At 37.3% G+C, this 52649-nt stretch overlaps 3 protein-coding genes across 3 annotated transcripts; 1 reads left to right on the forward strand and 2 right to left on the reverse strand.

Annotated features, from left to right (window-relative positions):
- Positions 1-6761: 6761 nt before the first annotated feature.
- On the reverse strand, positions 6762-30374 carry LOC141428246 (probable multidrug resistance-associated protein lethal(2)03659; the record flags this gene model as incomplete). The annotated part of the gene is given in 10 exon segments (XM_074088119.1): positions 6762-6886; positions 13096-13233; positions 13402-13569; positions 14573-14824; positions 14939-15188; positions 17522-17678; positions 19791-20016; positions 20440-20647; positions 20783-21028; positions 29812-30374. Coding segments are annotated over 10 exon segments (1844 nt in total), but the record flags the coding sequence as incomplete, so codon positions are not given.
- Positions 30375-40026: 9652 nt separating this feature from the next.
- Positions 40027-46202, reverse strand: LOC141428233 (COMM domain-containing protein 2). Its single transcript, XM_074088092.1, has 5 exons — positions 45807-46202; positions 45340-45417; positions 41138-41220; positions 40500-40673; positions 40027-40383 (listed from the first exon to the last, which is right to left on the reverse strand). Exons 1-5 carry the CDS (start codon positions 45871-45873, stop codon positions 40057-40059), a joined length of 729 nt encoding a protein of 242 aa, XP_073944193.1. The 5' UTR covers positions 45874-46202; the 3' UTR covers positions 40027-40056.
- Positions 46203-47437: 1235 nt separating this feature from the next.
- LOC141440941 (AP-3 complex subunit delta-like) lies at positions 47438-51883 on the forward strand. The gene is made up of 5 exons (XM_074105538.1): positions 47438-47671; positions 47751-47846; positions 49296-49565; positions 50075-50204; positions 51720-51883. The coding sequence occupies exons 1-5, from the start codon at positions 47576-47578 to the stop codon at positions 51881-51883; spliced, it is 756 nt and encodes a 251-aa protein (XP_073961639.1). The 5' UTR covers positions 47438-47575.
- Positions 51884-52649: the final 766 nt, after the last annotated feature.

Consider the following 52649-nt stretch of genomic DNA (forward strand, 5'->3'; position numbering starts at 1 on the left):
CAGCTGTGTGTACCTACTTCCTATTGTCAGTATAAAGATATGTATAGTGTTAGTGAGTAAACCCTAAGTGCGAAATTAAAGCTAGTAGATACGGTAAATGTGCATATTAAAAGTATTTAAAGGATCTCGAGCCTACAGTTAAGTAATTTTAAGTACTGTTTTTTTTAACAATAAATTCGAGCCTGCACCTAGAATTGGCTATTTTAACTTTAAGTTTTTCCAAAACCATTGCCTAAGAAGCGTCAAAATTTCAACCCCTAACCAAAGTTTTTTATGTTTAATTCTAGGCTTTGGCTAGTTATGGGAATGTTTTAGCCTGTAAGTACTTACCTGTTCTTCCATCAATTCAGCGGTCTCCTGGGGTCTTCATCATCTTCGACATTGGCAGCTTCTTTGACTGAGCTAACTACACTAACTTGAGACTGAAAAACAATCGTAAATGTGGTTTATATTTATAAAGCAAAGGCTATCTAGAAGTTAATGGAGTCTTTTCAAAGTAGGTAGGTATCTGGGTATGGCAGCTTACAATAAACAGGTTAGTTTATGTATGTACTTTTGGTTTGCAATTAAATTTTAATTAAAAACAAAGGTACAGTATAACATTGCCAATATTATTTTGTTAAATGTGTAATATGTTATGTCTATAAGAAATTTTGCTGAGAAAAAAGTTCCTGACAGACGGACTGACAGAAGACGGACAAAAAAGTGATACTTAAAGGCTTTCCGTTTTGCTGTCTGATTACGGATCCCTAAAATAATTCACTCAAGAAGCTCGAGAATATCTGATGACCTTAATGTAAACCTCAATGCAGTTGAATGCTTTCCATTAAGAAATAAAACTCAAAAGGAAAAGAACCGTAATCAATGCAACGCTCAGAGAATTGGATACATTTACTGGTGCTAACTATGGAGCATTGCAATGGTGGGGGTTGATCTAACCATCAGGAGACCACTTGCTCGTGTCCAGTCGAATATAAAAAAAAGGTACTGGTAGTGCCGTTGCCTGCTGAAAAAACTCGGCGTGGCGTCGGAAAGCTGGTGCCCGGAAGCTCTTCCTCTCAATTCAGTTCATTCATCGAACAGCGGGGAGCGGGACACCGTCTCGAAATTCCCCTCTAGTTCCACCTCGCCCTGTTAACAAGTAATAGTAGGTATGGACTACAGTCACTCGCCTCGGAACTAGGGAAAGGGGCAGATTAAAGTACCTGACCAGTCCCAGCTGTAACTAAAAGGGTGCGAAATTCGTGTTTAATTTAAATAGACACATTCAACGTTGCCGTACTTCGAAGATTGACGCAGTATCATTTTATGGTCTCTTGCGGTCGCCTCCATGACTTGTGGAAGAATTAAAAGAAATCATACAAACTTTCATTAAAAACTTAACAATATTTTTATTGGACCCACTATCAATGTCGGCGGCCGCTCGTAAAATCCGCCAGATCACGAAATTCCTAGGCATATCGTGAAACCCCGCCATTTCATGATATGCTAAAACGTTGGCCAGGGCATATCACGATGTGCCTGAGAAATAATACGACAGATGGATTAGAGCAACGCATTCGTCGATATTCCTAGCTCTATACCGGGCACATCGTAAAATAGTTTCTTATTTGGCACTGGTGGCGCTGCGTATGCAATGGCGGCCGTGACCAGCTGACCGCCCGTGTTTGTTTAGCGCGTGATAAATGACGGCGTCGCAACAAAATGATCTTTAAACCGAAAATAGTGATTGAATTCAAAATAGAAAGTGCAAAAGAAGCTTTTGAACATCAGCTCCGTTATTTTTATGTGAATCAAACGGATTCTGTGCACAATGTGAAAAAACCATGGACGTCTGCCCGTATTTTAGAGGTTAGAATTTTGTTGGTAAATAAAGTATTCACTAGTTGTTATTTATTTATATAGAAAAAATTAGGTACGATGAACGAAGCGAGGAGTGGTTAGTATTAATTGTGATCACGACGCACGAGCCGAGCGAGCGAAGCGAGCGTGCCGCGGCAGCGGCCGGCGAAGTGCCAGCCAGAACCGATATGGCGGCGTTTCATGATATGCCTAGGAATTCCATGATCTGCCTAAACTGGCCAAATCATGAAATGGCGACGCTTCATGATATGCCTAGGAATTTCATGATCTGCCTAAACGTCACTAGGCAAATCGCTAACGGCGAGTTATGAACGATATGGCGGATGTCCTTAGCCAATTCATGAAATGGCGGCATTTCACGATATGCCTAGGAATTTCGTGATCTGGCGGCTTTTACGATCGGCCGCCGACATCAATACGAGGTTAAAACAAGAAAAAATGTCAGCTTTTAAACGGGCATAGCTAAACAAATAAAAAGATTCGAGTTGTACGAAACATCACCTTTGTTTACAAAGCTGTGCTTTGTGTGAAAATACCTAGTCGTCGATTTTAGTACCTACTGGTGGGTGGGATTCATAATTTACTTAGTTATTGTTGGGGTAGGTATGCTAGCTGGCATGACATGTGCATGATTAATGTTTAGTAAAATCATTTTACGAAATAGGTACACAGTTTATATTGTCTATCAGATTGGTTTTCTTCTTCTTCTAAAAGTGTCACTCGATTACTGAAGCTTGGCAGTCAGCTCCTTGTATCATTTCTTATCAAGCGCCAATCTTGACTTCTTAGGAACTCGCTAATTCCAGCAATAGATTTGTTGATATCAGTTTTGAGTTGACGCATTCATTTATCTTTGATTGACGGGAATCGGAAATCGGTTCAGCTGTTAAAATATTACGGGATACTTAACCTACTAGAAACTGTGATAACATCCGTAAGGTTACAATAACATGTATTTAAAAAAAAACGGTCAGTAAACATCAAATAGTCCTATACAGTAGCTCGGGATTTTCTTATCTTGCTTGATAAGTTTAATGGTAAGACAGTTTGTCAAAGGAACATGATGTATGACTCAACTCCCATATATTTGAGACAAAGATAATAAAACTCAAGCAGGATAAGTTAAAAATAACAGATCTTATTAAAGTTAATCTCTAGAATACGGTATTTGACAACTCCTGATTTTGCCATATCTTAATATTATTATGAAAATATAGATAAACAGATAGTGTTTAGCGAAGAGAAAATTTAAATCGGTTAAAAATTGGATTTATAGTGATTTTTTGAAAAATCTATATACCTGTCTCTTTCTCAAACGCTTTTCTCTATGCAGCAAGTATGGCGGTACTGGCGTGTGACGTCACATGCCAGTATGTCTTTCTCTGTCTAATCTTGCATTTCAAACCTTTATAACTTTGTTATTTGTAAAGGCAGCTTAAAAATTGTTTTTCTATTCGATAAAAGGAATTGTGTAGTTTTAATTTATAAAACATACAAAATAGTCAAATACCGTATTATGAATATCTTGAAGTAAAGAATCAAGAATAAATCTAACTGGGTAAACCCTAAGCAGCACCACTATAAGTACTTTGATTTTGTTGTTGGTAAATAAATCTCACAATAATTTTAACAATAAATACGACAAAAGTAATCGCTAAGCCTCCTTGTTTGAAGTAGACTAAAAACTTTTTGCTTAATATTTTATTCACTTTATTCATGTCCTTCTTTATCATAATTCATCATCGCATCAATGATCAATTAAAGCCGATAAAACACTGCTGTCGGTGCAACCTCGGCTGGCGAAAACCCTAGTGCGAAGATAAGATATCGAGAGAGATCTGTTCTGACAAACCAGACGTACCTAAGTATTACCTACAAGATGTTGGCGGCAAGCACTGAAACTGGCGCCAAGTGATTTTTATACGGCTATAAATGATACCTATGCTTAAAAAGCAGTAGGCCAATAAATCACGCATTTATTGTCTGAAGATTTACCGGTAAGCCAAAGTTAAGGTGATTAATAGTACATTACTGCAGAGACCATGAAGTAAGGGATTGATGGACGAGTTCGGGTAGACGGATAAAACGAGTCCAGCAATCCTGTTCTGGCAGAGGTTTGTATAGTGCTTTTCTCAAACAATGTGAGGAAATATTTCATCCATCCATCCATCCATCCATCCATCCGTCCATCGTCCATCCATCCATCCGTCCGTCCGTCCGTCCGTCCATCCGTCCGTCCATCCGTCCATCGTCCATCGTCCATCCATCCATCCGTCCATCCATCATCCGTCCGTCCGTCCGTCCGTCCATCCGTCCGTCCGTCCATCCATCCGTCCGTCCATCCGTCCGTCCGTCCATCCGTCCATCCGTCCGTCCATCCATCCGTCCGTCCATCCATCCGTCCGTCCATCCGTCCGTCCGTCCATCCGTCCGTCTCCGTCCGTCCATCCATCCATCCGTCCGTCCATCCATCCGTCCATCTATCCATCCATCCATCCGTCCGTCCATCCATCCGTCCGTCCGTCATCCATCCGTCCGTCCGTCCATCCGTCCGTCCGTCCATCCGTCCGTCCGTCCATCCGTCCGTCCATCCATCCGTCCGTCCGTCCGTCGTCCGTCCGTCCATCCATCCGTCCGTCCATCCATCCGTCCGTCCATCCGTCCGTCCATCCATCCATCCATCCATCCATCCATCCATCCATCCATCATCCATCCATCCATCCATCCATCCATCCATCCATCCTCCATCATCCATCCATCCATCCATCCATCCATCCGTCCGTCCATCCATCGTCCGTCCATCCATCCGTCCGTCCATCCGTCCGTCCATCCATCCGTCCGTCCGTCCGTCCATGCGCTGCACACGCACGCCATGCACATGCTGTGGATTGCCAAGAGCGCAATCAGCGGTATCGGCAATTTTTGATAAAATATTAGTTTTTCTTTTACAAATATACAATTTTACTCGCAAATGTGATGAAAAACATTGTATGTCGCACGGGCGGTACTAGAATTACGAACATAGACTCATTAAAGCCCTCAGTCTTCGACTTCGGGCTTCTAATAGACTCTCGTTCGTAATTCCTTATTTACCGCCCTTAAGACACAATGTACTATTACGGTTGTGTTCACCCCTGCTGTTTGCAAAGGAATTTCAAAGAAAGAAAAGGATATAGGACTGAGTTCCCAAATGTTCGTCGTTAAGTTGTACTTATAGGAACCCAAATGGGTATTAAAATTACCCTATTTTAATATGAAAATAATATAAATCCACGAGTTTCGTCATCGGGTCGTAGAGCCGAGGCACATAACGTTGGTAGTTTTGAGTTTTGTCGTGTCATCGCCCAAAATCACGTTTCGGCCTCTACATCTTCCGTGACTTACAATTTCGGTTTAGTGATACTGATAGGTACCTACTACGGTTTAGATAAATTCAATACGTGGTATTCGCGTGATCTGTTTACATGATCGTCTCACAGATTGAGTCGTAATCATGACTAGTAAGTAAACATTTATCGAGACATTGACGCAGTTAGTACTGTGCCCTTGGTGTAAGTTTTCGGTTACAAAATACGTCTCGATCGCGTTCGCGTTAAAATCTCAATTTGTATGGAAACACGAACAGCGCCTCTAGCGGAACGTTTGCGACGTTCGTGTTTCCATACAAATTAAGATTTAAACGCGAACGCGATCGAGACGTATTTTGTAACCGAAAACCTACACTAAGGGTACTGAACGTTAAGCAAGCTAGGATAAGTATAAAGTATGTTTTTTTTTACATAAAATTGACCGTGATTGACCCCTATCTCGCCTGATACAAGTACAGATGAGGCCAAAGGTGTATCTCACTGTTTCAATAACATAGCCCATTCGCTCTAACCTTGAAGAGTCCTAGGTTGTATGGATAAAGTTTTTAGCAGTCGGGTTTTTTGGTCTTTTAATTTTTATTTCATACTTTTTCTATGCCATGTGAAAGCTACCAAGCATTAAAGTTTGACATATATATGGAATGAGCTAATTACCTATTAGATTTTTTTGATACCGTAGTTTGATACCCATATTGTTACATTAAAAATAATTCCCCCTCCCATATTTTTATTCGCGGACAAGTCGCGGACACAACTTTGAAATATTATACCTATCTCTGACAGTTTTGACGAATAATGATGCCTAATATTCAATATGTTCAAAACTGTCCAGCCGTTTAGGGTACAGGGGGACCAAAGAACCATAACGCTGAGCCAGAGGCTGGGTAACAAACAAGTGGGTAGTTGGGAGAGCAGAAAGTACAATTTTGTTAGTTTCGTCCGTCCGCAAGGTTTAGCAGTTTTTAGACCGAAAACGTAATCTTAAATTCGGTCAAACACTTCTTGTCGATAGATAAAATACTAGGTAGGCAGATTAATCATACTCGTATGCAACCACCGTTGCTCGTTTAGTAGTTAGCCGGTGTTAAGTCTTGTTCGGACTAGGCTAGTATTTTAGTCTAGTAGCGATTTAGTAGTAGTAATTTAGTAGCTAAACTATTCGCTACTGCCTAAAAATCGTTCGCATAAAGTCGAGTAAAGTTCACAAGTCAGTGGTATTCTGCAAGCGCCAACTAATGAACTCAACTAAATCGACAGGTTCGGACTTGTTTAGCCGGCGGCTAAGTAAGCACGGACGCGTGGTGGGGGGTGCTACTCACTACTAAACTACAAAAAAAATATAATAAAATGGATTGACTCGACTTAATAACTTAATAATCTGGTCGACAAATTTTTTGGTGTTCAGACACGTTTAGCTACTAAATTACTCGCTACTAGACTAAAATACTAGCCTAGTCCGAACAAGCCTTAAGTAATTGTGGGCTTACGTTGCGCAGGATGACGATTTTGTCTGCGGTCTTGAGATGGTGCAGCTGGTGCGTGACGAGCACGCGCGTGTGGTGTCGCAGCAGCCCGTTGACGCACTCCGCCACAAGATGCTTTCCGACGTGCGCGTCCACAGCCGAAAGTGGGTCATCCAGCAGGTATAAGTCCGCCTACGAAAATAGTATAAGTATTTTTGTTAAAAAAATGACTGTTATTTTCAATTGACTATGAGTACGTATGTACATTTTTTTTTCACTGTAAGTAATACACTTATACTACAATTTCACTATCAGATGTTTGGAGTAACTCAGCACTGGTATTGATAGATGAGTCTGTTAAACCGAGTTGCGATTGCTTTCTTGTTAGTAGGTATAGTTGGTACACAATTTTATTATTATCCATTAAATATGTAGTTGATTGCATTGCGAGTTGACGTCGAAAATTAACAGTAGATCAGCACAGTTACCATTGCTGAAGCAAGTGCTTACTTGTCAAAATTATTGCTTTTGTGTTCATAATATTAGTTAACTGTTTGTACACCGCCTGATCGCCACATCACAGACTTAGCCTATAGTTTGGGACCACAGCGGGATAATCGATAAAAACAAAAACACGCTTTAATAATAAACCGTCTGGTAAACCTGCCTGATTGCTTCATAATCAGAGCCTGGATACTATTCTTCAATATGTAGGGTACCTACTGATAAATGTTTTTTTTTTATTATTGTATACAGACAGTGAGTCACTTTACGTGGACAATATGAGGAAACTGTAAATCGGATTTATATGCTCCCGATGTAGCGATTCCTTGAGGACGCAGTAAAATTTAAGGAATAAATGAAATATTAGAAGGAATAATATAAACGGTTTCAGTTTCAACCCATACGAAAGTTGCCTTGAAACTCGCTCGCCTTGAAAATCGCTAATAAACATAAACTTAAATTAAATGCGGATAAAACAGAACTAATGTTCTGTAGTTTAAGACCATCCCAGGAAACATTAGAATTGAAATGCGATGAGAATTTACTAGTAGGTACTAAAGTTTCAAAATTTTTAGGAATGACAATAGACAGTGCGTTGAAGTGGGATCATCATATCGACTTGCTTTGTAAAAAACTAAGTAAAGCTGCTTTTGCCGTCAAGAGAATTAGGGAACTCTGCGGAATTACATCAGGCAAAACAGTTTACTATGCCTATTTCCATTCAGTGATGTCTTATGGTGCCCTGATTTGGGGACATGCAGCAACCTCAATTCGAGTATTCAAATTGCAAAAAAGGGCACTTACAAATATATCACTCACTTTTCGCTTTTAGGAACTTGTTATATGCAAGAAAGCACCTAAGCAGCACTCCGAAAAGAGGTGACGATCATAATTATCCCACCAGAGGCAAAGATATGCTGCGCCTGCCACGAGTGCGATTGGCAAAAACTACTTAGAAAATGCTTTATTTTCCAAAGTTTAAAAAATGTATAACCATCTACCCGTGTCAGTAAAATCAATGAATGATGTCAAATTGAAAACTTTTCTTAAAAAGAAGTTGACTCAAGAGGCTCTGTATAATATTAAAGACTATTTTGACATAAAATTTTAATCAGAAATAAATATTGTATAGAAATGGACATATCTGCCAATTAAATTAATGTTATTATTTTTATATTTTACAATTTTAATTATTATTATTTGACATCAAATTAAGATTAGGTACATATTTCGTTTAATTCTATGCCAATTTTGTAATTTAAATTTATTTTTTCCCTTTGTTAACTGTAGGTATTTTGTAATACTTACTCGTAAGTAAGACTTGTTCTAGCACAGAATATATAATAGTACTGACGTACAGAATGGCCACGCTCCGCCCCGCACCGGTTCGAGTTACCCCACCCCTCAAGCGCAGATTGCAGGAAAACCGCAGGAAAGCAGTCGGGCGCGCAACGCGATGTATGTTGGCCGCACCGTCGCACGGCATTAAGTTCGGGAGCAATAACTTTGCGAAATGGTGATATACTGTGCATTGTATGGGTGTTTGTCAACAGCCAAAGATAAGAAAAGGAGTTTTTTTCGATTTCCGAAGGACGAAAAAAGGTAGGTAAGGTACCTAACCAACTTTAATTAGCAACATGTACAATGTATTTAGGTATTAGGTAACTGAGGAAATAACCAATACCTAGGTTTAAAAGTGTGTACCTATAATGTATAAATAGACGTCTTATATTAGTAGGTAGTTATTTGTAAAATTGATTTGTTAATTCTCTCCTATCAATAGACCAGTATATATCTTATCTACACACACTATAGTAATTATATAACAAATTGTCTAAAAGTATCGCGATTAATACATGAAATAACTAATTAGGTACCGAATAATTCGTTCAAGTTTGTAGTCATATATTTATTGTAATGTAAAATAATAATGCTTAAATACATAGACAGACACATTTTAAGTAGGTTTAAATAAAAATATATGATTAACGATTACATTTATTTACACATCTAAGCCATACCTACATACCCTATAGTACTAGGGTTTTGCGATAGTCAGCTCTGTGTGTCTTACGCACACATTGACGCGTGTACAGACGTCGTCGTGCCTATGTAGATTCAAGAACGCGTATTTTGTATGGCGTGTCCGCCCTGTGGTTCTAGTGCATAATTTATTTGTGTCAATGGAATAAAGAGATATGACTATGACTATGAAAGAGATAAATTGAAGCAGGAAAAAACTTCTATTTTCTTCTTTTAACAAAACATCTGGATCCCTGAAACCGTAATAAATGTGTGACGTTAAAGACAAATAATAACTAAATATGCAAGGAAGCTAAATCAGTTTTTGTTTGGTTGACTGGACCTACATGCAAGTCGGCAAGTCAATTCGACTATTGACTATCTACTTAAAGTGGAGACTTGCAAGATTGGATTGCATAACTCGACACACCGAACCAAGTGAAACTACAAAAACTTGCAAAAATATGCGGGTTTTGCAGGTTTTTAGGGTTCCGGAGCCAAAATATCAAAAACGGAACCCTTATAGTTTCGCCATGTCTGTCTGTCTGTCCGTCCGCGGCTTTGCTCAGGGACTGTCAATGCTAGAAAGCTGTAATTTTGCACGGATATATAATTAAACTATGCCGACAAAACGGTACAATTAAAAAATCAAAAAAAATTTTTTAGGGTACCTCCCATAGACGTAAAGTGGGACTGTTTTTTTTTTTCTCATCCAACCCTATAGTGTGAGGTATTGTTGGATAGGTCTTTTAAAACCATTACGGGTTTGCTAAGACGAATTTTCGATTCAGTGATTTGTTTGCGAAATATTCAACTTTAAAGTGCAAATTTTCACTAAAATCGAGCGTCCCCCCCCCTCTAAAATCTAAACTGGTGGGTGGAAAAATTTGAAAAAATTCAGGATGGTAGTAGATATATCAAACATTCAAGAAAAATTATAACGGCTAAGTTTGCTTGAGAATTATCAGTAGTTATGAGTAAACGATAGCAGCCTAAGGTATAAAATATACCTAAACTTGGAAGATTCCGTATAAAATACGAAATCCTTAGAAAAATATTACTTAATTTTTTCGTAATGGCTACGGAACCCTAGTTTGGGCGTGTCCGACACGTTCTTGGCCGGTTTTTTATTATTATTTCAGTTTTCTCTATGGAACCAAGGGATATTGGTGATGATCGTACCTACTCACGATAATACATATCCTATCCTACTAATATTATAAATGTCACAGGTTGTGAAGATCTTTGGATGTTTGTTACTCAATCACGTCTAAACCGCTGAACCGATTTAGATGAAATTCGGTATACAGATAGTTTGAGTCCCCGGGAAGGGCATAGAATAGTTTTTATCCCGGAAAATTGCATAGTTCCCGAGGAATAGCGATAAACGAATACTACGCGGACAGAGTCGCGGGCAACGGCTAATTTCATATATGGGTATTCTAAAACTAAAACAATGAATAATATAAGTAATAATCACAATAATGTTGAATGTCTAGCCGTAAGGAACAGCAAAACTTTACAAAAAGTATAGTCAAAGTAAAAAAATACCGGTGTAGTCTTTAAGATCGCACACGTGATGTTCAATCTTTTAGCGGTAGATATATTTAAGAAAAAAGCGGAAGTAAATGTAATGATTACTTATCTTATCTTTATGCGAAGAGGGCTCAACGTGCGTGCACAGTGCAGACAGATAAGGCGGCAAGGAAACATAAATAGTGTATTACATACCTACAATTACGACCCTTGCTAAAATGTACACCTGCATAAATAAATTGAACTGTATAGTCAAGTGCAAAAATAAGTATCTGTTCGAACCACTCAAAAACATGTTACTACGGCCTTATTGCGTCTTAATAAGAGTATGTGGTACTTATTTTTAAAACTTTTAATAAGTTCATATTTTTACACTTGACTGTAACAACGTATTTACTCTTTTGTTTATCCATATCCATACTAATATTTTAAATGCGAAAGTGTATGTTTGTATGTTTGTGTGTTTGAGAGAGAGAGAGAGAGAAAAACATTTATTTACACATATTCGATACACATAAAAATACATTAGATGGAAAAAAAATAACATCGAATAGTATAAAGTACAGTGTAGTAATAGTTTGTATGTTTGTCCATGTTTCACGTCGAAACGGAGCGACGTATCGACGTGATTTTTGGCATAGAGATAATTTATGGGCCAGAGAGTGACATAGGCTACTTTTTATCCCGGAAAAATGCAGTTCCCGAGGGAACAGCGCGGGATAACCGAATTCCACGCGGGCGAAGGCGCGGGCAAAAGCTAGTATTATTATATTAGTTGGGCAATAATCATTATCCAATTGTCAATTATTGATAGATATCATTTCAGATGTCTCTATAGTCTATTCTATCTACATTCTCCTCGAAATCTATGCAGCTATTCTAGAGTGTAGAAGTAACAAACAAAAATTCCCTTAGGAACACTGTCGCGCGCAACAAGTAACCATTTTTTTTTTCAACGGATTACCCTATCCGATCTCGGTATCGGACGCTGATACGATATCGGGGCAAGTAAAATGTATGAAATATGATCCGATATCGGATCGGATAATCTGAAAACGCTCTAATCAGGAACTATATAGTTGTGCAATAGTGTCAGGATTGACTTCTTAGGAGCCGGGCAATATAGTAGGATAACTGATTAACTATTTTAATAAAGTACATTCACATTCAGACTTTTGTTCGATAGAGTCCCTTCTGTACGGTAGTATCTACTATTAGTGTTTCTGTGGTATGAATGCAGTTTTTCTTGTTATTAAAATCGATGACTTCCTATGTCTTATAGTTTCAGACTTTCCCATAGTGACCGATCTAAATGAGTCAGCCTGTATAGTCAAGCAAAATATTTTCGCTTGATTTCTCTTGATTTGAACAACTGAAATGGAACTAAGTAAGTAACTACAAGATTACAAATATTCAAGGCATGATCGGCTCTTTTGTATGTTGACAAATTAAGTGTATCTATTTTATTTTTAACCAATTATTTACTTGGATACACATGGCTACGTCTATTGGCAGTATGGTATGCGTCAGGTTTCCGCACAATCTGTGCTAACGAGCGAGCACGATCGCGTACAAATAGTTATTGCCCGTGTTAGCAATAAAACTTCACACGATTAACAATACTTACCTAGTTTACGGAAATCATCTGATAATAATAATTTAATGCGCATGTCAACATTTATTTATACATATAAAATTATGTTTTAATTACCAATGCTACTTAATAGAACTGTTGTTTTGTAAAGAGCATTATTAATTATTATTTTTATATATATATAAAATAAAATAGAAGTTATTCAGTGATGATTTAAATAGACGCTGCATTATCGTATTTTTAAATGATATTGTTAGGTATAATTATTTATTATTTAATGGTATTGCCATCGTAGGTATGACTGTGCTTCTTTGTGAACTGATAATAACCTAGTTTTCTTTGTTATAGTTATAATAACCGTCCGTCTTAGAGCGTGCCGAGGGCCCGTTTAAATTAATTTGACTGACTTTCGGGGCAACGTCCCATGTTCTCTTATAGGACAGATGGTATACAGAATTTATAAATTATTACCATTATACCATACGTTCCTAATTCTAATCCCTTAATATGATACAATTTCTATCAAGGATCACGCTTTGCGTAGGCACCCGCCGGCAGTTAGCTGTGCTGACACGGCATGTCACTGGCCTGCCTGTAGCGTGCAGAGGCCGATGCGCGCGCGCTGCTCACGCTGACGCCAGCCTAGCATCCTCCGCCGGTAGCAGCTCGAAGTGACGCGCCAGCCGTAGCCGTAACCACCTACTACGTATAAGCTGAGCTAACAAGGCGCGGCAGCGGCACTGACCTGTCTGTAGCAGGCGCGCGCGAGGCCGATGCGGGCGCGCTGGCCGCCGCTCAGACTGATGCCGCGCTCGCCCACCAGCGTCGCGTCCCCCGCCGGCAGCAGCTCGAAGTCGCGCACTAGCGCGCACGCCGCCACTACCTACAATCACCACAACTACACTTAACATGTATGACTTAGACAGATAAGCCACTCTAATGACTGATGGGCCACTGCACTGTCTGAAACCTGACATCTCTTTCTGCAAAAGCAAATCAAATCGTGTCTAAAGCTAATGAAAAAATATGTAACGCAGCATTGCGAACTTACTTTTTTGTAGCGCACGCGGTCGTAGGGCAAGCCGAAGAGTATGTTGTGGCGAACGGTGGCTACGAACAGCCAGGGCTCCTGGCTGGCGTACGACACGCGCGCGCCGCCCAGCGACACGGAGCCGCGCGACGCCGGCAGCTCGCCCAGGATCACCTGCAGCAGCGACGACTGCCCCACAACACAAGCCGTTAACGGTATTACTACCAACTCAAAATTGTCTACGAGTTCACTCACAATACTTGAAGAGATTATTTATATGCCTAGGTAAATAAAATACGGTACTATACGACCCAGATAGTCATACGGATTAGATAGAAGTCATAGGAACGACGCGTTCCAACAAATACCAAATGCAAATCTACGCAAAAGTCAGCATCGTCCATTATTATATCTGATCATGCTAAGCGCACGGTCAGGGAATATTCATATTAAGTTTTTATCGAGTATTTCCTCGTTTGCTCTTTGAGACCTAGTTAGGTATCTAAGTAGCTGTCTTAGTTTGCATCCAATTGCATTCAAAAACAACCATTTAGCTAATAACGGGGCGGGGACGATTGGTTTGGAGACCCTTATATGCATCCTGACAGTAAAGTCTCAAAACATATTTTCGAGTAGGTACTTAGTAATAGTAAGTAGGTATGTCCCCGGAAATATTTATGCAGGGCGTTCTTCTTTCCATTCTGAGAACTAACTAAAAATAGAAGTGAGTAAATCCACCATCGACGCGCGACCGCAATTAGTGTGTGACTTGCACTTGCGTGATTTCAAACATGATTTATATTTTACAAAAACCTACTCAAAAAGAGCAGTCATTGCAGACTTATCTATAAACGTGACAAAGCTACAAGTTTTCAAAATACCAAAAAATGGGCAATTTATGAAATTTAAACACTAATAAAAATATATACGCTAAAATATAGGCGTATTTCGAATCGCTTAAAACAAACATAACATGCGTATACAAAATCAAGTATACTTTAGAGAGGTAGCTTTTTCAATTTATATGGACACCGACATTAACCGTAGTAGGTAACTGCATCTGCATAGTGCCTTTCTACGTTCGCTGCGCTTATGATAAGGTAACATTAATTAAATGACAAGTCACAGCGTTCCGGCAAAACAAACATTAATTTGATTGGAATAGAAGAAAGGTGAGAGATGCTAAGTTTACCTTGCCCGCTCCGACCAATCCCGCGACGCCCACGAACTCGCCAGGCTGTGCCGTGAAGCTGATGTTCCGTAGAGTGTCCACGATGGGATCGGGCGCCCAACTCGCGCTCACGCCCGCCAGCACAAGCCCGGTGGGCTTCACTCTCTCCTTTTCCTTCTCAACACCATTACTAACTACCACCGTAGCTTCTTTAATGTTCAATTTTGCTTCAACGGCCTTCGGTGATTCCAGTTCTTCTAGCAATAAGAAGTCCTACAAAATAAATTCAAATCGTGAGCACGTACACGGCGGCGAATAGTATACGAACAAGATGTATACGGTGTAACTTTAAGTATTAAAGGTTTGTGTAGTGCGATAGTTACTTACCTCAAGGCGTCTCACGGAAACCTTGGCTTCGGCTAGACAAGACAGAGCCAATGGGAAGAAGATGTTAGCGGCTAGTTGGAGTAGATTAAAGTATTGCACTAGTGAGAAGGCGATCTCGGCGCGGATTTGCCCGCCCATCAGCACAAACGCTACGATGGCAGAAAACAGGATAAAACGCTCGGTGAACACAGAGAGCGCCGTAGAGAAGCCTTTTATCATCGATGTGCGCATTATGAAGTTCACTTCCAGTCTGTTATACGAAATAAAAATAGTTTCAACTACAACACTAAGCTTCCTAAAGGTCTTACATATTTTATTTAGTAGGTATTAGCTGTTGCCTGCGACTCTGTCCGCGTAGAATTCGTTTATCGCTTTCCCGCGGGAACTATGAAATTTTCTGGGATCAAAACTATCCTTTTTAAATTCGAGGGTTGCGTGGTCAATCCCGATAAGTCGAAGTAACTGATTGTTGAAAAAAATACACTATGTATAAGTTTAAAACCGAAGTTTTTACGAATTACTAAATCGAGTTATTGGGTTTGACCACACAACCCTTGCTATGTCCTTCCCCGGGACTCAAACTATCTGTATGCTGAATTTCATATTCTCTTTGAGCGGTTGACATGAAACGGTAACAAACGGTAACAAACAAACAAACAGACTTACAAACTTTCGCATTTATAATATTAGTAGGATCACTTTCACATTCTTGCTAATATTCTAACTTCCTTATTAAGGTCACAGCTCAGCTCATTACAGCCACCCGGCACCCGACCAGCACCGCCTCGCCTCGAGCGGTTAGTATTCTTCATATGGATTTGTATGGGTATGCGCTCACTACATCAACTTCGTAGCGTAGCGTCACCGGATCGCCTCACTCGCGAGGTTGCCACGCGCGGATTGCGAGTGGACCACTCGGTGATAGCCCGCTGCTCGCCCGCCATAGTGTGACTACTAGGAAATTCGTGGACCACACGTTGTCAACGCGGCGTCCACTCGTGGACCACCTATCGACAACGAGTGGACGCCGAAAGACGAGGCGGTGCTGGTCGGGTGCCGGGTGGCTCTAATGAGCTGTGACCTTAAATGTTATACAGTGAAAGTAACTCTTGTATTTTTATTAACGATAAACGAGTTCTTTGCTGACGGAGACGCGGACAAGAGCTAGTTTATAATATAAGTAGGATTATAATACTGAACAATGATTTGTAATACGTGTGTAAATATAAACTGAAAGTAATAAAAGGTTTGAAATGGGCTAAATATTTGTTCAGCACATGAACTGAACACGCATCTTATTTCAACGTAACTTATCTTTGTGTACCTGCGCATAAGAATTAATTAAACAAAAAAAACCAGCCAAGGGTTCCGTACCATCTATGATATGTCGGCGGCCGATCGTGAAATGGCGTCATTTCATGAATTGGCTAAGGGACATCCGCCATATCGTACAAAACTCAACATTTAACGATTTGCCTAGTGAAGTTTAGGCAAATTATGAAATTCCTAGGCATATCATGAAACGCCGCCATATCAGTTCTGGCACTTCGCCGGCCGCTGCCGCGGCACGCTCGCTTTGCTCGCTCGGCTCCTGCGTTGTGATCACAATTAATACTAACCAGTAACCACTCTTCGCTTCGCTCGTCGTACCTATTTTTTTCTTTTTTTCGGCATATCACGATGTGCCAGGTATAGAGCTAGGAATATCGACGAATTCGTTGCTCTAATCGATCTGCCGTACTGTTTCTCAGGCACATCGTGATATGCCTGGCCAACTTTTAGGCATATCATGAAATGGCGCCATTTCATGATATGCCTAGGCATTTCGTGATCTGACTGATTTTACGATCCGCCGCCGACATTATATACAACATGCATTAGACATTAGCAAAAAACGGCAAAAAATCACGTTTGTTGTATGCAGCCCCCTTACATATTGATTTTATTCTGTTTTTAGTATTTGTTGTTATAGCGGCCACAGTTGTATAACATTTCGATACAGCCTGGTGACAAACGGCGGACGGACAGCGAAGTCTTAGTAATTAGGGTAGCCTTTGGGTACGGAACCCTAAAAAGAAAAGAATTAACCAAAGGAATTAACATAAGAAAACTTAACCAAAAATGTGTAAATAAAATTAAAAAAACTGTCGTCTTCCAGATAAGTACCCAAAGAAAAAGATCTGGGTCCTTATTGTCGCGGACTCTTGCCATCGCTTTCACCATCTCTGTCACCATCTTACACCGTTAGAAAAAATATATAATGAATTTGATAGCTAGGACTCTGTTTGTGGCAGGGTTCCCATGACGTGGCGGCATTACCCCTTTGAATCGCAAATTTAATTTACTTAACATATTTAATTATTTCAGTTCACATTGATAAATGTTTTTTTAGTGTCATGATAGGACAGCGATGTTTGTTTGTTTGTTTGTTTATACTCTTTATTGTACAAAAAAGGAAAAACAATGCGATGCAATGTGTCTGATTTGATAATCGACAGATTTTTCGACAATGTTAAGTTGTCATAGGTACAGATATTAATTAAGTTACAGATATTATTAGAAATCATTAAGCTGTGATCTTACTTGCGCAGGTTATCCACTAGTTTTTCAAAAGGCTTTTCCCATGCGTACATCTTGATCACCTGGACGCCGTTGACTAATTCGCTCATCACTTTTACCCTCTCATCAGTTCGTTTCGCAATTTTTCCGCGTAGAACACCTTGGCGGTTACTTAAGTAAGCTAAAATAATAATAATAATTTAATTCCAGTATTGTATGTTTTTCAAAGATAAGTAGGTGAATGACTTCGCACGTGCATAAGAATGTGTTCAGGAATCTTTTTATCATAGCAACATTGACAACAAAATATAACAATAACTAGTAAATAGATAAGTAGGTACATGGTGTTACTGAAATACCCATAAAGCGGAAATGGGGTCAAATGGTACTTTGCAAAGTCAATTGGCAATTGAAAAAGTAAACAGGTTAAGCTTACCTATGAATAAATATGAATTACAGAAAAAAAAATATTGAAGTGAAAACCTTATTTATTTTTTGTAAAACTAAAGAGTACAACAACAATGACATAATTGCAGTTAAGTATTCCAAAAATTACTTAACTAGAAAACGTTCAAATATCGATCAAAAAAGTTGTTTTTCGTATTTATCTCGCAAAGGTAAAATTTGCATTTACGTCCGTGTTGTATAAGAGGCGCATCAGAATATGTCTGTCCGTTCAAATTCTTAGCTAATATCTCCGGAGTGAGAATTCTAGAAAAATTAAATACTCTTCTCTTCTGTTAAAATAGTCTGTGTACCAATTTAGGTTTACTAAATATGACGTAGGTACTAAAGTTGGTCCTGTTTTTGGATTTTAAGAACTATTACCTGGGATTTAAGCAAAACGTAGTTTTGTGATAGTGATAGTGTAAAATATCCAGAAATAAAAATGTTTTATTCCATAAGGAATTGTTTGTTGGCGTGAGATTAGAATAAACTTCTCTAAAGAGATGTGTAGACGCAAAACAGTTGCGTAAACTTTAGTTAGATTGAGTTTACCCTTTCCCACATACACCTAAGCTATAATGTTCTTACAATTTAAAAGCTGATTATGTATTCGCATATGCGCATGATTGATATGAATGAAAGAAGATGCAACAATTAAATGCACTTGATCACAGAGTAATAGATATATTGTACGCTGTAAATGTCGCTTTGCAAGACAAGGGGGTGAAATCGTAAATAAAGAGTAGCAGGGCTTAAGAGGAAAAAAACAAATTTTAATCTACAAATCATACTATTTCTGACGGGTGATTCTAGTATATTCATTTTCATTTACTGTTCGATGATTGACATAAATAATTTAAGGGAGAAATGCAATATACTGGGACTCGCCTGTATCAGAAACAATAAATACTTATAGCATAAACTATAAAACAATTGGAGAAAATTGTCATTCAAGTTTAATTTTATTTTAAGACGACAGGTGACCATCGCAGTTACTGCTCAATAACAAGTAAGTATTTCACGGGTTAAATTTTAATTACTTTGACACAGTTGCTAAGCAAGTTATGCTCCTCGTAATGCATAAGGTAAAACGGGTGGTGAAGCACCAGGGCTCCTCAATAATGAACGTCTCTGCATCGGAAAAAGCAATCCTTCGTAAAAGGTGACGAGCAGTTGATAGTAAACTATTGTATCTTAGATTATTTACACTAAAAAGCGTGAAAAAAAATGTATAACAAAAAATTGAACCGACTACAAAAACCATGAAAATAATTTTCTACCAGTCTGAATTCGGCCGGTGCCTCAGCACGAAACCAGCAGGAGTGATTGAAGCCCAATATAAAGTGCGTAGGTGAGGTAGATGACTATAGGTCCACTCCAGACTCCAGACTGGTAGAAAATTATTTTCATGGTTTTTTGTAGTCGGTTCAATTTTTTGTTAGAAAATTTTTTTCGTTATCGTTTTGACGTTTGCTGGACTCTTTGACGAAAGGCTGGTATGATTATCATTTCTACAAAATATTAGAAATATTTTTTTACATGAAAACCACTTCTGGGCTAATTACTGAAGAGGTAAAATACAAAATTTTTTTTTCATTGATTGAATCTGTTACAGACAACGTCCTGTATTATATCTGTAATGTTGTACAGTCAAGGAATTTAATTCATAGGCCACCATGGAACCTTAAAGTCATTACGACTTTCCTTGTTAATTAATGCGATGTCACTATGACGTTTACTGTGAAATGGTATGGTACCATGGTGGTCTATGAATTAAACTCCTTGACCGTACACACAACACACGTACGACACAAAAATAAACATGCTGTTAAAAATTAACCCTTACTTTGAACAAGGACGGTTTGGACAAAAATTACCGCCAAGGCAGCAAACGTAGCCCACTTCAGGTGTTGCCAGACCAGGAAAGAAACTATGGGCACCACAATCGGCATCACCCAAAGGTAGTGCAGAAACAGCGTCACCAAATCAAAACGCATCACGTCATTGGACATCAAATTGATCACTTGCCCAGGCTCTGTTTTACTCATTCCATTTCGATCAAGTTTTAATATCTAAAAAACATATTTGTTATTTTAAGTTTTGTAACATAAGATTATTAGCAATAAATAAATTCGAAAAACAATTCTACTGTCAGTGTTTTATCTAATCTAGAATTTGATCGGAGCATCAAAAAAAAGCTATCTTACCCCAAAATTTTTGAATTGATGCTCCACTACAAATAGACAGATGAAGATGGATATTCTTATTTTCTTAAAACTATCTTCAGTAAGTAACACACAGGCCAACATTGGAACTCGTACAGGTGCCGGGAAACCTCTTAAGTTAAGACTGGAGCGCAGAAGAGAATTTAAGGTGCATTTAGTAATAAAAACCACGCGTAAACTTAACCCATGCCGTCGCCCAATGTCAAGAAGTTAGCCTGCTTCTGTACAATGCCCTAGGGAAAATTTAGACTAAGAAAGTGGGAAGCTTACCTTCCTATATAACAGTGAACAACATGCTATCCGAACTCTCATGCCAACAACTCCTTGGCCCAATTGCAGATGGTTTAACATCAATGCAGTTGTTATACTGCAAATATTCATCAACAAACAGTATATGTGGGCATTTCTGTACGTTTCTGGATTTATCTCGCCAGAAAAATAATTAATAAATAACGCTAAAGTGTAAGGTATCAATGGCCTGTAACAAAAAAATATCAGTAGAAACAATAGCTTTGGAAGGTATGTTCAGTCATTGTCATTTCATTACATATGTAGCAACATTTTTAAAGGGCGAGTAACAGATTAACGTCGTAATTGTACAAATTGTACTCACCATATAATTATAAATAGTATTCCTACAAATAATCCGCAAAGCATGTACTGTAGCCAGAAGGTCCGCACAATAGCTTTGGTGAGTGAGGGTTTGGAGCCAGTTCGGTCGGCGTCGTCCAGCTCCCGCTGCCAGGCCTGCTCCAGCTGGTCTCCCAGCCGGCCCGATTGGTCGTTGTCGCGGGCTTGCCATAACTCTTCTACGGTAATTCCCTGTTTGTAGCCCTTACGGAATAAATCGAAGCTCCATCTGTTAAATTAAAATGTTGAGGGTCAAACTTAACGTACGCTTTTCTGAGGAGATAAGGACCGGCCCACCAGAAAATACCAAAAAAACAAGGGTATTCTGAATACTGGTAGGTAACCCAAATTAAAACCGATTTCAGTTTATGGGCTTTGCTGCAAAATCTGTCAGTGCCTTGCCGTACAAATACGAACGTACAATATAGTAATGGTGAGCGTACCATTCCCATCAACACCGAAGGTCATCTTAAATTACTCGACTCGCACACATTCATTGTCCGCGCCGGCTTAATCAATAATAATAACATCGTGGCACAACGATTCATGTGACATGCGCGTTCATTATTTTTCTTCGAATGGTTACTGTACCCTTAGTGTAAGTTTTCGGTTACAAAATACGTCTCGATCGCGTTCCCGTTAAAATCTCAATTTGTATGGAAACACGAACAGAGAGCGGAACGTTTGCGATGTTTGTGTTGTGATTTCAACGCGAACGCGATCTAGATGTACCTATTTTGTAACCGAAAACTTACACTAAGGGTACTGATAAAACTTGTTCCATTTTTGCTGTGAGTAATGTATGACAGATATGCATGCAATATCTGTACTTACCTAAATATATAATCACTGACTCATCAACGCCCTTGAACCTAGAAAGCTGAAATTTTGCATAGAGGTTCCTTTTACGAGATAAGAAAGTTTTAAAATCATATGTTCAATAATAACATTTTTCCCATACAAACTTCCCCCCCCCCCTTTATACCCTGTAAAAGTAAAAGTAACCTCTGTGCAAAATTCCAGCTTTCTAGGTTCAAGGGATTGGGCTGGGCGTTGATGAGTCAGTGATGTATCAGAACTTGTATTTTTATATGTATAGAAGATAGATGTTAACATCACTGGAGCTATAGAAACCGAGATAATCGCGAAAAACTGACTATTTTGACATTACAGCGCCATATTTTTCTAAGCAAAAAAAAGTGTAGACGATTTCCCTCAGAGCCTTCACATCACACCTTTACCTCACACCCATGGGGTCTTGGACCTTACTTAACCCGTAAATTTAAAAAAAAAGCCTTGTGTTTGTGGTGGGTTTAAGTGCAAACAACGACACGAGAAGGTGGTAAGCAAAAGTTTGATGGCCCAACTTGTGTTTTATCCAGGGCCCTGGTTTACTTAGCTGTGCCACTGTACAAGACTAAGCCTCAGGTCAGGGTCCAGCCATAAATTGTGCGACGCAAATTTGGTTTAGTCGTGAGTATCGTGGGCCGAAGTCCGACCTATGCAGTGGCGTAGCCAGGTATCCAAAGGCCCTGAGGCAAAAAATAAACTAGGCCCCAACTAAACTATTTAAAATCGTTTGTTGCGTATTCCGAATATTCCGATTGTGGCAGATATTACCACTAGTTCAATTTATAGTTTGTAAGTCAAGAGTCCGAGAGGCCCCCTGAGCTCGGGGGGCCCGGGGCTCTGCCCCGTCTAGGTAGCCCTCTCGGACGTTAGTACTATAATATATTCTGTGCCCTCGGGTAGCTACGCCACTGGCCCAATGCAATCAAGTTTCGCGCCTCTGAGTTATTCGGAATTTAAGTGAAATTACATTTACCGTGAGCTACACAGCGAAGGAAAACATCGTGAGTGAACCTGCACGCAGGCACAGTATATATATATATATATATATGCTAAAGCAGTAGGGAAGCTACGAACAAATCGATCTAAACGAACGCACTCACAGTGACGCGCGCTCTATACGGCCTCTAAGGGCCAATCCGCCTATGCCTAGGAAATATTGTGTAGTGTATGTGTGTGTGTGTGTGCTTGAACACGGATTCTTCAAAACCGGGACTTTCATTTTTTAAACTCTCCGCTGATGTTGAAAGGTAAGAATGATTTACTATTACTAAATAATAGTTATTTGTGTCACAAGGGAGAAAAATGGTGTATTTACGGCGAGGGCGTAAATCGAATCCAGAATGTAGCGAAAGATTCTACAATAGAATCCTGAGCGTAGCGAGGGATTCTAATGTAGAATCCTAAGCGTAATGAGGGATTCAAGTGTTAGCGCCCAAGGTGAAAATAATTTTGCTCCCGAGTGGCTCATACAACTTTTCACACTGAGCATTAATAAACTTGAAAAAAATAATTCTAAATATTATTAAAGAACAACCAGCATAGAAAATGGCGTGGCTTTACAATTATCAACTTCAAAAAATACCATTTGCAATAAAACACTTAGAAAAGCCTTGAACAGAAAAGTTGCACTTTGCTCCCTCTCGCCAGGGAGGAAAAGTTACTTTTCTAAAGGAGAGGTGTGAAAAATATTTTTTCTTTTAAATAAAACGTTTGGTTGTTTTGGTGATAGGTAGGTAGGTAGGTGAAGGTGATACTTCGGGAAGTGAGTCAAATTTAACTTGCAAGATTGTAACCGAATATACAAATATACATACAATTGCACGTTAAATAAAAGCTTGTAATAAAAGACCTAATAAGCTGAGATACACTGCGAACTAAGTTTTTTTTTCAATTTTACAAATAATAAGTGGCCAACCCTAACGCTCCATTGGAGCGTAGGTATTTTATTTATCTCAACATGTACATTTATTAGCGGTATTTATTATGTTTTTATTATAGAAGTTAACACAATTTTAAATAGTTTCGTTGTTTCATTTAAAAACGTGTGAAAATTTTACCGTTAAGTTTCAAATGTTACAATAATTGGAGTATAGATGTCATTTTTTTAGTAGGCAGGTAATGAAAATAGCACATGTTTTGCCCATAAGTCACAAATAACCAGCAAAATTATCGTCTTGTCAATAAAATCATTTTGGTGAATTATTCTAACCTAAACACAAACACAACAAACCTGGGTATGACTCTTGATAGGTTCTGTAGCTGGAAGCCCCAAATTAATGATTTATGCCATAAACTCCATAAATTTGTTTTTGCTTTAAAAAGGTTACGGAGTATAGCAGGAGAATCTGCTGCTTTGACTGCCTATCATGGCTACGTTGCATCTCTTCTTAGAATTAGAATTTATTTATTTGTCTTCGATATGGAATTATTATCTGGGGAAACTCGACAGATATCAGCAAAATATTTCTGGCTCAAAAAAGATGTGTTCGTGCGATAGGTGGGGTCGGCCCATGGGTCCCGTGTAGGCCACTGTTTAAAAACCTCAACATCCTAACTGACAAGCATTTACATTTACGAGCATGCAAAATTTGTTAGAAGCAATCTGGGGATGTTCGATAAACCTGAACGGAATCCAATCCTACGTGAAAGAGATGTGTTTCGTATTAAGATGTACTAGTTCCAAAACAACGTTACACAAGAAGAACTGTTTTATAATCTCCGGAAAAAATTATAATAATATCCCCGTGTTGAGAGCTCTGCCGTGTAAAAGGTTTCTGTTTAAATTTAAATCCTGGCTAAATGAAAAATGTTTTTATAGTATTAAGGAATTTATGACATTGTAACAATGTAAAGCTGACATGAACATATTGTATCTAGTTAATGCAATTTAGAATCTAAATTTTTGCATGCCTATTAATGGTGAATTGTGCTGCTCAGTATTTATATTTTTTGTACTATCATCTTTATGCCATAATTCTGGCAAATAAATAAATACTACTACTACTACTACTAAATTCGAAACTCCAGTTTTCAATTTTAGTAAACTTCTTTAGGCATAAGAACGGACGTTTAGGCATAAGAATCGTGCGTGCTTCTCTATCTATTAATCATAGGTATAACTCGCATTCATTCATAGTTTTATTGAGTGACAGATTGCCGTTTAATCGATGCCGTGCCGATAGCCTCGGACTTACCTACATTAATATTTTCAGCTCAGGAGCGCTCCGCTCGCTGTGCAACCGCCCTATAGCTACTCAAAGCTTAAAATATGGGGGCACGGTGTAGTGTCTCTCGTCAAGTCGAAGGCAAGGGGCTGTTCTGTGCATAATACATTCTAATTAATGACAATCAGGTTAGTTATATTCTTCGTATCGACGGTTAAAAGGCTACTTGATTCAAGCGCCATTTTGAAAACTTTACAGGAGAGCATTTTAAAGATTTGAAAAAATCACTGTTCCCGAAATACTTAATAAAAATTTAAGAGTGACCCCAATCATAAAGCGGCGTATTTTTTGCTAATTTTTGATACATATGAAATAAATAAAATATGTTTTCTTACGAAGTTAGATGTAACTTGAACCATTTTGCACAATTCTCTGATCAGGGCAGAAAGATCTAAAAGTGCACAAATACGATTTATATGTTCTAAGCAAAATGGTTTAAGTTTATGTAGACTTCTTTAATAGATCAAGGATAAATGATTTAAATCGCTCACTAAGTAGAAACTGTTCATGGATAAATGATTTAAAGCGCCCACTTAGTTGTAAACTGTTTATGGATAAATGAGTTAACCGGTCGCCTAGTTGTAAACTGTTCAAGCAAAAATGACTCAAATTAAAATAATTAATAATAAATTGTTTTAATCTCAAATACCTACCCGTGTTGATTTGTGTTCATTTGTATGACATTTAAACACCATTTTTATTGCTAGGTGAAAGAATAAACCGATTTTAGTACGACATTTAGTATAAATAATAAACTAATATAAAGGAGTCAAGCAACAAAAAGACTAAAAAGTGGTCAAGGAAAATTAGCACAAGTCAAATTGTTTCTTATACTAGTTCAGGTAAGATTGCTTCAAGTGGGAGAAATATTGTTGAAATGTTCAAGGCAAAATGATTTAAGTTACATGCATTAAAAATTCTGGTTAAAGCAAAATGAATTAACATCCTATGTTTAATTTTATGTGATCAAGTAAAAACAATTCAAATGTCGATGCCATTTGTTTCCATCAAACGATAAATGGCTTAAATTAAAAATAGTAAAAAAAAAAACGGTTTTTTTTGTGGGTCTAATACACATGCTCTGAAAAAAAAACAACCAAATTCGCTACACTTGAATCCCCGTAAACCGGAATGATGCCCAAATTTTCAATGGAGCCAAGCGCCAAAAAAGTGTTCAGATTTACCTCAAACCCGGCTTTAACGACGCGGAAAAATTCACTGATTCCAATGACGTATATAACTCAATATCGCCCAAAATGGCGCTTGAATCAATTAGCCTTTTAACCGTCGGTATCTATTGTTCGGGGATTTTAGAACTTGGTTAACAGCAACGTAGTCACTTGACTCTATTACGTTTAACCTGATTCAACGGCAATTTTGCCAGTCATACGAATTAAAATTAATATGGCGAGTAAATTGTTGATTTCATATGGCGAGATATAAATGAATTTTATCACATGGCGGATACGTAGGTACAGGGTATTTCACTTAACTAATCATTATGGGCTCATTCGATTACAAAAAATAAAAAAAAATAAAAAAAATTGTCTCGTCTTTGTTATCGTTTTTTTCTTGTTTAAAAAGTAATGCTATGTCATATTTAGTTATACATAAAACCATTTTCAATTGGGTACGTACGATAGTTGTCGCGCTAGTTGTATCTGACGTTCTAGTAAATAAATCAATACTTGGTAGGTATAGTTATTGCAAATACTTATCAGGCCAAAATAAACTTCAGTGACGATGACGTACTGGTGCTTTCCTAAACTACTTATTTAAGCGTCACTTCGGTAAACCGGTTTTGAAGGACGTAATATAGATAGGATAGGTAGGTACTCGAATGTAGCGCCAAGTGTCACGCACTAGACAAATGTCAGGGACAGTATAAGATACAAAGGTCTGATCTAAAGGAATAAGACAGGTAAGTAAGTAAATAATGTTCTGATAGTATAGGTAGTAGATTGATAACCAAGGGTGGAAAGCGACCCATTTCACCCGACGCCAATAGTTCGAGGGGAAATGGGTAATTTCACCCGAGTTAGACACTACTTTTCATTTCGACTGTGAGGAAAGTAAAATACTACAAAAAAATGAGAAATTTTACTTATATCCAACCTCCAACGGTACCTTTTCGACCAGCAGGGCTACTACGAAACTCGAAACTCGAAGTTCATATCGTACCTTCCCTCTCGCTCTCGTATTAAACAGTATAAGTGTCAGAGGAACCGCACGACACGCACTTCGAGTTTCGGCCGACTATAAAAAAAATCGAGTTGGTCACGACGACCAAGGAGCTTATATACAAAACTGGGTGTTGAACGCCGAACGAAGAAGTTTAACGTTTATTACTTATTTATATATTCCATCTCTTTCTTCCACATTTCACGAATGACTTCCATCTCTTTCGCCACACTAGAGGCACTGGTTTTTGTTACGAACGTTGGCCGGGTACACTACGGTGTGTGTCTTGATTATTTACCACTAGATTTTCGGCTCAGCTGCGCTGCTATTGATAACCAAGGGTGGAAAGTGATCCATTTCAGCCGAGATATTTCTGGCGCACGAACGAAGTGAGAGCGCCAATAGTTCGAGGGGAAATGGGTAATTTCACCCGAGTTAGACACTACTTTTCATTTCGACTGTGAGGAAAGTAAAATACTACAAAAAATTAGAATAATAATAAATTTAATTTACTTATATCCAACCTCCAACGGTACCTTTTCGACTGGCCACTTGCCACGGCCGACTATAAAAAAAAATCGAGTTGGTCACGACCAAGGAGCTTATATACAAAACTGGAGGTTGAACGCCGAACTGGACTTTATTACTTATTTATATATTCCATCTCTTTCTATTACATTTCACGAATGACTTCCATCTCTTTCTTAACCTAACTAAAGAAAGAGATGGAATATGTTCGTGACGTAATAAAGATCAAATTTCTTGTTTCAAACGGATTTTCGGCGTTCAACCTTCAGTGTTGTATATTAGCTCCTTGGTCACGACGTGCATCTAGCTAGATGGCCATGCCGAAACGTGAAAAATAGTGTCATTGACATTGACGTAACTCAATTCTCTTCGACTCCGTGGCTAATCGAAAAATAAAAAATAAATTACTTTCCACCCTAGAGATGAAAACGCAATTTTCCACCCGGCTATATACCCATGAAAATTAAACTTTCCGAACAGGAGAGATGAAAAAGCTTTTTCGGTGAGCCACGGAGTCGAACATAATTGAGTTACGTTATGAAAGTCGTGACCAAGGAGCTTATATACAACACTGGAGGTTGAACACCGAACATCCATTTGAAACAAGAAATTTGATCTTTATTACATCACGAACATATTCCATCTCTTTCTTTAGTTAGGTTAAGAAAGAGATGGAAGTCATTCGTGAAATGTAATAGAAAGAGATGGAATATATAAATAAGTAATAAAGGTCAATCTTCTTAGTTCGGCGTTCAACCTCCAGTTTTGTATATAAGCTCCTTGGTCGTGACCAACTCGATTTTTTTTTATAGTCGGCCGTGGCAAGTGGCCAGTCGAAAAGGTACCGTTGGAGGTTGGATATAAGTAAATTAAATTTATTATTATTCTAATTTTTTGTAGTATTTTACTTTCCTCACAGTCGAAATGAAAAGTAGTGTCTAACTCGGGTGAAATTACCCATTTCCCCTCGAACTATTGGCGCTCTCACTTCGTTCGTGCGCCAGAAATATCTCGGCTGAAATGGATCACTTTCCACCCTTGGTTATCAATCTACTATAGCAGCGCAGCTGAGCCGAAAATCTAGTGGTAAATAATCAAGACACACACCGTAGTGTACCCGGCCAACGTTCGTAACAAAAACCAGTGCCTCTAGTGTGGCGTTTACACAAAACATTCGTTTACTATTCGAAGACGTAAATTGAGCGTTCGATTGTCGATACGTAGCCATGTCCACGGTGCGGCGTCGTCACTCGTCACCCGTTTTCGTTACGATACGCGGACGAAATAGTTTACGTAGCAAACTTACACTCACATTACCCTTAGTGTATTTTTACGGTTACAAAATACGTCTCGATCGCGTTTGCGCTAAAATCTCAATTTATATGAAAACACGAACAGCGCCCTCTAGCGGAACGTTTGCGATGTTCGTGTTTCCATACACATTGTCATTTTAATGCGAACGCGATCGAGACGTATTTTGTAACCGAAAACTTACACTAAGGGCACGAAGTTGTTGTGCAAACTTTCCGCTGGCGCTGTCCGTGTTTCCTCCATACACATTGATTTTAACGCGAACGCGATCGAGACGTATTTTGTGAACGGGAAAATACACTAAGCACACAGACGACATACAGTCGGTATTGGAAATATTGTATCATTTACCTGAACACAACCCGAACTCTCGAGCGTTATTCCCACCTCAATAATGTTTATGTATCTTTTTGAAATTTGTATCGGTGCTTACTCGTAATACCCTAAGCCGCTACTTAAAAAGGTAGGTACAGTCAGAAAATACATGCTTTTATTAAAAACGTTTTTTTATCAGAAACTCGTTACTCTCAAGATTTACCTATACAGAACTTGGCTTATCTTTTACATTTATATTTTTGACGGATTGATTATGTTAAAATGTTCCTAATTCAGATGCCAATGTTTACGTAACCATTAGCATAAAACCAGCCGGTGGTAGGTAACGGTATTTTAGGCATTAGGTACCTATACCTACCTACCTATTCTATTGTTTTGACCGTCTGCTTTGTACCTACTTAATGTATCAATTGTGATGTCGGTATAGCAATAGACCGTTATTACTATGTGTAAATTTTAGGCATTAGGTACCTATACCTACCTACCTATTCTATTGTTTTGACTGTCTGCTTTGTACCTACTTAATGTATTGTGATGTCGGTATAGCAATAGACCGTTATTACTATGTGTAGGTACTTACGTTAAAAGAAGTTTTGATAAGAAGTTAGCTTTACTGTGAGGATTCTTCTTTTTCAATGTCACTTTTGACTCCATGTTTCACTAACGCAGCTTCACAAACACACGTGTTTGTTTATTTTGAACTTACAAAAAAGATTATTTATTTAACTAGTTTGTAAATTGTTATTATCAAAGGCAATGTCCAAGTGAACGTTTTAATAGTAGCATATTGACTCCGGCAAACTCATCTGTTCATGCTAAAAACACAGGGATCACTTCCTTCCTTTATATGTTTCAGTCATTTAAAAATCTATAAAATGCGACTAACTTTATAGTTTATTGGTTAAGTATGAGTTTTTAATTATTCACTCCGGTTAAGTACACTAGTATAAATGAGTATTTTGAGCAACGATCGACCACGCCGATCGCTGATGCCGGACTGAACTGAACTGGCGTGGCGAGGCGATGGCGAGACCGAATGGTGTTTCGCTCAAAGAGCGGTATAGGCTCTATATATACTATACTATAGGGTCGAGTCGACTCGACATAAGACAAGCTACACGAGCAGGACGGCAGCGCCGGCGGACTGACTCCCTCGCACTAACGTTTTTTTAGCGGAATCACAACTTAAAAATAAACCCTTGTTTTGCTACGACACAACGGCACTAAATCCAAATTCGGACAAGTGCGAGCAGTTGCTCAATATTTTTTTCACCTCAGCACCTCAAGCTGCCTGCTTTGAGAAATCAGTGAGCAAAATACGACAAAGTAACATTTTTTTTTAATGCTGAGGACAGTACTGCAGTGCGATCCCTTCGACACTTATACTATTTAATACTAGAGCGAGAGGGACGGTACGATACGAACTTCGAGTTTCGAGTTTCGTAGTTTCGAGTTGCTGGGTCTACTCACTGAATTCCAAATATTTGAACTTCACTTTGATCTGTCACTTTCACTTCAACACGAAAAAAGCGAGAGATAGGATCAAATGTGTTGATTACAATCTCAAATTAAATTTATGGAAGGTATTATAAATATATCGATACCTAATAAATTACATGACAACGGAATATTTACAAATGAAATGAAAATTTTCTGGCTCTTTTAATAAAGTAGGTATTCTAGGTATGCAATCTCGTTGCATGAAATGAAAGCCGCTTCTCTTGTTTTTTTTCATCACACTTGCTGGTAAACAGTGTCGTAACATGCGGGCTACCTTGGTTGCAACCCCCCTAATAAAACCTTCGACTTCGGGCTTCTAATAGACTCTCGTTCGTAATTCCTTATTTACCGCCCTTAAGACACAATGTATTATTATAAAAGAATTTCGTATACTGCCTATGCCTACCTCTTACAGTTGGAATAAATATTTGTCACATTGAATGAATTTGTAACAAATCCTTATTAACATTTATAATAAATTATACGTTTATTGTTTAACCTTCTTAAGACCCAAAGATGAGGCTTTTTGCAGTATTAAAAAATAAGTAAGACATATCGTCACTACTTTGAAAATATCTCGTATCTCAAATCAATACGGCAACAAAATTGAACCTTGACGTAATGTTCATAAAGTGCACTCAGAAAAATTATCCATTTTGAAATACTTACGAGTTTTTTTTTAAAGTAGTGACGATATTTTACAAGTAGTTATTGTATTTTTCACCTATGATGAGTTGACACTTGAAAATTTTCCGAATAATGCATACTATGTTCGCAAAATATTTTTTAAAAATAATTTCTAGTTTGAAGCAAAATAATAATTTAAAACTGTACATTTTAAATATATATAGCAATTTCAGTGTCCATTAAATAGTCTCCAACGAATACGATAGAAAAATATTTATTTTTCGGAATGACGCAATGTGTAAAACGGAACAGCGTAGTGACGTAAAACAACATTGTCGGCAAATTCGGCAATTGCCGCGGTTTATTATTCAATAACAATGAACATTTAGATATATTAAATTTTTAAACAAAACTTGCAAGATTTCTGCCGCTGCGAGTATGCCTTGTACATATACGAGTTGAGTCTCTATTGAATTTTCTTTGCATTGTATTTTGTTATTGTTCATTTCTGTTATTATTGTTGTTGACTTTTGTTACTGTTTCTCGTTAGATTTGTTGTTATTTTTTAAGCAAAATGCCGAAACGGTCTAAAAAGACTGTTTTGAACTCCTAGAGTCAGGAGTTTGTAATTCGTTTGAGGGATTATTTTGAGCGAGAACGAGAAAACGGTGTCCCGGTGGGCGGAAAACTGGAAAATATTTTTTTTTTTAATATAATGCAACTGCTCCAAAAATAGGCACTAATAACTCGTAGAAAAATCGATAGTTCACTCGATAAATGGTACATCTCTAAAACTTTCAAACTCGAAACGTCACAGAACTCATCATAGGCGAAATAGTACATTGTGTCTTAAGGGCGGTAATTAAGGAATTACGAACGAGAGTCTATTAGAAGCCCGAAGTCGAAGACTGAGGGCTTTAATGAGTCGATGTTCGTAATTCTAGTACCGCCCGTGCGACATACAATATTTTTCATCACATTTGCGAGTAAAATTTTATATTTCTAAAAGAAAAAATATAATTCTTCCAAATATCGGCGATACCTTAGGCTGCGCTCTTGGCAGCGTCGCCCTCCCCCTGCCTTAGCATGTGCCTGAGCCGCGTGTGCATGTGGTCCTGCTGCTACACCATCAGTACGGGCAATTTACTCATTTACCGACCTTGGGCTTCATGACAAGAAAATTTGTACGCGCAATGACTCATTTACCGACCACGGGTTTCATGACAAGCACATTAAGGTCGAGGGTTTTATTTGGGGGGGTTGCAACCAAGGTAGCCTGCATGTTTCGACACTGTTTACGAGCAAGTGTGATGAAAAATATTATAGTTCTAAGTTCAAATTACAATGCATGTTATGAGTATGAGATTTGTATTGTACCTACTGGTCACTTTTGAGTTCCGAATTCAAAACCTCCCTACTAACCGCCTTTGATCAATGTTTGGCATTCTTAACTTTATGGTAACCTTATAAAGATGTAATCGCGACTGTATCTACGTGGCATTTTGGTTTTAAATGCGATTATTATATTTGTTTCTTATTTTTTTTTGTTTATTTAATCGGATTATATTTAAAAAAGGGGTTGTTTTGTAAACAGGTAGGTATATGTGATATTATTCTTATATTACATTTTAAATTATGTTCTCGCTGCTAAGGTGAAAAATTGTATCACAAGAGACCAGTTTTTTTGTATCTCGTGTTTGAATCCCTTGCTGCGCTCAGGATTCTAACCTAGAATCAGTCGCTACGCTCGTTAGTCAATTATATAATCCTTGGCTTACTCGGGATTTAAAATCAACACTCGCAGCAAAATATTACTTTGCTCTCTTGTTGCACAAATAACTATTAACACATCTTTAAAAAAACAATACTTTTCTAGATTCAGTTAATGAAACATCACTGAACGTAAATTACAGAACTAATCGTTCTATTGAAATCGATTTGCTTTAAACCATTCTCACTCATGAAAAAATCGTCTTTTTTTCAGTTTACTTTTAAATAATTACTAGGTAGGTAGGTATTTTGGTCGTTTCAGCAATTTACGTTAAGTAGTAATTAGTTCGTGATTGCGAAGTAAATAGGTAAACTTTATATTCCTACGTATATTATTTCTTTAACGATTAATTAATTAACGTGAATGACTCACTCATGTTTTGTATTTGTATTCAGTAGGTAGGTCTACTACCTGCTAGCCGGGTAGCGTGCACCATAGTTTAAAAAAACTTTTTGTCATTTAAAATCTGACTTCGAACGGGGAAATTCCAGTGGACAGGAGGTTCATTTGAACTCTTGGTCTGTGCAGCTATTTCCGCTATTGAATATAGCTACTGAGTATTTAATTTTATAACTACTTACAAGATAACAACATAGACTAGAAACTTCCATTAAGTTTATTGATGTCCCCAAAAGCGGGGATCCACATGCGGTATTCAAAATTTATTTAGTACAGAACCCTTTGCTTTTTTACTGTAGTAACAGCAAGTCATTGTGTTAATATTCATCAATTTCATCATCCACTTTTAGATACGAGCGAAGCGAACCCAAGGTTACTAGTTATCATTTGTAATGGTCAAACTCGAGTTATAGTGTGGATAAAAACCTGGCTTAGTAAGACTCCTAGAGTTGCGCACCGAGGGTTCCGGGACTTTCGGACTGGCAGAGCAATATAAAAAAGATATATTTAATGATTAAACCTAACTAATCTAAGTTTTATGTTCAATCACCAACATACATAAACATAACTATAACGATTGGTGCTTCTATCTGATAGCCATTCATGGGTATGTGTTGGCCTCCGTACTTGACTAACAAAATGTAGGTAAGTACATTTCTTTTATTTCTGTGTGTCTAAAACTCCTAAAACTAGAACTCCCATTCCCATTATGCAAGTTCTATCACAGAATAAGTAATAGTGGTTCTATGGAACTTTGGTGCACGGAACCCTAAAAATATGTCATTGAACATGATGTAACGCCGCGTGTCAACGTGATCAGTGCGCCTAGGTAGTGTTAGATAAATATGACTGACTGATGAGATGACTAAACCTTTTTAAAAGGTGTACACTTCATTACTGTATTGTTACCGAAGCTCCATACGGCAAGCCCGTACAGGTACGAAATTTCAAGTCATTCGGACCATGAATTGCAGTGGGTAAAAGCCAAGTTTACCTACTTACTTTTTTACTTAGCCTACTTAGTTGCTTTGGCAGTGACAAGTCAAGCTAATACGAGTGGAAATAAATGTTAAATAAATAAGAAGAAAGTGTGTTCTAGTAGATTGTTGCACCAAGCAGAAAGTTATTTATTACTGCACCGAGTGCAGATTTGGAGCCCGAGCGTCAGCGAGGGCTTTAAAAAGCACGAGGGTAATATAAATTACTTAATGCGAGGTGCATAATCTGCTTCTCTTTCAACTATAACAGGAATTGTAGACGAAAAAAACTCATGCTAAACAATTAATAAGAAAGAAATGTCACTAGCACTCGATGATTCCATTAGGGTTCCGGAGCCAAAAATGGCAAAAACGGAACCCTTATAGTTTCGCCATGTCTGTCTGTCTGTCTGTCTTTCCGTCCGCGGCTTTGCTCAGGGACTATCAATGCTAGATGTAATGTAGTGCAAACTTTAATTTTGCACGGATATATATGTAAACTATGCCGACAAAATGGTATAATAAAAAATGAAAAAAAAAATGGTGAAACAACTATTATTATTATTTCAAGATTTTATTAAAGCATTATAACAAAATTGTATATCAGCTGTATTTCTTTTGTACGACTCTTTTAAGTGAAATTTGGGCCCCCCCTTTAGACAGCGTTGCGCTTTAAAAAGGCTGTTTAATAGAATTACAATTATTGTATTACATGATTAAGAAAGTCAGTTATGAGCATAAGAATAAACAAATTGCATTTTTTGCGACTTTAATACAAATGATATATAGCTTTTAAAATTACAATCTGTTCATTAAATTTCATAACAATGCTTATTGTTTTATTGCCTTTGTAAAAAAGAAAATCTTAAGTAGGTATTACTTTTAAAAATATATTGACCAGTAAAGTTCTATTGCTGTTGGTCGTGCAATATTATTGTGACTTAAATTGTGATCAATGTGAAAATTAATATATATTGAATGTGTAAGTACTGCCTTTATTTCTGACTGTTTTGAGTGAAATGAGCTGCGCGCATCAGTTTGTCGGCTGAAATATTCATGTTCTTGGTAAAGAATACATGCGCCCTCGCTAATATACTTTATTAGTAAAAAAAATTAAGAAAATTAATTAAAGTTATATAACACAGTTTTAATAAATATCATAAAAAATAGCTTTTAGCAATAGTTTTAACAAATAAAGTTGCTTTTATAGGTATCCGTACAAAATACAAATGATCTCATTCGCTTTCTAATCAGATCTTAGTAACTTTTATTATTTTTGTAAGATAGGAAACGGAAAGCAAATGGCGTCAAATGAAATTAAAGCTTTAGGCATTCGACGATAGCATAATAGTGCTGTTAAATTTTGATATGGCCCGTCACAAAAATTAGAGCTCGTATTGCACTATACAAGACACTTACTTATTATGTTCAACCATATTACAGCACTACAGGAATATGTTATAATGCTTACACTCAATATACGCAATAGTAACTGATTGTTATCGAGTTTAGCAGGGTACCGTTATCATTTGGTATGAACTTAATTAGAAAAGATTTATTATCAAGAAAAAGGTACTTACATTCCCATTTCCCGTATGTCTAATAGGTATTTGCAAGCGAATATACTTAACAAATTTTATAAGTGTAGGTAAGTATATTTGTGTTTGTTACGATGCTATTATAACTTATAGTTCTAACAATACTTTTATTTCGATCAAAATATAGCTATATATACTTACTGTAGTGATGAATAGATAAGAAAGAAAACGGAGCTAAGGCATTATTTGTTATAAAGTCAAAGTTAATATAGGATTAGCGTGAAATTAACACAACCATGGACTGTTAGAAAGCTTTTATTCTTTAAAAAAACAAATTATACGTTCTATAGCACTATAAAATAACTTATTAATGCTTATTTAAAGCTTATTAATGCTTATTTAAAGCAAATTACCAATATAAGACAATAGTCTTACTATAACTTTGAAAGCTGTTTTAGAAGCTGTAATTTAGAATTATCCTACGTTTATTTAATATTTTTGGCATTGTAACAATTTTTTGCTAACTATAATATAGCAGTAAGCATTATTTGATATATAAATGCCTTTATAGAGTATTCATATTTAGATAATGACGATAAAAAAAGGTAATATGACTTGAAGACATAATTCTGTATCTATTTTAGTTAATATACAAGTTATGTGCTACCTGGGAAGTAGCCTTCGTGTTATTCCAGAGGTCCAACTACTTACATACCAAATTTGATGACTATAAGCCCAGCTGTTCTTATTTCGCGATTTTATCCATATCCCGTGGGAATATCGGGATCAAAAGTATCCTATGTTTGAATCCAGGTTATAAACTAACTTTTTGCTAAATTTCATCGAAATCCCTCCAGCCGTTTTAGCGTGAAGAAGTAACAAACATACTCACTCACTCACAAACTTTCACATTTATAAGTAGGATGAGAAATAATTTAAATTGAACAGTACTTTTAATACTAATTAAATTCACTGTTAAATCCACGGAATAATGTACCTCAAATAAGGAACTTGTGCACACTACCCTTTTTGCCCGGCGGTTTCTCGGCGGAGCGGGAACGCGGCGCGCACGCTGCGGTATCTACCTATCTCAGCGATTATTTGCCGCAAGCGTGCCGCCGCGGTGACGTCGACCGTATATGACCATATTGACCATAGTGGCTTAATCGCCGCGTCCACGCGACGGCACCGCGGCGGCTCGCAGGCGGCGAATAATCGCAGAGATACCGCAGCGTGCTTGCCGCTTGCGCGCCGCGTTGCCAGTCCGCCGAGAAACCGCCGGCAAAAAAGCTAGTGTGCACAAGCTCTTAAAGGTAAATCGTCGTAAGCCCGCCCTGCAGTACCAAGATCCTTTTCACACCAAACGTTCCAATGACTTCCTTGATGAAAACAATCAAAGCTTACTGAGATAAGTTTGTATTGCACTGCAGGTCCTGCTTGCGGCGGTTTACCTATTATGCAATATGCACTGACCCGTAATGGCGGTTCTAGTTTACAGCATTTACTAAGCTACAATTCATTCACTGAGTGAATTCGCCAAATATTTGCGTGAGCAGAAGATTGTTCTAAGTATGTATATTGATTCCACAGATTGATTCCAGTGTGAGCGACACCATTCGTGCAACTCGAACATGCAACGCCAGAGGCCAGAGTGGTAGCCCTGCATTCAAATATTTGTAAAAACACTTGCTACTATACCCCAGGGATTCAAGGATTGAACAACTGAAATAAACATAAATCATAGGTACTTACCTAACCATCCTAGGTTAGCTGGAAGAGATCCCTATTTAGGGATAAGCTCACCTTTGCTCTCCTCTCTGTTTGTTTGTACTTATTGTTATTTAAATTTTATGTGCAATAAAGAGTTTAGTTTACATACACACTTAATATACGTATACTTTTAGGTCACAAATCGATAGTGTTAATCATAAGGATGAATCTCTTTAACAAACATGGTAAATAAAAAAAATTAAAGGAGGACGGAGGAACATTAAATGTAAAGTTTATTTTTAATTAAACTTAAAAAAAAGCCGAAAAAAAGCAGGGACTTAGGTAATTAGAGAAGTAAAGAGAACGACCGGTCGCCGCTTGCCGTTTGTGTAGGTATACCTACTTACTTACTTATCAGCAAACATTTGAGAAAACTTACTCGTTACTCAGGCAATTGTTATTTGTTTAAAAATGGGTCCAAAGTGTTTTAGGTGAATTAAACGGTATTTAATCAAAAAGGAATCGACTTTGATTGTGAACAATATGAAAATCTATTAAATACCTGGTTTAGTAGGTACAGACGTGCGAGTACTTACCTCATTATTTGTATTTCGCAAAACTATTCATTCAGACGCCCAAACATGCTTATAATATCTAACAAACTTGTTCTTATTATGCATCTACTACACTTACAGAGTATTTAACTATATATGATTTAAATTAAATACAAGAAAATGGCTTCTTATTTTTCAATATCTTTCTTAAATTCAGAATAATGATAATTCCGATTCCTGTAATACCTTCTTTTAACCCCCGACGAAAAAGAGGGGTGTTATAAGTTTGACCGCTATGTGTGTCTGTGTGTCTGTATGTCTGTGTGTCTGTCTGTGGCACCGTAGCTCTTAAACGGGTGGACCGATTTGAATGCGGTTTTTTTTATTTGAAAGCTGGTTTTCTAGCGATGGATCTTAGACATGATTTATCAAAATCGGTTCAGCCGTTTCAAGATCATCAGCTCTTTTGTTCGCTGCGGTAGGAATCTTAGACGCGTAATGGATTACTTTACTTTCAAACATATTTGGGACCTAAAATTTTAAACACCCATGTATGCTATATAGCTATGCAAGATTATGGAATTCTCGGCCTGATGCTGCAGCCAGGATATCCAGAACACTAGTAGGTACACTCTTAATAAAACTATAGCAGATATATCGTGTTTGGGTTCGTTTTGATCAGTATTTGATTCTACAAAGAATGCAATGGTGGCAACAGGATGAGCTGATGCTGCAGCCAGGATATCCAGCACAATAGTACACTGTATAAAAACTAATAGCACATATGTCGTGTTTTGAATCGTTTTGATCAGTAATTGATTCTACATACAATGCAGTGGTGGCAACACGACGAGCTGATGCTACAGCCAGGATATCCAGCACACCAGTATACTCTTGAAAAAATAATAGCAGATATGTCATGTTTGATTCCTTTTGATCAGTATTTGATTCTACATACAATGCAATGGTGGCAACAAGATGAGCTGATGCTGAAGCCAGGACATCCAACACACTAGTACAATTTAATAAAATATATATCAAAGTTTAAAAAACAGGAAATAAAAACTTAAATTTAAAATTTAAAAAACCCCCCCACTTAAAAAACGCCAGCAAAAATAAAAATAAAAACGCCCGAAAAAAACGCTGCTTGAAAAGACAATTAAAAAGTAAAAAATAATTATGTGCTACCTAGCTGTTGCCCGCGACTTCATCTGTGAAGAATTCGTTTATCTCTATCCCGCGGGGACTATGCTGATTTCCCGCAAAATTAGCCTAAGTTAATTTAGTATAAAGTATCTAGTAATATTTTTTTATCTAAGCGTTGTCGGTGTCGGGGGACCGCTAAGGTTAATACTTTAAAAAATACAACATATTTATTATTAATAGATCCGTCTAACTACACAAATCACGCGCGACGCGTCCAGTGTGCGAGCGAGCCTATATAGCGGCAACCCACTGCCGTTCAAATGTTGAAAAGGTGCGCCGACCGAACATACCTAAACGCCGGAGTGTCCAACCCCTGCTTTGAGTGATTTTTTCTATCTTCAGTATTGAGAGTACTTTTCCTCCAGGTGACATCAAAATCTCCATAATGTAAAGCGCATCTCTATCGTTCATGACGGCGAATCATCATCGAAGTCGCAAAGTTATGCGTAGCATAAGGCATATTCAGATAAGATTTCATTCAAAATTTAACATTTCACACTTGGTAGAAAGAAATAAAACATTTTGGTCTCATATTTTTAACCTTTATTGTAAAGCTCTTTGTACCTTTCTTACATGCTGAGTTTTTGATTCTTTAAGGGCCAAGTCAAGCTTGTTTGTGAGATGCAGCAGGTTAGGCAAGTCACACTGCAGCAAGATATGGCTAATTGTATGTTGACATTGGCTAGCAGCTTTGGCATTCTGAATTGGGACATTGGTGACCCAAGACGAAACACATTTACTTTCATTTGTATCTTCAGCAAAGGATTTCTTCAGATCTTCATTGTTTTGTCCAAAATGCTTAGGCCTTCTCAATATGAAATCCATTACAACAACAGGTTTGACTTGTTCACTATGACTTCTTGATGCTATCTGTAAGGACACCCTCAGTACATAAAAAAATCGTACATCCAATTTGAATAGCTGATTAAATTTATTATTAATTTCCCTGAACTAATTATTACGTTATTTTAGAGTAGGTGAATTACCTGAACTTCAAATCTCCATGTAAAATCCTGATAGCTGGGATCCTTAGCCTGGAGCAAGTAAAGCGCGTCTGACACCTCTACCTTCCTTGTACTATAAAGTTTAACTAATACTTCTTGCTGTTCTGCCGAGAATCCAGCTATGGCCAGTGATGACTTGAAGTCTGTTTCTATTAACTGCCGACAATACGATGATTGAGTATTAGGTCAGTGTTTACCAAACAGTGTTCTGCCATGGCCCGGTAATTTTACACTCTGTCCCTTTGTGGGCCGTCTTTCACCTATTAGAGGCCCTAGGCAAAATATGCTGCATGCATTTGGTAAGCCTGATTTTCAGGCGAGAATTGAGTAGCTATCGGTTATCGTTTGGGAATGGAGTAGGGACTAGGGGGCCCAATCCATCGCGGGGCTCTGAGCACGTGCCCAGTGTGCCCAGTGGGGAAGAGAGGGGCATGCTTCGTTACCCACTTAATACTTTAACGATTTACTTTTACGAATATTTATGATGCATTGATCTATATTACGTTTTTTTGTAAAACAAGGCGGAATGTTGCGACCCTGCGAATGGGAACTGCCGTATTAGGTATTTATTTTTAGTGTCATTTCATTACTGTCAATAACAATGAGAAGTTGATACTTACATTATGTCTACTCCCTTCTAATATGAGGCAAGATAATGCATGAACAAGATTTTGTATAACTGATGGAGATACATTAAGTTTTCCTGAAAAAAAAAATGTTTGATTTAATAATAACATAATGTTAAACAACAAAATACTAGGGTAGCTTAAATTTAAGACATACATACAAAATTATTTTTGTACAACAAGGGGAGGCCTTAACAGGCTAAAAAAAGGTATCTGGCTAAATAATAAAAAGTGGATGACCAGATACTTACTGAATGGATACAGAATATCCATTGCAAATGTAGGTGTTTGCTTTAAAGAGCACAAGCTGTTAAAAATTCTTACACTTTCTGTTTGTACATTATTCTACTAGCTTTTACCCGCGGCTTCGGTCGCGTTAACCATAAACATTTCAAAAAAGCAAGCAATTAAGCAAGTATGCAAGTGAGCATGTAAGCAAGCATGTTATTATGCAAGGAATAGTGCATTCAACGCTGCATTCAAGCATGCTTGCAATTATGCAAACAAGCATGCAAGCAAGCATGCAACCAAACATGCAAGCAAGCATGCAAGCCAGAATGCAAGCAAGCATGCAAACAACAGACAAAGCAAGCATACTCGCAAAGGAGCAAGCAATAATGCAAGCATGCATGCAAGTTATTTAGTTTAAATATTTATCACTTCGCACGTGTAAATCATTAGATTCAGTGGTTGAGATTCTGAGATTCTGGGATTTTACAAAACTCCCGTGGGAATCTCCAAAAATTACATTGTGATTTTCATTGATGTTGCATTAAAAAAACCACCCCAAATTGTATTACTCTAAGCTCAGGCGTTGTTAATTCGAGATTTTATCCCTAACCCCGTGGGAATACCGGGATAAAAAGTAGCCTGTTTTATCACAATACAAGTAATATAGGCAGTAATTCAACTTCATACTAGAGGGCCAAAGTCGACGCACGCACTCAGCGGAGCGTCTTACACGGCCGCTAACCCGACTAACCTACGCAGTGCCACGCAGCGCAGTCGCTGTGTCGCTATGCCGCGCCTCCCGCTCTATTCGATTCCGTAATGTGGCTATAAACGCTCGGTACTAAACTAAGTAACTAGGTGTACCTATGTATATAGTATGTTGTTACATACTATAATATTTTATTTAATAATGGCGGCATCACGAGAACGTGTGTACTGCAGTGTTTACAGGTGCCTAAATTCAACGCTGATAAAACCAATATTGTAATTTTTTCAACTTCCTGCTGATGCTGAAAGGTAAAATCAATACCTATTAGGTACTTTATTATTAGTTTATTAAAATTTGTCAACGTAGGTACCTACTCAACAAAATGTAAACCATAGTGATGTGTCTATTTATTTATAGAAAATCACATTGAAAAAATATGCAAATTGCTATTTACTTACAAATTAAATCTTCTATCATAATATAAATCGGAACGAATTTATGAATTTGAACTAATATTATTTCACATTTTTAAAAACGTGTTTAGTTTAAAATATTCTTCGGTTGTTTACATTTTGTTAAGTACAGTCAAGGGCATAAATATAAGTAGGTACGTTACCAAGACGTCAAAAATATCTATACACCTTTATGTCACTATGTACATATGTATAAGGTCGATGTATACATAAATGTGACACTATTGCTGTATAGATATTTATGCCCTTGACTGTACCTACCTAAACAAATACACTCAGGGGCTGTTTCACCACCCATTGATTAATTTTAACTGACGGATAAATGTGATGCTGTCTCTTTTTTTAACCCCCGACGCAAAAAGGGGGGTATTATATGTTGATTGACCACTATGTGTCTGTGGCACCGTAGCTCGTAGCTCGTGTGCATGTGCGTGTGTGTGTGTCTCTGTCTGTCTGTCTGTGTGTCTGTCTGTGGGCACCGTAGCTTACGGGTGGACCGATTTGATTGCGGTTTTTAGGATTCCGTCGCCAAAATGGCAAAAACGGAACCCTTATAGTTTCGCCATGTCTGTCTGTCTGTCTGTCCGTCCGTACGCGGCTTACTACGCACATACAATAAAAATCTACAGACGTCTCTTTTACTTTTTGTAGTTGCCAACCCTAACGCTCCGCGCAGCCGTAGGTATAAATTTAAAGAATCCGGCAGAGTCGGTCTACTGCCTGTTACTTGTATTGTGGTTTTATTCCAGATGTCCAGCTATCTACATACTAAATTTCATCCAAATTCGTCCAGCCGTTTCAGCGTGAAGGAGTAACATACATATTCACTCAGTCACTCACAAACTTACGCATTTATAATACTAGCGTTTACCCGCGGCTTCGCACGCGTAAACTATTCAATCTGGTGGTTGCAATTGAAATTTCGGGATTTTACAAAATACCCCTACGAATTCCCAAAATTTATATTGTGGTCTTCTGCCCAAAATTTTAAGTTATTTTGAGATTTTATCTCTATCCTGTGGAAATATTGGGATAAAAAGTAGCCTATGTTTTAATCCAGTTCTAAAATCGAAGTTCGTATCGTATCGTCCCTCTCGCTCTCGTATTAAATAGTATAAGTGTCAGAGGGACCGCACAACACGAACTTCGAGTTTCGTAGTAGCCCTGCAGATTATAAACTATCTTTTGGCCAAGTTTCATCCAAATCCGTCCAGCCGTTTTAGCGTGAAGAAGTAACAAACATACTCACTCACAAACTTAATAATATTAGAGTAGGGTTGCCAAGTGTGCGTACGCAGACCGGGACATTTAAAGAAAAAGTAGTAAACAGAAAAAATTGAACTTTTATTACAACAATAGGTACCTAACTTTAAAGATGTACAGCCTTATTCATAAAAAGTTAGAGCCTCCTTGAAGGCTCCTTGAAGGCCTGATGCTAAAAAACATGATTCATAAACGTCTGTTAGCGCTAATCAGTCGATCAAGGCTCTGCTAAAGTTAGAGGACCGTAGACCCTCCTTTATCTCTCTGCTAAGTCACAAAATGGCCACCACAAGTTTGAACAGCTGACTTTGACTAGAGCAAAAAACCATAGGTACCGAAGATATTTATAGTGAAGGCAGGGCTACGCAGATTAAAAAAAAAACAGGAAATTTATTTTCAGGAATTTGTATTTAAAAATCCTCTAAATTAGCAACAATAAATAACAATAAATATGAAAAAAAAATAAGGATGATTAACATAATTATGGCTTTTTGCACAACATAAACATGCGGATCGGAAATGGCGGGAAAACAAACATCTCGCTTTTATTTTTTTTTCCTGGTAATTTGCTGTCACTGCTGTCAATTATTTTTTTTTAATTATCGATTAGGCCATTTTTTGTCTTTGATTTGTCAAGGTGGCCAACATAACGCGTCTAATCCGTCTATCAGCAGCTCAACAACTAGCAGACTGCTAGCAAGCGTTTATGAATCATACTTCTTGACAACCGTCTAACAAGCTTAATCAGTCTGCTAAGTAACAGACCGATCAAACCTCAATTAAGGATTTTTTATGAATAAGGCTGGTAGTCCTTGCCTAAACACAAAATAACTTTTAACACAGTCAATCAATGCCAGCATCCCATCAGTCGGGTTCTCTGTTTGTAGGTGCTGTTCGCTACAAAGTGGAAAATGCATGTTTATCGGCTATGTTATAGCTTAGCTAGTTAGTCATGTTTATTGTAGGTATATTATTATTTACCAAGTCCAGGCCCCAACTAAATAAATAACTATGATTTTCAAACTGGGACAGTTTGCTTGTCGGCCAGGATGCCAGGACACCATGCTTCAAACCAGGACATGTCCCAGCGTACCGGCACATATGGCAACCCTATATCGTATTAGAGTAGGATCACAAAAATAATATTAGTAGTATTAGTAATCTGTAACTTATACTTGTAATAAGTAATATATTTTTCTAAAAATGACTGTTGAAAATTATGTTTTAAATAGATTAAAAAGAGACAATTCCAAGATCATATCATTAGTGAACCTGCAATACCTCGTAACTAGCATTTAGCATAAGGTCTAGTTAGTATTGTTAGTACAGTGGAAATTATACCTTATGGGAAAAGCTAGTTATGCGGTATTGCAGTATCACCGACAATATGGAATTCTTCATGAGGAAATTATACAAAAACATATTTGAATTTGTTTTACATGTAACTTGAAAAGTTTTTCAGTTCATCAATGAATGCAGTGTTATATAGAAGAGTATTAAAAAATAATTATATGTCTTACCTGCAGCAAGGCTGTATTTTTCATTGTTAACTCCATTATTAAAATAATCCAATGTCAGCTTACAAAAATCCACCAAAACTGAAAAAAAAGACATCAAGTTTAACTGATTATTGATTAGATGTAACTGATTTTATGACTACTAAACATGGTTCCCTCATTACATTGTTAAAATAAAATAACTAAGTACGTGTTTCGCGAAGATAATTTGTTTGTCAAGGAAGAAAAGTGGGTGTATTCTCAATGTATTGTTCTGCAAAAAAAATAAGATTATTGTTCCTATAATCAGTAGTACCCCTAGTGCAACATTATTATTCTTTGGAAAATTTGGCCATACAATTTTAAATTGAAAATAACTGTATAAAGTAGAATCCTTTGATACAATATTTACGCATGAATTCTGCAGACGAATAATTTTAAAATGATAAGCTATTATACATTCGTCATTAGATATTCTTTTAACTTCTCACCCTGAGTTGAATGCTGGTGCAATAAGCGTAAGTGTTCTTTTTGTAACTCGCTTAGGAATATAATCATGGTTAGTCTATAAATTCTATTATCAGACTGCCGAAGTTAGACTATTGAGTTAAGATGCACTGTACACTAAATTACACTCCTGTATACATACATATCTTAAAAACGTGATAAACTTAACTTTACATTACAAATTAATACAGAATTCAACTCGATATTTCGAATAATAAAAATTAAAATAAATCCAGACTAAGATAAATACAACAAAATGTCACACAAATTCGAGTTTTCATTTCGTTTTCATGTTATTGTTATTTTTTAATTCTTCCTACCCCACAGGGGACATGCAAAGGAAACTATGCCTATACAGCTTAGTCTGTTACAAAAAATAATGTTGGGCGGGTGAGACGTGGACGTGGGTGACATGACAACCGTTTACACGAGAGTGATTTATTTTATATATGTATAACTAGTACTATCTTTGATGAAGGATTGATGATCGAAGAGTACTATAGTTTTATATACATATACTGTAATGAGCTCTCCATACTTTTTCACTGAATAAACTATTTTTTCATACTTAAGTGACGTAAACGGCGTGAAATATAGACGAGGTTTAAGTCTTGAAGAATTTCATCGAATTACCGAAGGTAGTAAATTTTTTTTTTCGTTAATTTGACCCTACGAACAAATAAGACTTATTATTTATTCGTAGATTAGACCAAAGATCATTATTCATTACAATGGACATTCTTGTGGGGTAATAGTACAGATGCACAGACACTTTTTACTGCACAGAAAAAACTGATCCGGTTCTTATATTAAATATATTGACCCGGATAACTCACGTCTTAAATCGAGTTTAGCTCGACATGTTTCGGGCTAATCCGTAGCCCATCGTCTTCGGAGCAACGCGACTCAGCGGCTGCTACAACACGCGCACTGCGCGCCGCCGCTCTACTCGCGCGACTACCCGACAAAACTAACACCGGCACACAACTACCCCTACTGAGTTATCCGGGTCAATATATTTAATATGAGTGAGTCTCACGGTAGTTTCATGACCCAGATCTTCTTATTAAATATTTCCAACACTAAAACCTAAAACCTACAAGCCCCATTTCCAAGCACATAAAATACTGACAGTACCTTCCATTTACATACTAGAAATATGCAAGTTTGTTCACAAATACCCTGATTACTTCATACAGAAAAGATAAAAAATGTATGCGACTACCAAATATTTTTTTAACTCAGAACTGTAGGTGATTGACGTCGTTTATGAAGAGACGTTGTTGTCAAGAGACCACGATCATAAGATCGAGTGTGTCCTTTTTTGCATTTGCTTTTTTCCAGTTTTTTGCAACTACTTTTCTCTTGTTTTTGTTTTATATATCGTTCTTTTTCTTTTTCTTTGGACCGCTGATATTGATTAGGGTAATTTTTGGTACATTTGACCCCAACAATATCCCAAAAAAATTTGACGGTCCGTGTTGAACACCTGTCCTTGTTCTGTATAACGTGTGTATAACAATGTAATGTACATGTATGTAGTAGTATGCACTCCATGCCATAGCTAAAACAAGACGGTACTTTTTTTCGAGTTTTTTCACCTTGCAACATTTTCTACGCCACGCAAGAAAAGTATGGAGACTCGTCAAAATCGTGACGTTTAGTATATAATTCTTGGTTTCTGTTTGAAAAGATATGGATATTTAATTAAACGTTGTTCGATTTGTAGATAGTTAAAACTATTTTCATCGCCATGGCTTTGAAAAAAGTAAAGGGCAATTTTGAAAGGATGTTTGATAAAAATCTAACTGATTTGGTCAGAGGAATCCGAAATAACAAAGATAATGAGGTAAGTATCTATTTATTTTCGGTATATACAATACTAAGTGATTTGCCTTTTGTTCATTGCAAGAATAATTTAATTACAGGCCAAGTATATAGCCCAATGCATGGAAGAAATAAAAGTAGAATTACGACAGGATAATATTGCAGTGAAAGCTAATGCCGTCGCAAAGCTCACATACGTAAGTGTAAATCGGTTATTTCTATCAATCTTAACACTTCATTTCAAGTGCAACGCAAAACTATGACAATTTAAATATACTTGTTTAAAATTGTTCACATTACCCGATTTTTTTAGCACAGCATATGAATATTAAATTCTGGTTTTATTCCGCGTACCTTGATTTTAGAGTAGCTCGATATAATTAGTAATGACCGATATGGTCTAAAATATTATGAATATTAAATTAGAAACACTCATGATACTTTGTGAAAATGTATTTGAACTCTTTTATCTATTGATACCTCAAAACACCATTTCTAATTATAAATACTGACTTGTGATACCAACTAATATTCTAATGGTAATTTTATGTGTATTTGATTATCAGGCCTGTCATTTTGTTTTATTCTTGTGTTAATTGTTATTGAATTTACTGGCAGTCTGTTTGTAAACAACACCAATGTGATATGAGTAATCATTGTAGGTATGTTTGTTGTTAAGGTGTGTAATTTCAAGCAGGTTGCTTTTCTACCAGCATTAGATATGCTATATTTTTTTAAATGTAATAATTTAATCAAATATAATAAATCCGTATATACAAAGCACAGCGAAAGCTTTGATGTTTTAGCGTTTTCAGACTATGGTACAATTTTACACCTTATAGTTGTTGATACTGCAATGCCGCATAACCAACTATGGCTAATGCTGCGTAACCCATAATGGCTTAAGCTGCAAAACCTACAAAAATAGTATAATTCAGATTTCATGGCTGGTATATGTATATAAACACAAAGATATTATAATTTTAACACATTCCTGCAATAAAAATGCCATTGTAATGCAGCATCAGCCATTGTTGATTATGTGGCATTGAAGTATTATCAACGTATTATCTGTGGCAAACTTAATAGATTTTTAATTAAGATGGATATATAGATTTCCACATACAAGGGGTTAAGTTATAGAAATAACTCTTTGAATTTACAAAGCTGTGTAAAGTCAATGAAACTAAATCATGTACCAGGGCTTCCAGCCTGGGTACCAGGGTTTCTTTTGTGCTACTAATGTCATGTTGACATCCCATACATCTGCTAAAGAAATCATAGCAAAGTTGGTTATGAGAAGGTTCCACCCTGGTACGTGATTCAGTTTCTTACTTGTACATTCTCTTAATAAAATATTGGTTAAGACGTAGCACTTAAAAATATCTAATGTGACTCTTATTTGTATTACCATTAGAATGTATTCAGATATTTTTGAGTGTTTTGGCCTTTTTTTATATTAATAGTGGGGGGTGTACTACTTGTACAGTCAGCAACAAAGATATAAATACAGCCAAAGTGCAAAAAATATGTATACATAAGCTTAATGTTCAGGAAATTAAGTCCTGTATACATATTTTTGGCACTTTGGCTGTATTCATATATTTGTTGCTGACTGTACCAATATTCTCATGTTTATTTTACAGTTACAAATGTTAGGATATGACATATCATGGGCAATATTCAATGTGATAGAAGTGATGAGCTCGAACAAGTTTACTTATAAAAGAGTTGGGTACTTAGCCGCTAGTCAATCATTTCATGCTGATTCAGAATTACTTATGCTCACAACAAATATGATCCGCAAGGATTTGAATGCTCAGAACCAATATGAAGCAGGCCTGGCACTCAGTGGCCTCAGCTGTTTTATCTCGCATGATCTAGCCAGAGATCTAGCCAATGATATCATGACACTGGTTAGTATATTAATTTATATGCCTAACATACATAAACAGTCCTAATGGACCATAGGAATGAAAAAAAATATAAGCTTTAATTTATAAATGTTGTATGTAAGCTTGGTTGCGAAAAGACAATTTAATTTTGAACATCCTCTTTTATGCTGGTTGAACTTGTATTGCCATACAATCTCCATATTATGTAAGTAAATTGCAAGTAAATCTGGCCATAGAAATTGGGTCAAAGTTGACTTACATACTGACAAAAACAGCAAGTTAAATTAATCAATCATTTGAATAAATTACTTGGGTTAGTTATTAACAGTTAGAGCATTTTCTGCAAACACAAGAGAACAAGACACAGTTTATTCATATAACTAAATATTTTCTCACCATTATTATTATTGCTTACCTTGGAAAATCTCTATATACCTGTGTTTTCTGTACTGCTTGCTATGTGTTGGTGTTCAATAAAGAGTCATTGTATTGTATTGTTCTTTGTTGTTATGTTTGTCTGAATGTTTTAGATGAGTTCAACCAAACCTTATTTAAGAATGAAAGCAGTTCTTATGATGTACAAGGTATTCTTAAGGTATCCAGAAGCCCTCAGACCAGCATTTCCAAAACTAAAAGAAAAACTTGAAGACCCTGATCCAGGTGAGTTAGTGAAGTGGAGGTAAGTTTTAGTTGGTATTGAAATGATTTTTTTTCATGATTCTTACGAATCTGTTGAAATTGAGTTAAATGTAATGGTGATGCTGTGCAGTGCAACAAAACAATTAAGCGCAGGACTTATATTCGAAAGGCCATACGATAATAATAATAATAATAATAATCAAACCACCAGGCAGTGCTCGTTGACATCACCATCTCACATGACGAGAACCTTGTGAAGGCCGGGAAGGTCAAACTTAGCAAGTACCTTGACTTGGCTGACGAGGTAACTGCTATGTGGGATGTTGACTCGACGATCATTGTCCCGATAGTCGTTTCGGCAAACGGACTAATAGCGAAGAGTCTCGACCAACATCTCAAGAGACTCTCGCTATATGGCTGGATCAAGGGCCAGATACAGAAGGCGGTACTTCTGGACACGGCACGCATTGTCCGGAGGTTCCTCACTCTGCGGCCCTGACCACCGGTAGCTTGGGCCCTGCCCCGTTACCGGCGGCCTAGTTTAGGTTAGGTTAGGTCAGTTTAGGTTAAACCTAGTTTAGGTTAGGTTTTTATAATATTTTTATTTTGTATGTACAGAAAACTGTATTTTACTTTTTATTACTATTATAAAAACCTAATACTAAGAATGAAAATAAATAACATAATAATTGTATCACAAAAGAGAAAAATCATATTTTTCGGCGATGGCGCTATTTTAAATCTAAAGCGGAGGGAAGGATTCCAGATTTTTTTTTTATTGATAAATTTTACGGAATTTAGCTGGTGATAAATTGTTTGTCACAGGGGTTTCCAAACGGTAAGCTGTGGTGCCCTGGAGCGCCGTGGTAGGTAGTCAAGGGCTCCTTTAACCCAGTAACTGTAGTTATCTAGTGGAGATCTATATATTACGGTGCCACGTATTGATTACTATGATTATGATTTATAATTTATAATGCACAAGCAGCTTACCGAACCGGAAGACGAAGCGTTGGCAGACCTCCCACTAGGTGGACTGACGACATCTTGAGAGTTGCGGGCAACCGGTGGACGCAAGTGGCGAGTTGTCTGTCGTTCATTGTGGCATTCTAAGGGGTAGGCCTTTGTTCAGCAGTGGACGTCTTCTGGCTAATGATGAAACAGCTTATAGCTGATTTGTGCATAGCATTGTTCACTTGTGTAATGGTTTTCAATGTGCTTATCAAGTCAGTTTTTGAAGAATTCACTTGAAACGTCCTGACCACTGCCTCGGGCTAACTGTTTCATACTTCCAGTATGCGATTGATCAAGAAATGACGTCTGGGGTTTTCTATACCGGCCAGTAACTTTATTCAAACAATATCGACGTTCGGCGCCTCTTTGGCCGTCTCGCCAAAAACCAATAAATCATGTTCCAAATTAAAATCTCATTACTGCCCTCTGTGAAAGGCTCTTGGAGAAAAGATATACTTTGCTCGCACTTATTGACGAAAGAATCGTCATTTTCGATTAGATAAAAAAAGTTATTATATTTTTCAGGTGTGCAGTCAGCCGCAGTGAACGTTGTTTGTGAACTAGCACGAAAAAACCCTAAGAATTACCTATCCCTAGCTCCCGTGTTTTTCAAGCTCATGACAACATCCACCAACAATTGGATGCTAATCAAGATCATAAAACTGGTGAGCAGATTTAGCTTAATGTAAAAGTCAATAATTGCTAAAAGTAAACTTAGGTATACCTTCCACCGCCTAACTTTGCCTAAAAGTTAATTGCCACGACTAGGACCACAAAAACTAAAAGGGTATAATTCCAATAATTGAATAGGCACTATACCGTTAAGAGATTCGAACACAATCCGGGAGTAACATAAAGACTTCGCATAAAAAATGTACTTTAAAAAATGCGTTAAAACTAAGTATTAAGTAATGATGTTGCTGTGTTGTATGGCTGCATGTGTGTGTAAACCCATTCATTTAACGTACAAATACGTGCCGATTTATTTTTTGTGGAATAGTATTTTATAATAAATTATATGTTTTATGTATGACATGTGGTCTTTTATCTTAGACTGCTGCAGAAGAGTTTTCACAAAAAGTCTACGGTTAAAACTGCTGTGTTTAATTTAACAGTTTTACAAGTAACTGCAACACCTATGGTTAAATGAAGGAACCTTTCAATCAAATATACATCATCTAAAATTACAAAATCTTTTGTATGTGTACCTACCCATGTATTGTACATATGAATATGTGAAGATGAAACTAAACCAATATTTTTCTTTTTCTATCTAGATACTATGTCAAACATCAAAGCAATAGCTGTTTTACTTTAGTTGTGCAGTACACAAACTGATCATAGTCCGAAATTAAGTACTCTTACAGATATCGCCTACATAACGCAATTAAGTTGATTCACTTTTTGAGTTAGGATTTGTATAACTTATTATGAATTGTTGTAATTTTCACAGTT

The sequence above is a fragment of the Choristoneura fumiferana genome, chromosome Z, assembly GCF_025370935.1.
Source record: "Choristoneura fumiferana chromosome Z, NRCan_CFum_1, whole genome shotgun sequence".
Taxonomy (NCBI): domain Eukaryota; kingdom Metazoa; phylum Arthropoda; class Insecta; order Lepidoptera; family Tortricidae; genus Choristoneura; species Choristoneura fumiferana.

What these genes read in the sequence shown, in the direction of transcription:
- LOC141428233 (XM_074088092.1), bottom strand. Translation starts at nt 45,873, where the DNA reads ATGATTATATTCCTAAGCGAGTTACAAAAAGAACACTTACGCTTATTG. An exon ending in AAAATACAGCCTTGCTGCAG is followed by an intron (nt 41,221 to 45,339) that starts GTAAGACATATA and finishes TTTTTTTTTCAG; the next exon opens with GAAAACTTAATGTATCTCCA. An exon ending in TAGAAGGGAGTAGACATAAT is followed by an intron (nt 40,674 to 41,137) that starts GTAAGTATCAAC and finishes TATTGTCGGCAG; the next exon opens with TTAATAGAAACAGACTTCAA.
- LOC141440941 (XM_074105538.1), top strand. Translation starts at nt 47,576, where the DNA reads ATGGCTTTGAAAAAAGTAAAGGGCAATTTTGAAAGGATGTTTGATAAA. An exon ending in CCAATGATATCATGACACTG is followed by an intron (nt 49,566 to 50,074) that starts GTTAGTATATTA and finishes TGAATGTTTTAG; the next exon opens with ATGAGTTCAACCAAACCTTA. An exon ending in ACTTGAAGACCCTGATCCAG is followed by an intron (nt 50,205 to 51,719) that starts GTGAGTTAGTGA and finishes TATATTTTTCAG; the next exon opens with GTGTGCAGTCAGCCGCAGTG.